This window comes from Biomphalaria glabrata, chromosome 17 (genome assembly GCF_947242115.1).
Source record: "Biomphalaria glabrata chromosome 17, xgBioGlab47.1, whole genome shotgun sequence".
Classification (NCBI taxonomy): Eukaryota; Metazoa; Mollusca; class Gastropoda; family Planorbidae; genus Biomphalaria; species Biomphalaria glabrata.
The window spans coordinates 20,995,283-21,067,371 of record NC_074727.1 but is presented as its reverse complement, the minus strand read 5'-3'; the positions used below and the strand labels follow the sequence as shown (position 1 = coordinate 21,067,371).

General features: G+C 36.1%; 4 protein-coding genes and 1 long non-coding RNA gene across 14 annotated transcripts in view; 4 read left to right on the top strand and 1 right to left on the bottom strand.

The window, feature by feature from the left end:
* Window positions 1-7,696, top strand: part of LOC106056287 (proteasome inhibitor PI31 subunit-like) — a 7,849-nt gene extending 153 nt beyond the window's left edge. Inside the window, exons 1-7 of the mRNA XM_013212961.2 lie at window positions 1-124; window positions 1,868-2,017; window positions 2,483-2,562; window positions 2,661-2,864; window positions 4,577-4,738; window positions 5,423-5,482; window positions 6,463-7,696. The exon at window positions 1-124 is cut by the window's left edge and continues 153 nt beyond it. Coding sequence (XP_013068415.1) covers window positions 1-124; window positions 1,868-2,017; window positions 2,483-2,562; window positions 2,661-2,864; window positions 4,577-4,738; window positions 5,423-5,482; window positions 6,463-6,517 — 835 coding nt within the window. The 3' untranslated portion in view covers window positions 6,518-7,696. The remainder of the gene's footprint in view (window positions 125-1,867; window positions 2,018-2,482; window positions 2,563-2,660; window positions 2,865-4,576; window positions 4,739-5,422; window positions 5,483-6,462) is intronic.
* An 18,528-nt stretch (window positions 7,697-26,224) lies between these two features.
* On the top strand, window positions 26,225-37,028 carry LOC106056286 (transcription factor E2F3-like). The gene is made up of 10 exons (XM_056016032.1): window positions 26,225-26,827; window positions 29,541-29,640; window positions 29,941-30,035; window positions 30,537-30,661; window positions 30,834-30,922; window positions 31,037-31,138; window positions 31,430-31,542; window positions 31,684-31,824; window positions 32,004-32,157; window positions 32,615-37,028. The coding sequence occupies exons 1-10, from the start codon at window positions 26,561-26,563 to the stop codon at window positions 32,779-32,781; spliced, it is 1,353 nt and encodes a 450-aa protein (XP_055872007.1). The 5' UTR covers window positions 26,225-26,560; the 3' UTR covers window positions 32,782-37,028.
* On the bottom strand, window positions 30,810-38,057 carry LOC129923694 (uncharacterized). Its single transcript, XR_008775694.1, has 3 exons — window positions 37,935-38,057; window positions 31,447-31,534; window positions 30,810-30,946 (listed from the first exon to the last, which is right to left on the bottom strand). It is a non-coding gene; the product is annotated as an uncharacterized LOC129923694 (long non-coding RNA).
* Window positions 38,058-50,129: 12,072 nt separating this feature from the next.
* Window positions 50,130-60,614, top strand: LOC106056284 (uncharacterized). Of its 8 annotated transcripts, none has more exons than XM_056016422.1 (6): window positions 50,130-50,691; window positions 51,767-52,053; window positions 52,889-53,061; window positions 57,480-57,677; window positions 59,478-59,706; window positions 60,160-60,614. In XM_056016422.1, the coding sequence occupies exons 2-6, from the start codon at window positions 51,868-51,870 to the stop codon at window positions 60,349-60,351; spliced, it is 978 nt and encodes a 325-aa protein (XP_055872397.1). In that variant the 5' UTR covers window positions 50,130-50,691; window positions 51,767-51,867; the 3' UTR covers window positions 60,352-60,614. The 8 variants fall into 8 exon arrangements, with proteins under 8 accessions (XP_055872397.1, XP_055872396.1, XP_055872392.1 ...); XM_056016421.1 differs by having other exon boundaries at window positions 50,130-50,795; XM_056016417.1 differs by having other exon boundaries at window positions 50,131-50,691; window positions 51,643-52,053.
* Window positions 60,615-65,084: 4,470 nt separating this feature from the next.
* LOC106056285 (uncharacterized) overlaps window positions 65,085-72,089 on the top strand; it is a 176,670-nt gene continuing 169,665 nt past the window's right edge. Inside the window, exons 1-2 of one of the 3 annotated variants that reach the window (XM_056015473.1) lie at window positions 65,085-65,416; window positions 68,458-68,656. The gene's annotated coding sequence lies outside the window, so the exon portion shown is untranslated. Of the gene's footprint in view, window positions 65,417-65,460; window positions 65,805-68,457; window positions 68,657-72,089 lie in introns of those variants that run through there. The other 2 variants (XM_013212958.2, XM_056015475.1) reach the window with 2 other exon arrangements.

Here is a 72,089-nt window from a genome sequence, read left to right as displayed (position 1 = left end):
ATACTCCTCAGTAGCATCGAATATAAAGTCAACAGATGATGCAGCTATAGTTGCAGTTCATTGGAATTTAATTTCAAATGGTCTCAAGTGTATTGGAAGTGGTGAAAGTTTACCAGAAAGACAAGTATGACTTACTATGACTATGAATATAATTTATATTAATTAATTTATATTATAATAATTATAAATATTCAATAAAATATTTATTAAACATTATATAATGAATATAAAAATATTTCTAGTTTTAGTTTAGATATAGACCTAGACTAGTCTTGTAATGACATTAGGTGATTAATTACATTATATAATAAATTACTACTAATGATAATCATAATGATAATGACAATAATCAATAATGTTATTTTGTTATTTTTAAGTTTAAGTTAGCAGTACATGCCACTATCACTGAGTCACTGTACTGAACTTCTGAAGTCACTGTCTCAGTAGTGTCTGTAGATCTAGATTATTCTAGATCTACACTCAGCCCTGACAAGGGTGTAATTTTTGCTACCAATATTTATTATAATTATATTGTTAATGTTGCTATTGTTAATGTTGGTGAATTCTTTCCGATGCAATGCTTAGGCCTTAGCAATAATGTACTGTAACTCTAAATCACCTAATATTATAATTTAGATAACAAAACTGCTACAAAACAAAATACTTGTTCTCTCTACTACTCAGCTTTAAGCTCAATTTAACCCTATTAAACTTAATAGTTGTAAACATTCCTATATAAAAATATAATCCTTAATGTTAATCCCTTTAACTACCTTATAATTGAGAGTTTAGTAAACATTCCAATAAATAATATAATAATTCTTACTTATTGAGACTACTATTAATACATTTTCCTAAGCCTAGCCTAAAAATCAATTAAGGTTCAATTTCTTTTCTAAAAGCTAATTTAAAACATCTCAATACTCAGTAGGCCTATAGAGGCTAAATTTGAACCTTCTAAACTTAATTTTAACATTGTTCCTTATAATCATAAATTTCCTAAAATAAGGTGACCACCCATCCCAATTTTTTGGAGACAGTTTCCTTTTTTTCCCCCCGAATAGAATAAAGAGACTTCTGCTAGATCTTTTTGGAAGAAGGTTAAAATTATTACTACTACAATGTGACTATCCAATACTAAAATTTTAAAATAAAAATTGAAGCTAGTATTGTAGACAGGTCATACCTTCAAATTAAAGAATTTAGACATCTCATGGTTGTTCTAAACAGGACACCCCTAAGTGACAGGACTGGGCTTAGATGATGATAATGAGAAGAGTTGCAAATGATTAGGTTTGATCAAGACTGAGACAATGAATCAGAAGAACATTTTAAACTGCTAATTGTACCATTCTATGTTCAGCATGTAACAGAGCATCTTATCTTATATAATACAGACATTAATTTAAAAAAGAAGATCATTACGTCCTACGTGTCATGCATGCATGTTATATTTCGATCACATTCTTAGAAAGTTTTGGTCCTGTTAATTCCAATAGAACTTTTTTGTTAAAAGTTGTGAAAAAGTATTGGGAGTTTTGACCTCATAACTCTTAAGATATTGTGCTATCCTTCAAAATAATGAGGAAATCGTTCTAACAGGTGGTATAAAGTTAAAAAGCATATTTTCTTACTATTAAGATAAAAACTTCTTAACATAAAGGCTCCTGTATGACTGTTGGTGGGATAAAATGCTGGTTAAGGTTAACAAGGATTCTAAAGTCTAGGTAAGTTAATATAAGATTTACTGTTAGTGTCAAAAGATGAGTAATGGAATTGTATGACATCTTCTCTTTCAATTTAATTTATATAGATACTTTTAAAATTGTCTAGGACAAGTAAAGAATGAATATAACATCTATTTCAGAATGAAAACTATACAGGATCAGAATCACTTCCTCCTGACTGGAACAGTGATAGCAATATTTATGCCCTTCGTTATGTTGATCCAACCTCCAATAGGACATACCTTATGAAAGCTTTAGCGATTGACGGAAGCCTTATCATTCATCTTTTGGTAGGTATGGAACATAATGACTTAGTAATATAGCACTTAACTACCTAAGAAAGTGTCATACATTTGAATTTTATAGAAATGATCCTTTTTTAAGATTGCATTTAGACATGCTTGAGCCCAACCATCTCTTATAGATGCCTGTCATATTTGAGGAAATTAGGATAGATCATACAAGTCAAAGTATGTTACGCTCAAGTACCACATTCCATATATGCGTAGTTGCCTGGTCATGTGGTATGCCTTTTGGAGCATCTTCACAAAGGTTCCAAGATCTAACTCTTACCCTACCAGTCCTATCTCCTGCCATCCTGCAGGAGGTTTGGGCTTGGAATAAATAGTCTTCATTTCTGAAGGAATATCAGAAATGTATAAAACAATATATGACATTAGAAAATATTTTTTTTAATATATAGATCACAAAAGTAACTAAAATACATGTAACTATATTGTGCAATATATTCACAGAGATGTTTTGATGAGAAAACAGTCAGCTGTACAATTAGAAGTCGTGATTATGTTAATGCAGACAGATCCAGCTATTCAAGGTATCTACTAACTATAAGCATTCCTTGTATAGTAGACACACTTGCCGATGTATTCAAAGTTTTAATAGTAAGTTAAACTTATTGTTTGTATTTTTCAGCACATTTAACAATCTCACTGAGCTCAACTTGACCCTCACCAATGACCTATACAGGCAACTCATTGACATCCCACAGAACACAGAAAGTAAAGCAGACTTGAGCAAAAGTCAGCCACAGCCAGACAGGTCACCCCTGATGGCTGATCCAAGACGAGGCACATCTTCAGGTGGACTCGGTTTCACCCCTCCCAGGCAACCCTTTAGGTAAAAATAATTGACACTCTACCAGACAGCAGAGTGGATGCTGAATATGTAGAGTAATAACCTTACATTTTTATTAACATTTTATTGCTATTCAAGATAGGAGGAGTATGATAGTACAATAACATCTTTTAAATTAATGGATCATATTACAAGAAATCATATAGAGATGTTCAAGTACAAGATTTTAGACTTGGAGTTAATCAACTAGTAAATTGATTTCGCTATTATAAAGTCTATGGGATTGGGACACCAGAGGCACCATTTTATTTGTGTCTCTTCCACCTAGTTTACATATGTGTTGTAGTGGTTTTATTTTCATGACATTATTGTTTATAAGTTATAGCTATGAAGCTTAACTAAAACTGCAATTCAGTCTTTGGGTAGATTGGACTCTATAGCCCTTTTGGGCAGCCAGTCTAGGAGATGGAAATTACAATAGTGTAACAATTGGTATTGGCCTGCATGAGCCAATTATCACTTTAAAAATACTCAGAGCTAGCTGGAAGCCATACAGTATTTTAGACTACTATCCCACAAAATGCTTATCCACAACAGAGCGGATAAAAGAGATGGCCATGCATGACACAAAGGCATGTGATTGAGGACTGCAAGCTATGGGTGATCAAGCATGACAAGGGAAGGGTCATTCAGCAAGGGAAATGGCTGCCTGGTCTTGTCACTGTAGGCGCACTGGATTGTCATTCAGACTTCTTCATTGTCCCAGGTGTGACACATCTTCTGGTGTTTAATAAAGTATTTGCAATGTATTAACTAAACTGTTCTTCTCTTCTCTTGAATTATTGCACTTCTATTGTCGTGGATGTCCACTATAACTAAAGTAGCACAACAGACATTGAAATTCACAACTTAATTCTTTGATTAGCAGACAATATATATTTATTAAATGTAAAGTAATAACACTCTGGCAAATCCAGCCATAAAGCAATAATCAATACTTCAATAATTACTTGCAAGATTCAATAATAAATTTCATAATGATACTTAATAACACTTGACTCAATACAAATAGAAGTCCTCGAGGACTAAATAGAAAACTGACTGTCTGACCATATGGCCAGATCCAACACAAGGCTTGCCCGTGGTTTTAAACAAGATTTCAATTTTCTCTTGAAAATATGAAAACCAAGTGTTCTCAGTGAACCTCAACTACCCCATGTGTCACAGTGGCTCTCAAACAACGCTGTGACACCAGGTTTATCCCCTGCCCGCTGCCATCCCCCATCGTCCTGTGAAAGGTTTGGACTAGGAAGTAAATTATCTTCAGCTTTGAAGGAAAATCAGAAACATGTAAAAAACATTCTGTTGTCAATAAAAACCTTCTCTAGCAAATTGGGATTTGTTTATGGGAATCTCTAAAAGCTCTTATATAAGTAAAGATTTAAGCTGTAAGGTTAAATTCAGCAATATTACAGTCATTGTTTTGATAATACCATTGTGAACTAGTACAGTTAATAAAGTACCACACAAGTTGAATGCGTCTTTTCAAGTCCTTTGAGTTGATTGTGGCTTTTTTGTCTTCACATATTTTCAAAGAGAAAACTATATTAATAAAAAGGAAAGATTGTAACTTAGCTAACCAATATTTCTAAATAGCAATTTGAAAACTGCCTGATTAGATAATGATTATATTTGTTTTAACAAGATTGCTTGTGAGCATTTTTATGTTGCATTGTTTTATTTTCTCTTTTAAGGACTGACATCAATGATCCATTCAGTGTCGGTCGTGCAGATCTTGATCCATTGAGTGGGGGCAGAGGCGGAGGTATGTTTATGGATCCTCGAAACTTTCCAAGCCCTGGAGGCTTTCGGCCAGGTGGACCTATGGGTGGTTTCTATCCTCCAGGATTTCCTCCGTGAGTATAAATATGCTACAGATCTTTTTAAGCCCCTTATGTTCAGAAATGACTTAAGAACATGTTTCATTTGAATTGAAGAACAGCTCTTCACTGACTTCTCACACTTCTATTGTAGACCACTTTTTGAAATCTGTTAATGTTCTGAGTCAAACTATTTTCTCCAACTCTCATCATTCCTTTGACTTTTGTGATAGGGGTGCTTTGACAGTTTGGGTAACCAAATCTTCCATTTTTCCAAGTCAGCAGATTTTCTAAATAGAAAAAATAAAATACTGCAAATATATCACATGAGCTATTCAAGGACTTAACTATATACACTGAACAAATTTACTCAAAAAAATTTGATGGACATTTTTTTTTTTGGTACTACAATTTAATTCATTTAAAATAGAATGACACTCAATGGCATTAATGAAAGCTGTTCAATTTCAACATAAAATCATACCAGCCCTTTGACCTTTAAGTCACAGTGGGATAACTCTTCATTATTTGCATGTTAGCTATGTATGACTCATGTCTAAGATTCAGGTTTACATTTACACACATTTTTAAATTATCAAAACATATACATTTAAAAAAAAGTATAAACCCTAGCCTGTTTGTTTTTGTTAATGAGCTTATTATTGCCCTTTTGTATGTGTGTTTTTTATTTATGAATGCATGTTTTTGTTTTTCTTCTAGGGGCTCAGTGCCACCTGGTGCACGTTTTGATCCAGTGGGTCCACCTGGGGTACGCCCAATGTAAGTATTCAAGTTATTAGAGTAGAATTCAGATAAGATGCAATTAAACTTTTAAAAAATTAAAATGACTCCTATCATCTATGCAGTGCAATTCAAGTATAACACTTTTCATCACATTCCCTATTAAAGAGTTCCCAAACCAGTGATCATTAAACTCCACAGAGCATGCTAAAATAAGTAGCATGAAGAATCATGTCACATAAATGTTGTTTTACAATTCCTCTTTTCAGGTTGCAAACAGTCTTCATCTGGTCTTTTAAAATACACAAGTGGGTGGTCATGATTCTTGAAAACGGCTCTAATGATTTTCCTATAAATTTAACAGTTGATGTATTACATATCTTTAGGAAAAGAATTACTAGCTAACTGGCCACACTGGGAAATTTCTAGTTTGACTGTTATAATTTTTCAATTAAAAAGAAATAAGTTTAAATTTGGCTAGAGGTCTACACTATCTTTATCTGGAACAGACATACCTCTTTGGGTTTTCCAGCTTATTCATTAGCATTTGGTGGACTCAGGGGCACCCTAAAAATCCCAAAATTTAAATCCCAGTCTTCACCGAGATTCGGACCCAGGACCCTAGGATCGGAAGCCAAGCGCTTAACCACTCAGCAGCAGCAGCCCCCCCTTCCCCAAGAAAAGATATGGATAGATAGATTAACACAAAGCCTCCAATCAAATCAGTTTGATATGTAACTCTTACAGAAGATAGGAGCAGAGGCCAGTGGCAAAGTCCTGCCAAATAAAACTAGATTAAAAGATGTGTTGGTGGTTTGTATGGAAAAAAAAGATTTATTAAAATAAAAGAAAATGTTATTGGTTCAGGCTGAACAAATACATTGGAACCCCAGACAATACCAAGTTTTATTTTATTGTTGTATAAAACTTACAAGTGTATTTCAATAGTTCATATAAAGGGAGATGAGCTTTAAAAAAAATCTTTAGATGTAACCATAATTATTATTTTGTTTTTTCAGGCCAGACCCAGATCATGAGAGACCTCCTGACAGTTATGATGATATGTTTATGTAAATATATTTTGGAGAAAGCCATTCAGCAAAATGCATACAATAGTGTTTCAATTTTTTTTTCTATTTGAACTTTGAATACAATATAAATTCATAATTTCATAAGGATGAACAAATTTGTTTCTATTATTATTTGAAATATATAAAAGGGTATCTAAATTTTAAGAAGCTAGGCGACTTCTGTCCATTAATCTTGATACAAAAACTTGTTCCATAGTCTGTCAGACTCTAGTATTACTAATTGCTGACTAGGGAACATGAAAAAGAATCAAGACAACTGTGTGTAATCACACAATGAGCATCTCTTCTCTTTAGTAGAATGTTCTTGTTTTTTTTTTTTGTTTTTTTTTTAAATTAAAAGAGTCACATAACATTTCCAGTAAGGATCAATAAAGCGGGCTAGGTGGTTGAGTGATAAACTGCTTGGCTTCCAAACTGAATGGTCTCAAGTTCAAATCTCAGTGAAGGCTGAGATTTTAAATTTCTGGATTTTTAAGCTACCCCTGATTGTTGCTTGAAAGTTGCGAAAGTAAAGGCAGTTGGTCATTGTACTGGCCATTGTTAAATGTTTGCCAAAGAAACAGAAGGCCTTTACATCCTTTTCCCCATAGATTGCATCTGAAAGGATGTACCTATTTTTTTTTTCAATAAAGCAGAGTCTTTGTTTTATTCTTTTATGGCTTGATCAAATTTATCTATAATTTATATAAATTTAATTATTAGCCATGGCTGATCAGTGGTGTCATGTCGAGCTCCCAAAAGTCTTTGAAAGTGTTTGTTCAGCAGAACTAACTCAGTTGGTTATTGTGTTTGTCGTGAAACACTTTTAAAAACACAAACATCAAAATGTGTAAGCCTACAACTGATCTGCAAGGGCTGCTCGCGAGTTTGTGTTGACTCAAACTCCATTCATCTTATTCTTATTTTCATCCTAGAAACTCATCTAAAACAATGTTGCTTTATTTCTAGCAGAAGTAAACTTTTTGTAATGAAACCAATGTCCCCGTCGTTTAATAAATTTTACCTTATTTGTGTCAGGGACAAAGTTTTTCATAACATTCAAAGTGGTCTTTGTTACTTCTTCTTTGTGATACGGTTGCAAACATGTGTGAGATGCGATCAAAGGGCAGTAAAAATGTATCGATATTTTTGCGAAATTAAAAAAATGAGTTATCTATCTTTATCATTCAATCATCATTTTGTATTTATCTGGATCTTTTGCTGTCTTCAATCTTCACTCGTGCTGGCGTCTGCTCGCTTGTTAATCTTGATATCATAGTGTTGTTGTTTTTTTTTTTTGTTTTTTTTTGGGGGGGGGGGTATTTCAACTACAGTTTACATACTGATGATACTATATTCCACGTGTTGAAATAATTCGGTCATGTGAACAGCCTTTTAAAAACAAACTTTCTGTCATTTTAACACGTTTTGTTAAAGTATGAAATGTTCATGTATCACATTCCGCAGGTGTCAATAACTGTATTACTACAATAGACAGAAATACAAGAAACCATGTTGGACCAAAACTAAAAACAAATAATTTTTGAGCCGCAAGGCCTTCATCATTTAGACTTTTAAGGCCTTAAGCTATTTGAGATGTGGGTTGTTTTTTATTATAAATTGTGCCGATGTGCCTCAAATCAAAAATCAAATCAATCAAATCACATAAGCTTGTGTTGCTTAGAGGTAAATCCAGCCCTAGCTACTTATATACGAATGGTCTTCATAACAAGTAGGCCTACCTTACTAAAATGCACCTTGAAATTTAACTCTATTTCCTTAATTGTTTGTTAATGGTCTTATGGTGCCTTTTAATTGAGCCTTATGGATGTTTTTTTTTTATGTAACGGGGTAAACGGAAGCATGTAAAACAAAAATGAAAACGGTACTTCCAGATCTCTGCTCAAAGTCTCTGACATTCACAGACGATTATATTTTGTAGCATCTCATCCAGGAGTAAAACACAGATGTCTTCAGTAAACATTATAGATCTCTTCAGTAAACATTTTAGATGCCTTCAGTAAACATTATAGATCTCTTCAGTAAACATTTTAGATGCCTTCAGTAAACATTTCGGATATCTTCAGTAAACATTTTAGATGCCTTCAGTAAACATTTCGGATATCTTCAGTAAACATTTTAGATGCCTTCAGTAAACATTTCGGATATCTTCAGTAAACATTTTAGATGCCTTCAGTAAACATTTTAGATGCCTTCAGTAAACATTTTAGATGCCTTCAGTAAACATTTTAGATGCCTTCAGTAAACATTTTAGATGCCTTCAGTAAACATTTTAGATGCCTTCAGTAAACATTTTAGATGCCTTCAGTAAACATTTTAGATGCCTTCAGTAAACATTTTAGATGCCTTCAGTAAACATTTTAGATGCCTTCAGTAGTCTAAACATTTCCATTGTAGTTGAGCTGTTATAAAAAACAACAAGAAGTGTATGTCCTCCCCAGTATGAATCCTGTATAACATAAGCCCTAGGACATATAGCCTCGTGTAGCCTTGAGCTAATTGTTTATCCCAAGATAATTATATATATATATATTGATATCATCTCAACCCTTGAGTTGACAGTGGATTAGTGTGTTCTTGATCTTTTCTCAAAGAATTTTTCTCAACACACACACACACTCCCCCCCCCCCTTTTTTTTTTGTTTTATTTCTTTCGTTGTGTCAAGACAATCATCATTTTGTATTTATCTGGATCTTTTGCTGTCTTCAATCTTCGCTCGTGCTGGCGTCTGCTGGCTTGTTAATCTTGATAAGATTTATAATGGTTTGCTCACGCACTAGCATATACATAAGTGCTTGTCCGGTAACGCATAGGTCTACTTAGAGACATGTCAAACTTATAGGCACACATTTGAACAAGAATTTTGAATAAAATAGTATTTTAAAACTAATTTTATATTTCTTAATATCCGAATCGTGCATGAATAGACAAAGTCACTAAGGAGTAGATTAACATTTGATCGTATCCTTAACGAAAGGATATGTGCATATTATCAGGGCCGGAATTACCTATGGGCAACTCGAGCTATGACTTTGGGCCCCAATTATATATTTAGCAATGCCATATAATATCTGGACTAATAAAGAGTCCCAATAGGACTCCGTATCTCAAGTAGCTTAGAGCCCTTTGAAGTCTGCACACCGCACTGCTTATTGTGCCTTCAAACATTATCTCTGTGCTATTTTTTTTTTCATTATATTATGATTATAGCATTTGTACTATTGTAAAATCGAAATAGTACAATAAGTATGAACAGTAATCTAAATTACAATAGCAACAATATGTTTGAAAACGAGAAACTTTTTAGAATGCAATTTTGAAGTATTTAAACAGGAACAATAGAAAGTATTCTCTTATACAAACGAGTGTTTCAAAATAAAGTGAAGCCAAACAGCACTATATATATATATATATATATATATATATATATATATATATATATATATATATATATATATATATATATATATATATATATATATATATATATATATAAATGACTTTTATTAGTTTAAACATTTTCATTCTATCTCAATTCCCTCCCTTCTCTTGAAAGCCACACATTTTTCATTCCACGTTATTCTATGGGTTATTGTAATGATGGGTATTAATTTGGAATAATTTTTTTTTAATCTCCCCTGGGCTCAACAGTTGTTTCGAAGTGTGTTGAGCACACTAAGAGAAAGGGCTTGACTAGGGATGTGTGTGTATGCATGTCTTAAGCCTTGGCCTTCATGACTAATATTCCTCCGCCCCCCGGCAACCCCCCACCCTTTTTTTTTTCCCACTGAAATAGTACCACTAATAATCACTGGTGTCACTGGGCCTGGCGCCTGAGATCGATTCCTACCATTTCCAGAACCACTGGTGGAAATGTCACCACTAGCTAGCTATCCAATGTTTGGTTTCAATTTTCTGGGCGCTTTTATGGTGTTGTCAGTTTCAGTTCCTTGTTTACAATCGATGCTTTTAATGTAGGCCTACTTCAATAGCTCAAAGCCACATTGAAGGAAAAGACGTCTTATCTTATCTTATAAATGACAGAAGCCCGTCCTTAACAGAAGATAATTACGTCCTTCGCGTATCCATGTGTCAATCTAGTCGCTAGTCGCGCTTGTTAATTAGAGACTTATACTCTGATAAGTTATAATTAAGTCTTTACGATTTGGTGAAACGAATTTTAAAATCTTGAACAGATGGAGAAAAAAAAGTTTTTAGAGTCCATTACAATTTTAATTATTTCGATATAAAAAGTAACTGTCAGCTCTTGTTTTTATTTGACCTAAAATTTGCTGAAGTTGGTGGACATTTCTTTTTCTTTTACAACAGAACATTTTAAACAAGGTTACAAAGACAGTTTGTGTGGAAACACAAAGTGAAAATCGGCCCCCGAAGTGGTCCAACCAGGTAGGTAAAAAGGCAGGTATCAATATTTTCAGAAAGAACATCAGAATTAAAACAAATGACAGAGAAGAATGAAGAAAGAAGGTTGACAGATCTTGTGTGGTGCCCCAGCGGTCCAGCAGACCAAATGATAGGTGAAAGTGAATGTGAAGTTAAATGCGAACCTGGCCTAACCGATGTCTTATAATGAATATCTAATTGATCTAATTGTTTTGTAAAGTGTCAATCTATTATTCAAATCCTAAAAAAACAAGGTTACAAAAGATAGTTTGTGTGGAAACACAAACTCAAAATCGGCCCCCGAAGAGTTCCACCCAGGCAGGCTTCAATATTTTCAGAAAGAACATCCAAATGAAATTATATCAAAGACAAATGAGAGATAAGAATGGAGAAAGAAGGTTAACAGATCTTGTGTAGTGCCCCAACAGTCTGGCAGATCAAAGGATAGGTGTAAGTGAATGTAAAGTGAGATGTGAACCTGACCTAACTAGTTCCCCTTTAGACCTTGTGGTCTATAGGGCAGATGATGTAAAGTTCATCTGTTTTTGTGGCCTACTGTTAACGAGGGTGTCATGTAGCAAGCACAACGACCAACCGCCTATACTTTTCCCCAACTAATGTCAGGTACCCATTAGAGCTGAGTGGACTCAGAGGCGCCCAAAGATTCCAAAGTTGAAAATCCCAGTCTTCACCAGGATTCGAATCCGGGACCCCAGATTCGGAAGCCAAGCGCTTTACCGCTCAGCCACCGCCCCTCCCCTGGCCTAACTGATGTCTTATAATTGATCTAATTGTTTTGACGAGGCTCAATCTCTTATTCGAATTCTCAAAAAAAAAAAATAATTTCCGCAACAAAAAAAATGTTCAGTAAAATGAAGTTTATAAGATTTCTATTCATTTTAAATTAGGTCTAACTTATAATGCATACTAATTAGCTTTTTCTCTTTAAAAACTGCTTGCATAACTGATTTTAAAAATTAGATTTTTCGCTTTCAGAAAAAAAAAATAGCCGTTGCATCAGAACTTTGAATGGTCTAAAATATTGTGATGTCGGATTTTCAATATCTTTTCTAGTTTACGAGATCTAAACGGGACAGACGGACAGACATTTCGCACAAAACTAATAGCGTCTTTTCCCCTTTCGGGGGCCGCTAAAAACATTTCCGTAAAAAAAAAAATTCCTTTATTTAAATGTTATATGAATGTAGTGTGGTACTGGAGTTCACGCGATAATATGAAAACCTACTTATTAATTGTTGTTTTAAATTAGGTCTAACTTATATGCATACTAAATATATTTTTTTCTCTTAAAAATGTATACCTCTTTTGGGTAAATGTAGTACTTGGTAGGACAGATGTAAAAAAAAAAATTTTAACAAAAAGTGTAAAATGATTTGCATAAATGTGTTACATATATGAATGTGTAGTAACTATGACCCCCTACTAAAGAGCTTCCCGTGTTTCTTACTATTAATAGTGAATAGTTGTAAAAGTGGTGTATTTTTGTGGAGGTCCCTACCCTCTTCAAGCTTCCATATAAATGTTCTTAATATTACAACTCTGTCATATTTGTGAAGAAAGTTTAGGCCTACTAGTAAATTTAATCTCATTTCCCTTATTTTCTTATATTTCACATGCATATATTGTTGTTGTTTTTTTTTTAAATATATTTTTAACCGAGAAGGTCTTCCTTCAAAGGTGAGGCCTTGTGCGATGGAAAGTCTTGCACTGTAGTAAGTTCGGCCCTGTGACAAATGATGTTTGTGTAACAAAAGATCTATGCGTATCTCCCTTGCTTGGAATTTCTCCTTCGTGGACTAATTTTTTTTCTCTGTATTTTGGGCTTAACGTCAATGTTTTCTACCATATGTGGTACCAGTACAATGAGTCAATAGACTCAATGTGTCATGTTTCTTCCAGCTGTAGCAGTGTTTGTACGCGTTCAGTTACATATCCTCCTGTGTGAACTTTGTGCCGGGAAAAAAAGACGTATTTAATATCATACATTTTCGGCATTGGCTGCCTGGTCGTATGGGCGCTGGACTGTCGTATGGTTGTCTTGATGGTCTAGGGTTCATACCCTGCCGCTGCTATTCCCAGTCGTCCTGTGTGTGTGTGTGCTTGGGGCGGGATGGGGTTTGGATTACGATGTAGATTATCTTCAACTCTGAAGGAAAATCCGAAACATGTAAAACATTATACAAACATTGCCAGGGGAAGAGCGTGGTGTCTGGATGGTAAAGCGCTTGGCTTCCAAACAGAGGTTAAAACTCGGTGAATTTAGGGGGTTTTTAGGACGCTCCTGAGTCCACCCAACTCTAATGGGTACATGGCATTTGTTGGAGAAAGTAAAAGTGGGTTGGAAGTTGTGCTGGCCACATGGCACCTTCTTAAACCGTCAGCCATAGAAACAGATGACCGTTGCAATATCTACCCTATACATCTCAAGGTCTGTAAGGGGAACTTTACTATTACATTGCCAGGTATCTTAAAGATTTTTTTAGCATTTTTTAACATATTTATTTTTTGCGTTAAACCGAAGCTTCAATGATAGGCTAATCTTGTCATTAGTGATAGACCCGGATGTTATTTTCTTTATATAATATATCGCACCTCTCTAATCCCCTGACTACACACTACCCCCTTTTGGACCTTCGGGCCGTTACAGGATAATAGGGCACACCAAAAAAAATAAGGCATCGTACACAAAGACTACAATATAGCTGGGTGAAAATGGTTTTTAGTGGTTGAATCGCTTTAGACTTCGTGGGTGAAAAAAAAGAGAGGGGGGGGGCTCTGGCTTCCCTTTGTCCTCCGCGTAGCTTCCGAAATCACGTGACTACAAAGGAGACACATTTCAACCTTAATACGAGAAAGAGCTCACCGTAGAAGGCTGTAGCCGTCGGTTGTCACTTGTCAGGATTCCAGCACTAAAGCATCTTTCTAGAACACTGATGTTTCTGTATTCCACACACACAAATACCTTTAATTAACAAATCGTTAAAACAAATCAAATTTGTTACAACAAAACTTCTTTTCTGTCCAACATTTCTCGCGTGAAAGTTGAGCACCGATTCTCTTTCAAGTCTGCATGAAAGCATTCTACTTTTGTCTCAACATAGATGTCATAGATCATGTAATCATATGAGACATATTGCGCTACCAAAGTGGAAAACGCTTAATCGTATACTGTATAATTGCTTAATTTGCTTAATCACATAACGTTTAAAAAAAAAATCAAATATGCTTATTAAATTTTTCTCTTAAAACGAGTTCCGTTTATGTGCGGTGTTAGGGTAATAGTATAAAAAGGTTTACATAGCACTATGCATTTATAAGAAGACCACTGTATTCAGATGTAAACGCCATTCGCTTATCGTTATATATCTATAAATAGACCTCTTTTATATATCATTTGCTTTCTTAAAGTTCACAACTGATGTTTTGAAATCGTCGGGTGGAAAGACGAGCTTTAACAGCAGAAGTAAAGAGTCGCACCTTTCAAAGGTCATGCAAAGTTCAAATGCCTGGTACACACATAAAGAAACTAAAAGCTTTTTTTTTTTTTTTTTTTTTAAAGAATTACTCCGTCACTAGAATCATTTAGTTCGACATCTAGATCTAATTAAGAAACAAGCAAACTCTTTTGTTTGTTTTTACCCATAAAACCTAGTAGTTACCTATTATGATTAATAATTAACATTTAACAAGATTTTTTCAAATATATAGGCTATATATCTGAACAATTGTTAATGACTAATTTAAAAAGAGTTGGGGTGTTTTTTTTTTATATACAATCTTTTCATAAACACGATGACATATCGAGGGAGGATTGCGTCAGAGAGAGATGAAACATTTAGGCCTCGATTTTATACCGAACGACTTGGAATACGAGGGATGTAAAAATTACCAACTTTCCCAAACAAAAGTTGGTTCAGTCAGATGGAGGCGAGACTCAACTCTTTGGACTATTTCAAAGGAGGAAAGACCTATAATGTAACCTACACACAGACAGCTAAAAAAGAGTGCATGTATAATTTCCTTAGTGCCGGATTTTCGTAAGTGGAGACCCTGTGCAAACTTTTTTTTTGGCGGCCTCTACCCTCTTCAGGCTTCAATATAGGCCTATATGCATTTAAAAATAATAATAATATATATATATATATATATATATATATATATATATATATATATATATATAATTATCTTCATAGCTCAAGGGTTTGGATGGTTTGGAGAGTATTGGACACCAAGTAATGGAAAGATCACTCTTATATTTCTGCAAGTCGGACGGACTAGAGTTACCCCACGTAATTTGAGGGAAAGAAAAAAAGAGGGGGGGGGGGGAAACAAGTAGTATTCACCCGTCACTAAATAGCAGGGCCGGAATTAACCATTGTGACCAAGAAGTCATGGAAAGAGAACAAGTAATCTACTCTGCATTCACCCGTCACTAAATAGCAGGGCCGGACTTAACCATTGTGGTGCCCTATGCGAAACGCGTTTGCTGGGTCAAGTTTGGGTAGGGATACGAATAATAAGTGATTAGAAAATTAGAAAATTGTATCAGAAAATAAATTCGTCTTTGCATTTTATTCATTCTTTACTACATAGGTCACCTTCAATAGCAAGAATTATCAAATCTTTCAATCTATCTACGAGAATTGTTGACCTCAAGTAATTCTTCATTAGTTTGAGGCGCTAGAAGCTTCTTTCACTAGATTCCACAATTACGGGTATTGCATAATGCCGTTTTTTTTTATCGCGCGTAGGATTGGCGTTTTCCATATTGAATGACACCCCAAAATGACAATATTTGTGTATATATTTCAGGAGAGTTTTCAAAAGATTTTAATAGTTTCCGGAGATTTCCAGGAAATTTCAGGAGATTTCCAGGAGCTCCTGGTAAATAGGAATGCCGCGAGAAATCTGTTATAAGTTATAAAATGGTTTAATTTAATAATTTATACACCTAGAATTAGCGCGGGTCCTATGAAAGTGCGGGGTACACTGCGGACGCATAGATTGCATTGGCCTAAGGCCGACCCTGCAAAATAGCCGCATATGCTACGCCGCCGGTAGACTAGCAATAATAATAATAATAATAATAAGTCCGAAGATTAAAGGATGGGTGTAATACATTTAATAATATTGATAAATATTGATCTAAAAGTAGGCAATGTGGCAGTTATAAAGAAAAAGAAACATGTGCATATTTTGTTTAAAAAAGTGAAATCCTCCCCCCCCCCTCCCCCGAAGGGGATCGGAATTTAGTGGCTGATTTTTTGCTTTGATTTTGTTTATTTTAGGTGAGATTTTAATACTAAACCATCAGTTGCCCCAGCACAACCAAAGGGGTTTTGAGTTTAAAACCCCCTACCAGGGGGTTCGAGTTTAAAACCCCTACCAGAGGGGTTCGAGTTTAAAAACCCCTACCAGGGGTTTTGAGTTTAAAACCCCCTACCAGGGGTTTTGAGTTTTAAACCCCCTACCTGGGGTTTTTGCAGTTAACTCCCCCTCTTCTATAAAACAAAAAAAAATGCAAACGAAAATCCCCTAATTCCAAGAGCACAGTAAAGGAAGATTTTGATTTTAAAACCCCCTCTAAAATTAATGATAAACCCCCTCTTCAACATAAAAAAAAGCTAATTACGCACTCAAAATGTTATGAGCGTAGCTAAATGGTTTTGAGTTTAAATCCCACTTCAGCGGGGTTTGAAGGTAAAAAATGCCTCTTTAATAATAAAAAACAAAGCAAATTATACACTCAAAATGTTATGAGTGCAGTCAAACGTGGTTTTGAGTTTAAACTCCCCTTCAGTGGAGTTTGAAGCTAAAAGTACCTCTTTAATATAAATGAAAGCAAATTACTCACTCTAAAATCTATGAGCATAGCCAAAAGGGTTTTGAGTTTAAACCCCCCGCCAGTGGGGTTTGAGCCTAAAAAATACAACTTCAGTGTAAGAAATTATACACTCAAAATGTTATGAGTGCAGTCAAAGGGGTTTTGAGTTTAAACTCCCCTCCAGTGGAGTTTGAAGCTAAAAAGTACCTCTTTAATAAAAATAAAAGCAAATTACTCTCTCTAAAATCTATGAGCGTAGCCAAAGGGGTTTTGAGTTTAAAAAGAGGCTAAGGCTAAAAAATACATCTTCAGTGTAAGAAAATTACGCTCTCAAAATGCTATGAGCGTTGCCAAAAGGGGTTTTGAGTTTAAACCCCCATTCAGAGGGGTTTGATGCTAAAAATACCTCTTCAATATAAAAAAAAGCAAATTACACACTAAAATCATTTGAGCGTAGCCAATTCAATCGGGGGTTTTGAGTTTAAACCCCTCTTCTACAGATGGCTTTTTTTTAAATTGAAAACCCCTCCAGATGGTTTTGAGTTTAAGATCCCCCTACAGAGCATTTTGAGGTGGTAAACCCCCAACAGATGATTTTTACGATAAAACTTCTCTTTTCGATATAAAATCTAAAGCAGTCAAACTACAGTCAATTAATTCCAAGAGCGTATTCGAGAGAGGTTACACATTTTTACCAGTGGCAGGGCTCCATTAATAAACTGCAGTGAAAGTTATCTGCCGAAATTGAAAAACACTAAATGTTGCTCAACAAAGATGGCTAAGACAGATTTTAGGAGTCAGTTATAGAGATCGAGTCTAAATCAAGGAAATCCTATGCCGAACTGGGAGTCGACCCCTTAGTAAGATTGTGAGAGAGCTACGCATGAGGTTTGCGGGACATGTTCTTCGACAAAATGAATTACGCATAAGAAGAGTTGCAATGATATCCTAGTACAACTTGACGCCACTCATTCATGGAGGTCCTCATGGCAGGTGGGAAGAGGCTTCAGATGATACCAGAGACAGATTTTTATGGAAACAGCTTGACGGCAAATGCGCCGAACGGCTCGGGAGGGTCTAAGTCAGTAAGAATAGCACATTAGGTTTTTGGAATAAAACTTTTTAATAGCAGGAAAATGCAGTGTAGATACCTAAGAATATGCATTTTGTTGGCTTTCAATACCAGAAATAGTGCTTGGCGGCGGGGCTTCGACCCGCGCTAAGGTAGCTCCTAGCGCTCCACAAGACCCCATTACTAATAATGGCAGGCCCATTACTAATAATGGCAGGGAATCTACAATTTTTCCACTAACTCATGGAAGAACCTATTCTAGGGCACAATAAACGTCTTCCGAAAGAATGAAGGGTCAGAATGTAATGAAGATTATGTACATACACACACACATAAATACATATTAAAAAAAAATTGCGGGGGTGGGGGGAGGGAATTTTTTTTCTAACCCCCCCCCCCCGAAAAAAAAATCATGGCTACGCCCATGAAGTTAAGATTTTTAGTCCTGTAGGACTAGGTTGAAGCAGCCCCACGGTGTTGTGCTGTCGTAAATCCGGTCCTGATTTATCTTCATGGTTTAGTTGATCTAGGCCGAAGGAAATCCAAACATGTGCTCCTCCCCCCCCCCCCCTCCTGTAGCCCACAACTCTTCTTTATTTTTATTTTTATTAAACAGAAATGGTACTTGACGTTTACCGCCCCCCCCCCCCCCCCCCATTTTCAATCTTCTTTGTTTCGATATGTGTGATCAGGTTTGATCATCACAATGGAAGATGTTGGAACTTTGGGGGGGGGGGGGATCTTTGTTTGTTTGTTTGGAGGTGGAATGAAGAAATTGTAATTTTAGGCCTACATGTTTTAAGGAACATTGAAATGTAGACCCTATCTACTGTGGGTAAATCAAGATAGTCACGTTACGTGCAACGATGACATTGTCGGGACTATCTGAGCTAATACAGTCGGAACTTAATAAAACAACTTTTTTTTTATAGGCCTACTTCATTATACGTTCTTTCCGTTGTTGTTGTTGTTTTTTTCCCTGCCAGCATTATACTTGCATAGCCCTTAACAAGCATAGCAAACAATAGATCTACTATTTTAGAACATATTTCTACCACATTGAGTAAACAGTCGAACTTTAGTTAGTACTTTAATGATTTTCACCAATCGTCGCCGGGATTTCCCCCTCAACAAGTTTCCCCCACTGTGACATCGAATGAACAAGCAGTGACCAATGTCATGGCTGAAGAGTTGGATGAGACTGGGGAGGGGGGAGACCCATTAATGATGCAGTATCAGGGGAGGGGACGAGTATCGCATAGTCTCCATGGGCAGACGTTAGTCACTCACTTAGAACAGGAAGGGCACAGGGATATTTTCAGGAGACGTTGACGGGTTGTCTGTCGCTAGGCTTAGAAAAAAAAATGAAAAAGGCAGGGCCGGCTTTGAAATGGGAAAACGGGGGGGGGGGGGAGTTGGCATTAAGGCCAGCTCACGCTGACCGCTGACCGTTCGGGTAGCACTCAACACTACACCCGTTGATAGAATTAAGGCCCCGTTGCAACCTGTTCTCCCTAGGCTCGGAATCTTTCTCTATAGTGTTTACCCTGGAGGGAAAAAAAGCCTGGTTGGCGGAAGGAAATATTATAAGAGCATAGACTATAACAAAGTAGTGTCTTCACGACGGAAGATTACAGATTATTTCAAGTGACTACGCAGACCAACTAACAACCTACATATCTATCATATATAAAATTCTAGTTAGGCTTACTACTGACATCCTAAGTAACAATCTTGCCAGAGTCTGCAAACCAACTAACAAGTCATCTACTCACACTACCATCATCATTTGGTCTGCCCTTTGTGCACTTGTTGAAAGTTCATCCATGAATCAGGTTTTTTTTTTTTTTTGTTTTTTTCCAAGGCCGCAGTCTTAGACAAACCACACAGAACAGGTATGCGTTGCAACCACTCCCCCCCCAACACACTACACCAGCTATATCTACATTATATTTTCTCAGGAAGGCAACTCCATTCCCGGAACTCCCACGCCTTCTATTTCAGCCTGTCTTCAGCCAGCTAGCTTTAGTTTTAGCAAAATCTAGATTGACAAGGTTTTTTGATGTGAGATTGAATCCGGGCAATTTTTTTTTATTATAACAGTGGAAATCAACTATAGTGTGAATATCAACACTTAGCAAAATATCAAACAAATACATTAAGCAAAATAAGACGTAGAATCTACTTAAGTCAAGGGCTATATGTAAGATCAATTTTATGTAGGTGTACACTAGCTGTTACACATAAGTGAAAATGTAGGCCTTTAAATGTACAAGGCACGCGAGTAGGCTTAATTAGGCAGTTGACGTTGGATTAGTCTACGAATTTTCGAACTCTTGCAAAGAAATACAAAGAACCTTCTCTGCGGCGCTTTATCGGACAAATGGTCTTAAGAGTTCGACCAAGTCTCAAGAATACAAACGTATTAAATTTCTAAAGAAGTTGGTAATTATACAAGAAACTTATATGACTCTCCACGTTTTACTATTACCTGTTATAATAAAAGCTTACATATAAAATGTAATCATTCTTAGACTACTAGTATCCAGTGGCGTAGTTAAGGTATTTGATGGCAGGTGCGGCAGCTCATCGTGATGCCCTCCAAAATAAATAAAATGAAATAAACGTTATTTTCCCATTATTGCTGACTGTGAACCTAGATCATAATTAACATGGTGGCAGCGGTATATTAATGATCAGAGGTAATCATTAATCGGTATATAAAGGTTTATTGTTTGCAATAATAAATAGGCAACAATTCAAGGCTACGCCGTGCAATGGCAGCTAGAAATTTCCTTCCTGTACCCGAGCCCTCGAGGTAGAAGGAAACATGGCCGCTAATTGGCAAAAGTTTCACCGGAGCTGGCGAAACTATGAGTTAGCCACTAAATTGTCGGAAGAATCAGAGGAGGTCAGAGTGGCCACCTTTCTAACAATTATAGGGACAAAAGCGATGGACATATATGAAGGTCTTGAAATTGAGAAGGGAAAAGAAAGAAAGATGGAAGAAATAGTGAACAAATTTGAAAGTTTTTGCATTGGAAAAACGAATGAAACTTATGAGCGCTATGTGTTCAATACGCGTGAACAGCAAGAAGGCGAGGACATTGACAAGTACATAACAAATCTGAGAAGACTAGCAAAAACGTGTTGTTTTGAACGCCTGGAAGATAGCTTGATTAGAGACAGAGTAGTTCTTGGTATTAGACATGAATGCCTCAAAATGAAATTGCTACAAGATAGTAGTCTCACATTGGAAAGGTGCAGAGATATTTGCAGAGCATACGAGACCGCCAACAAACAGTTGAGACAAATGCAAGCCGACCCTCCAATCATTGAGAAAGTATCAACACCTTCAAGAACAAACATTCAGAAAGGTAAATGGAGGTATTGTGGAAAGATTCACGAATACATTAAAGAAAAGTGCCCTGCATGGGGTAAAATGTGCCTAGCATGCAAGGGGAGACATCATTTTGCTGTAATGTGCAAAAAGAAAATTCAGCAGGTGTCAGATGATATGTCTAACGATGAAAGACAGATACAGTCGGACACAAGAGATGATGTCATGATGGTAAAAAATGAATGGGTGATGTCTTTGGAGAACCACAAAACGAAAAGGATGACAGCAGTTATGACAGTAAATGGTCACCGTGTAAGGTTTCAAATGGATAGTGGAGCTGATGTAAATACCATCCAGGAAAAATACGTAAATAAGAATCAGATAGAAAAGGCAACGCAAAGATTACTAATGTGGAATAAGACTGAAATGAGACCCTTAGGGAAAGCCACTCTAACGACGAGAAATGAGAAAACTAACGAAACATTTGAGGTGGAATATATAGTTGTACCAAATAATCTAGCATGCCTTCTAGGTCATGAAACTTTAACTTGAAGTTAATCAAAGTCAATAAAGATAGGTTCATAGCATCAGTAGTGAATAACCAAGAAGAAGACTGTAGTCCAAAGTTTACTGGTGATTTGGTTGACTTAGGAGAAGTGTCTTTAAAGATTGATAGCAGCATTAAGCCCAAGGTTCTGCCGTGTAGAAAGATCCCTATTGCTTTACAAGAAAGAGTTAAGGAGGAGTTAAAGACCCTAGTGCAGAGAGGAATCGTAGAACCAGTGATAGAGGCTACAGAGTGGGTGAGTCAGATGGCAATTGTGGAAAAAGCTAATGGAAAAATTCCATAGATCCACAAGCCCTGAATAAAGTTTTACTAAGGGAATTCTATAATCTTGCTACTTTAGATGACATATTGGCAGATTTGAACGATGCCAAAATATTCAGCAAATTGGATGTGCAAGAAGCTTTCTGGCATGTCAGACTAGACACAGCGTCATCTAATTTGACAGCAATGATAACCCCTTTTGGTAGATACAAATGGAAACGATTACCATTTAGACTGAAAATGAGTTCAGAAATTTTTCAGAGACGATTAAATCTAGCACTAGAAGGACTGAAAGGCTGTTTCAATTACGTTGATGATATTATAGTGGTAGGAAGAGGAAGAAAGAAAGAAGAAGCACTCAGAAATCATGATATTAACCTAAGAGAGCTGATGAAGAGATGTCAAGAAAAGAAGATTAAACTGAACCATGAAAAGTCTGTTTTTAGAACAGCTGAGATTAATTTTTTGGGTCATATTATTACAGAAGCAGGAATAAAACCAGACCCGAACAAAGTATCTGCGATTTTGAGTTTGAATGCTCCAAAAGATATTTCATCAGTCCGAAGATTCTGTGGCATGGTTCAATATCTTGCAAGATTTGTTCCAGACTTGTCGACAGATTTACAGCCCATAACAGAGTTGGTCAGAAAGAACACACCATTTGTTTGGTCTGATCAATGCACACGAGCTTTCAACAAGATAAAACAGAAAATATCGACTCATGGCACATTGATATATTTTGACCCTAACAAAGAGCTTACATTACAAGCAGATAGTAGCCAAAATGGGTTAGGAGCAGCGTTATTACAAGATGGCAGTCCAATAGCATATGCTTCTAGATCATTAACTGATACTCAGAAAAGATGGGCACAGATTGAAAAAGAATTGTTAGCAGTGGTTGTTGGTTTGGAACGTTTTGACCAGTATACGTATGGCAGGACAGTTATAGTTCAGAATGACCATAAACCACTGGAAAACATCCTTCAAAAACCACTCAGTTCTGCTCCGAGAAGGCTACAAAGTCTAATGATGCGTCTTTATCGTTACGATATCCAGTTTCAATATGTCAAAGGCAAAAATTTGTTCATAGCTGATACTTTGAGTAGAGACCCATCAGAGGAAAAGAGTGATATCCCTGATGTTTGTGTCAATACAGTGGGACTGGCAATACCAGATGCAGTGCTGGAGAAAGTCAGAATCGAGACAGAGAAAGATAGAACATTGCAAACACTTATTCAGTATATCCTAAATGGATGGCCAGACAAACATAATAGTTTACCTGAACTCAAACAATATTTTTCACTTAGAGACATGTTAACATACGAAGACGGACTCCTGTTGAAAGGAGAACAAATAATCATACCGATATCACTTCGCAAGGAAATAGAAGAAAAACTCCATGCAGCACATCTGGGAGTAGACTCAATGAAAAGAAGAGCAAAAGAAACAGTTTTCTGGCCTGGATTATCAGCTCGAATACAGGAAATAGCCAACTCATGCTACATTTGTCAGAAAAATAAACCAGCAAATCAGAGAGAAGAATTAATACAGCACGAAATAGGTTCTAATCCGTGGGACAAGATTGGAATTGATTTATTTCAAATGTGTGACCAACAATATCTAGCCATAGTGGACTATTATTCAAATTTCATAGAGGTAGAAAACATGCAGTTGACAACAACACACGCAATTATAAAGAAACTGAAAGTTTTATTTGCAAGATATGGGGTTCCCAAAGCTCTTCTGGAATTTAGAAATACTCCAAGGCAAGACACAAATCTAAGCCCAGTTCAGATGTTTTTTGGTCGGATGACTCGAACACTGATACCAAACAAAAGGAGTAACATTAAGATTTCTACATGTCAAGAGAACATTATGAGAAGGAAAGAAAAACGTCAGATGAGTGTAAAAACATCTTATGATAAGAGGTCAAGAAATTTAAGTCAGCTGAAAACTGGACAGATGGTCTATTTCCAATCTCCTAATGACCCTACATGGAGACGTGGAAGAATCCAGTCTCAAGTCAATAGAGAGCTTACATTATTCGAGGTGACAATGGTGCAGTGTACCAAAGAAACAGAGTGCATATTAACCCGAACAGAGAAACAGAAGAAGATATATTTCCCGATACTGATAACAACATACAGGACAATAGAACTCAGGATCAACACGTTCGCCACTCATCAACTCATCATTCGCTGCGACCAAGGGATCAGTTGAAGAAACCGACAAGATTCAATGACTATGTGTCTTAATGAACTATTGAATGTTAATTTTTAAATGTGATATGTTTCATATTGATTGAAGCGTATACATGTATGTTATGTTTAGTTGTTTATGTTGTGTTTTTTTTTTTTTTTTTTCTATGATACTCCCCGAAATGTTTTATTTTTTTTTAATTTTTTTTTTAAAGAAAAGGGGATGTTGATATGGTGCGCAAAGGTGCACGCGTTCAATATAATAAAGTATCATTCTCCGCCATGACACTAGATCTAATGGTTGTTGTTTGTTTATTGCTGACTGTGAACCTAGATCATAATTAACAGATTCGCAATCATATATACATATATATGTTTGATTTATCCCTAACGATCCTGAAGGCTTCTACTTTGGCTCTTCAAAATATACAAAAAAAGGGGGGGGATATCAAGCGATTATGTAGCAGTGAATTCTTTCCAAGATGTCTAAATTTTAAAAGAATCAAAATGAAATGAAAATAAACTACGAAAATTATCTAGATCTAGAGTATATTCATAAAATCTAGGTGAAACAATTGTGTTGAGAAATAAAGTAAAAAAAAAACAACAAAATGTACCATCATAACTTTGTCCTCCATATAAAACCAATGCATTGAAAAATGAAGTAAAAACATGAACCACGTGCCTCAGAAGAAAGTGCGTTGCCCTCAGAGATTTAAGCAAATCTAGTAAATTTGATTTAAGCTGTTCTATAGATTACATTTTTATTTAAGAAAGACTGTAGGCGATTAACAAAGTAGCAAAATAAATACAACCTACATTTTCTAGAAAATCACCAGAAAGAACAGTCACACATTAACACGTTAAGTTAAACCTTTGTAATCAGACACTCAAGAACACAAGCAACAACAATGCATAAAATACTAAACCGTTGGTTACAGATACATAAAAGATAACTTATTTAAGTTATTAATATACTAAAAAAAAGATTTATGGAAAGAAAAACACATTGGGGGGGGGGGGGGGGTTCAAGATGTTGATCATTATAATATGGCTCAAAGTAAGACTATAGTAAAAATAGCATGATAATGCTTACATCTTTTGATTGTGAACGTGTAGATATGGGCCCTATAAGGAATAGCCCCCAAAAATAAGTTAAATGTTAGGCCAGCTTAATAAGTTATCACCCAGCGGAGTAGCTAGGGTGGGGGAGGAGGGGGAGAATTTGAAAATCCCCCCGGGCCCCCACTTGAGTATTTTTTACATTAAAATTAAATATTACGCAAAATGCAGGGGCTCCCAAAGAGGTCAAGCCCCCGGGCCCCAAAACGATGAAACATTCCTAGCTACGGCCCTGCTGTTATCAACTTTTTAAGATCAACATAATGATTAACCAGATGTAGTTAATAACATTCTGGGCGAGACACACATAATGTGTACAAATAATATATAGATGTAAACATTTCGAATTTAAGACATGGAGGCCTACATCAGATTAGTTCAATAAAAAATGTAAACATCAAATGAATGAGTATCAATCTTAGTGCTACACATGTATTCAAACGTTGCGGTGGACGTTTTCACACTTAGAGGCCTTTCGCTTTACTTTTTTTTCCTAAACTTGACTGTCCTTTGACTATAGTTCGACCTCGTTTGTCGCCTGCAATGCCTAAAATCTTAGGCTAAGCCCCAACTGCCACTACTTAAAACCGGTAAAAAAGTGTGTCCTACTATCTTGAGAACAGCTGCTATTTAGACACCAACGCCCCTAAACATGTATAATTTTAAGTTAGCTAAAGATGATGGGCTTATTAATCAAATTAGAAATAATACTTTCAAAATCGTTTAATTTCTCAATTTTCTTATGCCTAATATTGATGTTTATATACATTTTAATAATATACTAAAAAGATTATTGTTACTATTTTATATTAAAGGCTTGTAATGCGTTTACCGGATGCGTATCACTATGATGTCATCTCGCGGGAAATACGATTTCGCGCCAAACGGCTTTTTGCTTTGTTAGGCCTACCCACACGGCATCTGGCTAACTCTTGATGTAAACGTAACCTGGATAATCCGTGTTTTGATCCATCAATATTTGTGTGTTATAAAGCTCATCGAATCAGATATTGTATAGTACACAAATAATTATATATTCATCTCTGCATTTTTATTTATATTTTTCGGATATCCTTCGTCCTGGATTATTTATTTTTATTTAATGCCATTGATGAGAACGGAAGTCGTCAACATACGCTGAGTGGCAGCTGCTATCGGAGCAGTTCAAGCTGACAGATCTGTGCAAACTCAACTGTGATAAGCATTTATTTCGATATGCCTAGAAAACAAACTCTAGTTGCAAGGCGTGATCTACCGATATTCATAAAGCAGGAGCCTTCAGATTCTGGATCTAATTCTCAAAATTTGTTAAATCTAGCAAGTATTTATCCACGCCAGACAACACAAAACACATCAACAAAGACTGCTGATTTCTCATCGTATGCTAATACAGAAATAAAGCTTGAATTTGAGCACTCTTCTAATGATGCAAATTTATCGGGTTACCAGCTAGATTTAATTGATGAATTTGATAAACCTCAGGTATTTAAATGATGCCTTTCTGTGCTATCGTTAAATGCTAGATTTATTTAATCTAATAATTTATGGAATAGAATTTATTCCACGCAGATGCCCCGCCCACTTGAAGCTTTCCAATGAAAATGAAAGGTGAATGTTGTCCATCTAGTCTAGATTCTCTAGATATATTCATATATATTTTTTTAAAGAAAATACACTGAAAAGACTGACTAGATCTAGATCTAGCTTAACCTATTAGGCTATTATTATTCAATCATCATGGTCATTGCATTCTAATCATACATCTATCTATTAATGATCTATCAGTATCATCTAGCTAGACTAGATTTCTAGATCTAGCTTGTAGAGGTCTAGTCATACAATCTCTAAGTCTAGATATTCATCATGATCATACTGTCTAGCTTAACTTGCTTAACCCATTATTATTATAAATAATTATTCAATCATCATGGTCATTGCATTCTAATCAAACATCTAGATCTAGTCATAAAATCTTAAAGTGAAAAATGTATGTAAATTGGTGAATCTTAAAGTGAAAAATGTATCTTATATGTATCTTAATAATTGGCTCATGGCTGTACTGTTGACTGCAGATTTGTAGATCTAATAACAGAATGAGCCAGATTACTCAGATTCAGATCTTGATTTAGCTTTCATAATTACAGGGTCTAACACATTGAATTTTACTTAAATGTTTAAAAAAAAATCTAGAGTTTAATCTTACTTCATCAAGAATCTATGTATAGACAGTATAGTATACTATTTGAGTGAACTTGGGCACCCTAAAATCCCAATATCTAACTGTTATATGTTTGAAAAATTCACTATTTGGTCAACCATCTCTCCCTACCCTCCACTTAAATTTTCAATGCATTGTTCCAACTGTTGCACCTTTAACAAAAAATATTAACATGGTGACACTAGTAACTAAGACTTGGTGTCTTTATTAGTTGCCCAGTTAAAAAGAACAAAGTAAATTGCTTTTGGAAAATGAAATGTTTTATAATTATGAAGCTTAGCATGCCTTGAATTTTATAGCACAATTATCATTTTTATGCACAATACTAATAGTGGGTATTAGTATGGTCTTCTTTTTTTTTGTGCTTTAAAAATAAAGATTTTTAATGTTAAATGATTTTTAAATTGCCTTTACTTTTACAATTTGTATGCTTAGAATAGATAATGCCTGCAGGAGTATGAAGTCTTAAATAAGGAAGAACTACCAATGTAAATATTTCTGTATTTAAAAAAGAAATTTTGTGTCCGGCAACAAATACAAAGGCTGATGTTTCATTGAACTGAACATGTTTTTTTTTATGTGCTTTTATTATACAAGCATATTATACTAGTCTGAAAAAAAAAGTACATGCTCATCTCTATGTTGGATTTGGTGGAATCCTTTTTTTTTTTATTCATTGAAAAAGTTCTGAGAAATACAAAAAAATGCTTTGTTAAGGCACTTAATTAACTTGTGATTGTGATAAGTATGATTGTCGCAATATAATTCCCAGTTTCATATCATTAGCATTTATTGAGGCAGACATTTCTAGTGTGGTTGATATTTTACTATTTTGATTTAATACAACTAAAAAATATTTATTTTACATCTGACCATATCTATGGTCTCCTTCAGTTGCGATGCGACTGTGGACATCTCATGGAAATGAGATGAATGTCTGAGCATTCGCTTTGGTCAGAACGCAGCTGATGTATCCAAAGGAACGGCAGTGCTGATACAGTTTGGGATCAGCGGCGCCACAGGTTCTGCCACTTTGTAGCACTGGGTGCTGCAAACTGCCTTAGGGTCGCCAGCTCCTGATTTTACCTCAGGGTTTAATCCCTAAGCCTTTCCCATGAGTGGGTATAGCTGCAAGGCAACAGAGGTTTGAATTCAGAGCTTTCCTTCTCCTAGGTGCCCCTCCTGCCCAAGGCCTACTGGTTAAGGCGCCAGTAACTCGCCTTTGCCCCTTCTTCTGTTAGTGAGAACAGTTCCGCCAGACTCAATATCTGAGCCACACATGAAGGCCAGGAGTTGGACTAGTTGTCAGAGGCTATTTGAGATGCATGCCATTAGGAAGCATTTTATAGGTAGTGGAGTGCTTACATCCATTACCACTTCAGGCAATGACAACCTTGCGGAACCATCTAACCATATAATGTAGAAATAAGAAAATGTTTAAGTCCAGTGAATTTTATGTTTCCATGCTTAGCTCTTTGACTAACATCCTTCCTCTATGAAAAGGTATAACTTGGTGGCTCAGGTCAGGAACACAAAATTCTAATTATAAAATCCTAGGAGTGAAACCTGAGAATCTATAGTTTGTAAGTAGGAAGTTAAACCTTTGGGTCACACACACACACAAAGCATTTGTCTATAAAATAGTTTATGTCCCATTAAAAAAATGTATATCATGTCAGATTTCCCCTGGAAAACAATATACTTATTGTTTAGAACTATTGCAAGGGCAAAATCGTGTAGTTGTGGTTGCTGGGAAATGAAAAAAGTACTTGAGAGATTCTAAACAATGAAGTGTCACATACTAGTAATTATTGTTGACATTTGTTTTATCCAGATTACTATAAACATTGTACATTTTGTTAGGTCATTGGACTTGGTCCACTATTAATTTTACTATTAACAAAATTGTCTCCTTATTGTTTAGCTGAAGTGTACTTAACACTGCAGCTAATCTTTTTTTCTTCTTTTTTTCTGTAGGTTAAAAGGAGATTGGAATTAGACAATGAAGTCACGGTTGAGGGATTTAAAACTCCAAAACCCTGCAGGAAAAGAAAAAGCCAGACAGAGTCACCTAGAGGTAATACTTAAATTTAATACTACTCTGTGGTGGGTTGGGTGGGGCAGAGTGACAGAAAGCAGAATGATCCTTGTTATCTTCTTGACCTCTAGGGATCACTTGTAGATTAGAGGGGAAAATTTTTCCTCCTTTTAAACTTTGCTTTGACTTGTTAAATTCTTGAAAATCAGTTGCTTATGAAGTGCCAATATCTTAATCTACAAGACCCTTACAAATGGTATACAAACTTGTTTTAGCATGATGTGTTACAATTTTACATTAGTTTTTTTACATTTTTTAAAACCTTTTTTCCTCTAACAGCAACCAGGTCGCCACTAGAAAAAACTCGCTATGACACGTCTCTGGGACTTTTGACCAAAAAGTTTGTTGGGTTGTTGCGTAATGCACCAGATGGGGTAGGTATTTTCTCTACAGTGATAAGACTGATTGCTTGCTGAAATAGTAGGATTTACTTATAAGCTAGAATGAAAAAAAAATGGTAAAAGATCAACTCAGTTAACCAAAGTCATCAATGAAATTAAAAGTGATTTCAATATTATCTGCCAGTCCTTCATTTCCTCTCTCCTGTTCTCTGTCTTAGGCCAAGTGTATGCAAATTTCAACAGTGGCCAGCACAATAGCCAACTTCTTTTAACTCTGCAATTTCACATCATCATTAAGAGATGAATCCAAGGAAAAAATTCTAACTTGAGGAACTGCTCACACTTGCCAGCCATGCACTAATCACTTCTTGATACATTCCATAAATACAGTTTTTAAGCATTACCCTATATTGTCATTCATTCCTGTAAATAACATTGAATATTATTTTTATGAATACTTTTGTGGTTGACTATTAGTTATTTATATGTATCATAGGTTTTTAACCTTAACAAAGTTTGTTTTATGTATCATAGGTTGTTGATCTTAACAAAGCATCTGAAATTCTTGAAGTTCAGAAACGCAGAATTTATGACATCACAAATGTGTTGGAAGGAATAAATCTTATCCAGAAAAAATCAAAGAACAACATCCAATGGAGGCAAGTCTTTTTTATTTTTTTTTAATTATTTTTTTTTTATTTTGCAACCATAAATGCTTAATGTTTTTGTTAGGTTTATAAGATATTTTTGTTAGGGTTCTAAGGCTGTTTGGTAAAATAGGGCTTAGCTTACTGTTGGCAGTGTTTACATTTATTTAACTATTGTGTGTAGGGGAGCTGCCAACACATTCACCACCACAGGAGAGCCGTCCATACCACAGGTCACACAGATCAGCACAGCAAGCGTAGACTTGCACTCAGGTAACATTTCAATAGGCACCTAACCTGTAAAAAGAATTGTTTTTACATTCTTGCATTTTTCAATATTAACTTTTTTTTTTCTTCTTTCTCCTCATCCCCCTTCCTCTTTTACAGCCATGGCAGAATTGAGGACCAAAGAAAATGTCCTAGATAAACTCATCGCCAATACCACAAGAGCTTTGAGGAATATGACAGAGGATTCTGAGAATGCACGATATCCTTTTAAAATTTTTGAGACATTAAGCATTGGAGAATAATATTGATATAATATACTTGATATACCAGTATCTTTCACTTTTCAATAAAAGCTGCTGAAATAAAAACTTATTTGGTTACTTTCAGTTGATTACAAATCTTTTTAGTCAACAATTGCTTGTAGATTACATTACTTCTCGTGCTATCAATAAACTCAAAAAAGCTATAAATTAGTAACAATTTCTAACTCCTGTAAAAATATTTAATCCATCGCTACGAAGAAAATGTTTTGTTCCTTAACTTTATGTACATTGGCTTATGTGACGTACCAGGATATTAGAAGCTTGAATTCTTTGCGTGAGCAAACTGTTATAGCCATTAAAGCCCCACCGGAGACAAGGCTAGAAGTCCCTGACCCTGAAAATGTAAGTGTAGAGCTAGTTTTTATTCGCTTTTATAATCAAAATATAAAATATCTGCATTACTTTGTTCATTTTACATTATCTATCAAACTAGTGTCACTTCATAATGCAGATGAATAAAAAAAATGTTTTCCTTTTCTGCAGAATATCCAGATCTGGCTGAAAAGTACCAGAGGTGCTATTGATGTGTTTCTGTGTCCTGATGATCTGCCTGGTGATGAATCCTCGTCCAGTTCTAGAAGTTCAGATTCGACTGCTTCTGCCAGTGATGGTGGCCAGGATGAGGTCAGTCAATGAAATCAAATATAGTTATGACTGGTAACGAGAAAGTTGACAATTGTTCATATCATATCAGTAAGGTGATCCTTGTTGGAACATTCAGGTTCAGCCTTTTGGTTTTGTAGTATATCGTTAAATCTTATAAAAAAAAGCTAATGTTATCTTCCTGTTTTGTTTGTTCTTAGGTTGACGGTCTTGCATCTAGTGACTTGGGCAATAATGCTAAGCCAGGCCAGAGCAGACCTTATTTTTCAACGGGTGATCGATTGTCTGATCGTCTTAACAGTGCAGAGTCAATCAAACAGGAACTTTTTTCAGAAGAGTCTTCAGCTGATGAAAGTGAGTGCTGCCAATATTTTGCCCCTCATCAAAATTGTTCTCCTCAATTAAAAAACAACATATCTGATGGCAAAATGTTATTATTTTTTTTAAAGTATTGGAAAGTCAACAATTCCAATCAAAGATTTTATCATTTAATTTCATTATGTATTTCTTTAGTCATTGTGGATGATTTTCATTACTAAGACATGGTTGTTCAATTATTACTTACCCCTTTATGGTCTAGCATAATGATACTCCTAATTATTTTGTAGTTGTTTGAATATTTTGGGTTTGATCTATAGATTATAGTCAAAATACAAACCTATATCATAGAAGGTAGTCAAAACACTGTACCTTATGCAAATGTTTGTCGGATTTTTATTTACTTTTTTTTTCTTTCTTAAAATGTTTGTTTGTTTACATTATTATTTTTCTAGGAACTAATTTTAGTTCTGATATTTCTTTCCACATTCAGCCCTTTTACTGTCTCCAGGCTGTGGAACATCATTATTTCACACGACAGATCAGGATATGCCCTTCATGCACATCAACCCTACTTTCAATCTTGACGAGGACTACCTGTTTAATGTTAATGAGAACAGTTTCAATGAACTATTGGATGCCTATGATCTGGGTCTATAAATTTTTCTTCGTTTGGTGTTGACTGTTCCAAAGACTAAGTGGATTAAATAGGATCATCTCAAAAACAAGCAAAATAAATGGCATGGCACAGAATACCATGCTAAGTACCCCCTTCATCATTTAAACGCATGTTTCTGAGTTGGCAGCCTTGTACACTTGGAATAAAGTGAGTGATGTTATTTAAATTAAATAAAATTAATGTAAATTATTTATGTCAGCTCTGCTTCAAGTATCTGATTATTACTTTGTTGAGAAATATTCATAAACACGTTTTTTTGTCTTTTTTCCTATGTAATATTGAGTGTGATTTAATGTAAAGATATTTTGTTATGTAATTATTTCTGAACACATTTTTATAGTGACACTTTGTTGAAGACATGAAAGAAAATGATTTTTATAATTTATTCTTGTTGTTGCTAATTGAATCTGTACAATGCTATGATAAAATCACCCTCCTCCAGCCCCAGGTGTCTATTTAAAAAAACAATTAGGTGTCTTGTACGTAGTTTCTTGTGCCTTAGATTTTTTTATTATGCTCTCATATTGAGAATATACTTTTTTTTTTTTCATCACCCAAAACATTTTAATGTACCTAATCTGCTTGGTAATTTGTTCCATTCCTGCAGTTGTTTTTTTTTTCTTTTGAAGTTTTGTTTCTTGACTATGTAAATTAAGAGTTATTTGGAGCTGATGACTAATACAAATTATTTAGAGAAAAGTGAACTGCAAGTCTAGGTAGAAGTTACAAAACTTATTTTTAAAATTCTACAAATTAGAAAAACTCATTAAAAAAGCTCACTCATTCATTATTTAACAAAAACAAAAAACATGAATGAAGGTATTCATCAATACATGCAAAACATTTATATTATTTTTATTTAAAAGTTTTCAACTTGAAATTGATTTAGTTTTGTCAAAAGTATCTTTTAGTTTTTGATATACCTATTTACATTTTTTTTAATAGATTAGGAAACATACATACTTAAAAAAAAATGGTTGCTTCTTGTTGCTCTACGCTAAGTTCAGTGAGGACTTGATACCCTTACTTTGTTCAAGTCTCTCTTAATGTAAATAGTGCAAAGAAAATATTTGGCTGCTGAAATCAGATTGGCTGAAAACCTTGAAAGATTTTTTTTGTTTAAATTATCATTACAGTGATAAAATAAATATTTATGATGGTTAACCATTGTCACAGTGTATAAATTGTCCTGAATTTCTTAAATTTTGTGTTCTGATTTTATGTCTGGTTTAATTTAACAGTGAAACTTCAACCATTTGTCTAAGTAACAGTCTTGGTAGGCTTTATACAAGGGTTCTACATGTAACCTTGTTATTGATAACTCAAGTGTTAATGCCTAGTGTTCAAATCTGATATGAAATGTCCTTTCACTTCTATGTACCATTATAATTTTAAATATTTATGGTGACTAAATGGTAAAGCTTACCTCTTGGAAAGAGAAGATATCTAATTAAGATTCTTGTGGAAGCTGTGGTTTTTAATTCAGTATATCAGAATGTGACATTTGATGGTGAGGGCCTATGTACACCACACCCTCATAGCTGTTACCCACAGAAGTTGAACTGTTTTCCTGCCCCCACTCAGGCCCCCCATTTCCTTAACACATAAAGGAATCATTAAAGAATAATAGACTTTCTCTTTTTAAGGCACTGTGTTATAGTCTTATTTATTTCAAGTATATCTATGAGGTATGTATTGAATCTGCTTCCCTTCTGCTGGATATTAAATGTGAAGCTCCTAAGAACTTCTGACTCTGTGATAATCTGTCACTCACCTCCACTATTCACAACACATTTCTAGATGTGGTCTTCACACTAGCTGCACACATAGAAAAATACTTGTTTCATTCCTGTCACAGCAAACAGCTGTAGTTGTAAAGTGTACCGGTAGCCTCAAGAATACTTCCACATAATTATTTTGTTTGCAAAACCACAAAAGATTTGTTTAATATCCTTCCTTAAATTGTGTTCTGGGCATTTTTTATTTTGATACTTGTACAAATGGGTTAATAGTTTTTGTATTTGAGAAGTTAAAATCTATTGATTAAAAAATCAGTTTCTTTTTTTATTTGGATGATGTCTAGGTTAAATTTGTTCATGTTGCGGTGCTTTCAGTTGTTAAAATGAGTCATAAGTTCATTCATAAGTCTTGTTCTTGTATTGGATAGTCAGCTAAATGGCATTTATCTGTTCCATTTCCTATTTTCTCAGTCAGTGACAGTATTGTATGTCACACTAGTAGTAACTGGTAATGTGCATTTGTTTTGTATGGCTTTTCTATTATTCAATTAATCCAACATGAGGTTATTATGTATATAATGTAAATATTCATTGGACACAATACCACAGTGAAGAGGTTTCTCATGGCCCTGTCCTCCCACAAAGATGAGATCATAGATCCAGAAATTAGGCTAAGGTACCAAACTAGTTTGGACACTTTTGTTTTGTCAACACCATATATTTTATTGGTAGGCTCTTAATGTGGACACTCATTAAAACTTGTACTTCCAATAGAATTAAGATCATTGTTCATGCATATTTATACTTTTTATTCATCTGGCACTTAATCATTTAATTTAGCTCCTTGTGATCATTTGTTTATATTCATTTAGTTTTCTAATTTGTCTGATTACATTGGTCTGTATCACACTGACATTTTATGTTCAAATTTGAGTCGTTATAGAGTTCAGAGCAGAAACAAAAATGTGTTCCAGTATCAAGTGTTCGCCAATCTATTTTTTTTTTTTTTTTGGGGGGGGGGGTTTTGAAGGGGACTTCCACATGTTAAAATATATATTATTTATGTTACAGTAATGTACAATAAAATGTTTTTAAATAATGTAATAGTTGTATATCACTCATACTTTAGTAGAACTAGAAAACTATAACTTTATTGTAAGCCTTTAGACACTTAAATGTATTTTGCCATAATGGGAAGTCTTTGGTTTAGCCAAGTCAATATGAGTGTGTAGCTTTTGTTAGAAGGCAAGATGGTCGGCCTAAAGCAGCACTTGTACAACCAGCTATCAGGTCAACCCTGTGTTCTATACAGAGTGGTGTGTGTTAGTTTTATTGGACAATTTGTGCATCCTGCATGACAATGTATTCTAATTAATTTAGAGAAAAAGTCTAAAAAAAAATTATGTACAAATTTTTAGTTTCTAAAATGTTAATTTTTAAGTAAAATGTTTACCAAGATACATGTTAGTGAGCCAAAGGTGTCCTATGTTGTTTTGTTTTTAGACAGCATTTAATTTTTATAGCAGTGTTCTTATTTGATATTTTAAACCTTTTTCTTTGCTGTATTTTTACTTTTGTAATTATGAATGTAGGTTTAGAATGCATATATTTATTTTTAAAAGAATTGTTTACATAATATTTTTTTTTTTTTTTTTTTGAGATCTTGGTTTGATTTATTTTTAGTTTTTCTGGCCAATGTATGTTGAATTATAATGAGGCTCTGTGTATAGATTGAAAGTAATAAAAAAATGTAAGGGAAATACATAGCATAAACTTAAAACATGACTAGCTGTAATCCAGACACTTTAAAATAACCTTACCAACAGCTATGTTGTTGTTTTTCTTTTATCGAACAGTTGCAACATCAGAATAGCACAGCATTAGCTTTGGAGAAGTTTTAAAAAACATTTTGATACAAGATGTTTAACTATAGTGGTTCTTGTGGTGTTTTTTTTTTCTATATTCACTAGACTGGTAAAGAGAACAAATTGTCCAACTGCTAGCTTAATGGATAGTAGGGTGCTTTCCTGCATACTAGATCAACTATTTTAATTAGGGTAGTTCTATAGAATTCTATTTATGCCAAGAGTTCCTTGTCCCCAGTATAAAGTGGGGAAACAATCCAGCTGTTGCAGAATGTGTATAATAGAAATGTAAATAGTATGAAGTTTTGTCATGAATTCTTGGGGGAAGTAAGTTAACCTGATGTAACATGTGAATGACTTATGTCCCTTGAACGAATGATAGCCTTCTCTGTCTCTGTGTGTTGTGTTGTGGGTATTGAGAAAGTATTTGCAATTAAAACATTTGTGATTTATGTTTTATGTGTGGAGAAATGATCGAATAGATGCTGCATTCCTGAAATGATTCTACAATATCAAAGACAAAAAAAATGTTATATTTTCAACACAACATGCTGTTTTCATTGCCATGATTCTATTTTGTAAACTGGACCAAATAAAGAGACCATTTATACATTTTATAGTGCAGACAGGCATTTATTTTCACTTTTTGTTTAAGAAATGTTCTGAATGTTTACTTTGTTTTCTTTTCTGTTACCTCTACATTCCTAAATGAGCTTATACAATGTACATATAGGTCTATTAGGTAGACCAAAAAAAAAAGGAAAAATGTTTGCATGACCAAAGCTTCACCCAGAAAAACAGTTCGATGCCACAGGCACATTGAGACCCAATGTTTGCTGCGTCTGATTGTCACAGGCACATTGAGACCCAATGTTTGATGCCTCTGATTGTCACAGGCACATTGAGACCCAATGTTTGATGCCTCTGATTGTCACAGGCACATTGAGACCAAATGTTTGATGCCTCTTTTTTAAGTCACAGGAAGTGTAATTGTAGCAGGGGCGGACTGGCTTTTAGGATTAATGCCCGGTGGGGTCACCGAAATAGCCGCATCAATGACACAAATCAAATTGTTAAAGTTTTTATAATATTTTCTTACAAAAAGGCCATATGAGTGTCGTGTTTAAAAAAAATTCACAGACTACAGTGATATACTATTTTAATCTAACACATTTTCCGAAATAATGTAATAGTAGACTTCATCCTTTTAGGGCATACATACTTTGTGATTAGAAAACAATTTAAGGCCTATATATCTTATAAAAGATATAGAAGTCACCATATGCATGCATATCGATACATTATCAAACTTAACACAATGATGTTGAGGACAGGTAGACCTAGAATTGAATGCCCATTATATGATATAGAATTTGTAGGCCTGGTTGTATGGAAATGCCCGGGCCGATTTTGACACTTGTCCGCCCCTGAATACTAGCTTTATAAATCTCATCAGTTTCTATGAGCTACTCTTATGATATATTTCCCCATGAAAACCATAGCTTATGATAGTTTTAAAAAATACTTTACTTTGTAATGGTTCCAAACGTGACAACGCACTTTTTGCCACTTGTCTGTGTGGTGTAGCATGAGGTCCATTGAATTTACCAAGGAAAACCACAGGCTACTAACTTTTATTTGAAACCATGAATGACTAAAAAGATGCTCAAGGCACAATTTTCATAAACTAGAATTTTTATTATAAGTTGGCAACTGAGATCTTTCAAAATGGCGACTTATTTATTACATACACATATTACATTATATAGGCAGAAGGCACCACATTTCTTCATATCACTTTCTCTTGTTATATTTTGTTGTTTACAGTTACTGAAAGTAAACCGAAACTTCCAGCATCTAAGAAAACAAAGAGCTGACTACTGTTCAAATTCCCAACATTGACACTTCAGTCAAGAACTGCAGGGCTCTTATGACCATGGTAGGTTCAAGTCACACCTTCATGGAACCTGGATGTGTGGACGCGATTCTCGAAAACGGCTCTAACAATTTTCCTACAAATTTGACAGTTTATGTATATCGTTGGGAAAACTCAGTTTGACCGTTATAATTTTCAAAGTATAAAAAGTAATTTAGATTGGGCTCGAGAACTAGAAATTCTTTATCAGACGTCTTCAGGTATTTCCGAAAGCAGGCTTAAAAAAAGCATTTTTTTTTTTTTTTTTTTTTAAATAAAAGGGTAACGAAGCCATTTTTCATATTTTTTTTCTTTTAGACAATGTCTTATTTTTTCATTAGAAACAATTAATGACAATAATATCTAAAACAGGGGCGTGACCGAGTGGTAAAGAGCCTATCTTCCTTAAACCAACTACCCAACTCTAGCTTCGGTACCTGATATTAATTGGAAAAAGTTGATTGGACATCTGGCACCCCCATTAGCCGCTGACCGTGTTTTCGGATCTTCTTATGTTATATAATACAGACGCTACTTGAAAAAAGATGATTACGTCCTACGCGTCATGCATATTGACCAATGAAATAAATTCTGCAAAGTCACCGGTTTTCCTGGCTAGGTCAGGCAACCCATTCCATGCTCTAATAACGCTAGGGAAGAAAGAGCATTTGAATAAACTTGTCCTAGAATACGGAATACAAGTATTTCAGTAGTTAAGCCGTTAAAATATTTTTTTTTTTTAATCAGAACTATTTCATCTACTTGCTTCACTCCGCGTCTTGAGCTAAACAAAGTTTTATCACAATGTTTCACTAGACTTCTATGAGCTAAACAAAGTTTTATCACAATGTTTCACTAGACTTCTATGAGCTAAACAAAGTTTTATCACAATGTTTCACTAGACGGTGAAAGGTTTAACCTGTATAAAACGGTAAAACATTCAAAGAATAGAATAGTGGTGAAACAATCAAAACATATTAAATTACTGAAAGTAAACCGAAACTTCCAGCATCTAAGAAAACAAAGAGCTGACTACTGTTCAAATTCCCAACATTGACACTTCAGTCAAGAACTGCAGGGCTCTTATGACCATGGTAGGTTCAAGTCACACCTTCATGGAACCTGGATGGGTGGACGCGATTCTCGAAAACGGCTCTAACAATTTTCCTACAAATTTGACAGTTTATGTATATCGTTGGGAAAACTCAGTTTGACCGTTATAATTTTCAAAGTATAAAAAGTAATTTAGATTGGGCTCGAGAACTAGAAATTCTTTATCAGACGTCTTCAGGTATTTCCGAAAGCAGGCTTAAAAAAAAGCATTTTTTTTTTTTTTTTTTTTTAAATAAAAGGGTAACGAAGCCATTTTTTATATTTTTTTTCTTTTAGACAATGTCTTATTTTTTTCATTAGAAACAATTAATGACAATAATATCTAAAACAGGGGCGTGACCGAGTGGTAAAGAGCCTATCTTCCTTAGACCAACTACCCAACTCTAGCTTCGGTACCTGATATTAATTGGAAAAAGTTGATTGGACATCTGGCACCCCCATTAGCCGCTGACCGTGTTTTCGGATCTTCTTATGTTATATAATACAGACGCTACTTGAAAAAAGATGATTACGTCCTACGCGTCATGCATATTAACCAATGAAATAAATTCTGCAAAGTCACCGGTTTTCCTGGCTAGGTCAGGCAACCCATTCCATGCTCTAATAACGCTAGGGAAGAAAGAGCATTTGAATAAACTTGTCCTAGAATACGGAATACAAGTATTTCAGTAGTTAAGCCGTTAAAATATTTTTTTTTTAATCAGAACTATTTCATCTACTTGCTTCACTCCGCGTCTTGAGCTAAACAAAGTTTTATCACAATGTTTCACTAGACTTCTATGAGCTAAACAAAGCTTTATCACAATGTTTCACTAGACTTCTATGAGCTAAACAAAGTTTTATCACAATGTTTCACTAGACGGTGAAAGGTTTAACCTGTATAAAACGGTAAAATATTCAAAGAATAGAATAGTGGTGAAACAATCAAAACATATTAAATTAGTGAAACATTCCAATCATAATGATATAGTTCTAAAAAAATTCCTGTAAGGCTTTACTTGAATGAATGTGGTTCTTTGTATTATACTAGCACCTCTTCTGGTGTTATTAGAATGTTCACGGTGTATTAATTAAATGACCTTCTTTACGCTGAACTTGTTGTTGCGTATGTCCCTATGTAACATCTGGTCAAGACCCATATTTAGCCATGCTACAGTTCAGAAATGCCCCAAGTCCAGATGGACCTTCACCAGCAAGGATGCTCATGGGCAGACGTTTGAGAACTAATCTTCCGACAACAAATACTTATCTCAGACCACAAGTTCCAGACCAGAAAGAAATGGCAGATGTATGGAGAAAGAGAAAAAAATGATCAAAGAAAATATTATGACAGAACAGCTAGACGCACTGAAAGACAACAGTTTCATCATGGAAACAAGGTCTTTATGCAAAATTATCCTGGAAGTCAATGGAAGCCAGCCACTGTCATCTCAGAAGCTTCAACGCCAAGATCACATTTTGTACAGACACCTGAAGGGGGCCACATACAGAAGAAATAGAAAAATGTTCAGAAAAACATTTTCTAGACCACACGAAACTCCAGATGTATTTGAATGGGACAATTCTGATACATCCTACGAAACGCAAGTTACAGAACCCGAGACTGCGATTGCTAGTACAGCACCTGTTGTAACACAATACGACCCAGCCCCAGTGGTTACACGCTATGGCAGACCAGTAAGACCACCAAAACGTTTTCCTGATGTAGATATTTAGACATTTACTATTTAGACTTTCATTATTTCGACATGCCAGCAATGTGGGTTACTGGGTTACAATAAAAGGACGGGTCTGACAAAACAATCACATTTACCATCACAACACTGACAAAATCATTCCAGATACAGAAGTAATCCAATTACAAAGAAAGTTAGATAAACCATGTACAACTATTGATCGAACCATCTCTTGAAAATTTTCATTTTTTTTTAGGTTATCGTGGTAAAGATCTCTATTATTACAGTAATAATAATACTACTAATAATAAACTAGCGATTAATCCTCTATCTACATTACTCCAAGACTCTACAAACGGTTTTAGGGTTGACACTAAATGTACAAAATGTGTGTCCCACTTATTATACATGGATGATCTAAAGCTATATGCAGAAACCGAGCAAAAGTTACACACCTTAATCAAAACGGTAAAACGCTTCAGTGACGATATCTGTATGTCTTTTGGCCTGGATAAGTGTGGCATCATAAGCATTAAAAAGGGCAAGGCAACGAACACCAACATTGAATTTGAAGGCATCGAGGAATTGAACTCCGCCTCTATTTATAAATATCTTGGAATAAACCAGAATGCCAAGATAAACCATAAGAAATTAAAAGAGGACTTTCTTGGTAATTATAGGCAAAGAGTTAATAAAATCCTCAACACCAAACTGTCTGGCAGTAATCTCATCACTGCAATAAACAGCTGGGCCGTCCCAGTGCTCCTTTACACGTTCGGTGTGATCAAATGGACTGACACCAACCTACATGACATTGACAGACTCACTAGAAAATTACTAACCAAGTTTCGATGCCTACACCCCAAGTCCTCCACCATAAGGTTATACCTGCCCAGGAAGGATGGGGGTCGTGGATTGCAGAACATCTTCAAATTGTGTAAGATGCAAGTTTAAAAAATACGATCAAAACTGCTCGCCTCCAGCAACAAATTAGTTTCCTTCCTACGGAAATACGACTCATATGCAACCCCTCTGAACCTACACAATGCTGATGTCAATGTCGGTTTGGACGACGTAGGGCATGAGATTCGCCAATGGGAAGAAAAAACACTCCACGGAAAATTTCCGGCTTCATTACATGGGGACAACATCGATAAGGCTGCTTCCATAACGTGGCTCAAAGCAGGTCATCTCTACCCTGAAACAGAAGGCTTTGTTACAGCAATACAGGACAGAGTAATCAGGACAAAAAATTACGAGAAGCATATCCTGAAACTCAATGTTGTCGACAAATGCCGAAAATGTGGAAATGTGGGCGAGTTGATTGAACACATTATGGCAGGATGTCCAGCCCTATCAGAATCAGCCTACCTAGGTCGCCATAACCAAGTTGCAAAGTTAATACACCAACACCTGGCTTTGACGTACAAATTGATCAGTAAGGACACTCCCCTTTATTATAAATACTCTCCGCAAGAGGTTCTCGAGTCTACTGAACATCTGCTGTACTGGGATAGGCCTATTCTGACCGACAAAACGGTAGATTTCAATCGCCCCGATAAAAAAGAAAAAACCGCTACCATTATCGATATCGCGTACCACTGTCTTATAATTTAAGAAAAACTGAGATAGAAAAACAAAGAAAATATGGGAACCTAGCCTTGGAGATTAAGCGTCTATGGAAATTGTCCAAAATAACAATATACCCCATTGTTATATCAACCGAGGGGATAATAACAACTGACCTCACAGACACCTTCAAGGCCCTTAACATTCATAGGAACATCTTCGTTGCCTGTCAGAGGGCGGTACTGCTGCAGACCTGCCACATCACCAGAAAATTCCTCAGTGGAAACTGTTAAAGGGACTACGATGAATTTTGTTTCTCTTTAGCGAAACTCGACCCGGGCAGCGACAGAGAATGACTACTCGTTCATTTCTAACATACTAATAATAATATGGTTTTACTTTGAGAATCTGAACCCAGTACCTTTGCCTCAAGAAGTTAACATACAATGCAGAAGCAACACGGCTGACCATCTATTGTTTGAGGTTATACATACATACTTTGAATTGAATTTTATTTTTGAAGTTATATTTGGATTTGTTTATGCTCTAGGTTGGAATTTATATGAATTCAAAATTTATATACGATTTAAAACAATATTAGTAAAACAAAAAATAATGTTTTTTTTTTTTTTTTTTTTTTTTAGTTTGACCTTTAAAATTGTTAGTCTTGTAATACTTATATAAATTAAAAATAGATATAATTTGTTTCCAACAGTCATCTGCCTTTGACACTTGACCTTTTCGTATATTATTGTCGTAATACAACAACATACAGAACTCTATTGACATTTTAAAAAAAAAAATTAGCATTTTTTGTCACACATTTTTTATTAAATGAGTAGTACAGGGCAGGCTTCAATATTTTCAGAAAGAACATCCGAATGAAATTATATCAAAGACAAATGAGAGATAAGAATGGAGAAAGAAGGTTAACAGATCTTATGTAGTGCCCCAACGGGGCCCGCAGATCAAAGGATTGGTGAGAGTGAATGTAAAGTTAGATGTGAACCTGGCCTAACTAGTTCCCCTTTCAGACCTTGTGGTCTATAGGGCAGATGATGTAAAGTTCATCTGTTTTTGTGGCCTACGGTTAATGAGAGTGTCATGTAGCCATCACAACGACCAACCGCCTTTACTTTTCCCCAACTAATGTCAGGTACCCATTAGAGCTGAGTGGACTCAGAGGCGCCCAAAGATTCCAAAGTTGAAAATCCAAGTCTTTACTAGGATTCGAACCCGGGACCCCCTGTTCGGAAGCCAAGCGCTTTACCGCTCAGCCACCGCGCCTCCCCTGGCCTAACTGATGTCTTATAATTGATCTAATTCAGTGATGCCCAACCTAATTCGACCTGCGGGCCATTTTAATTTCCAACACTTATGTCGCGGGCCATTTACCGAAATTGACCTCAAACTATTTAATTAGAAACCCGTGAATCTACTACTTACATTATTAATGGGATTTTGAGGTTTATTCTATTTTTTTTTTACACACCTGGCAATGTCTTCATTTCTCAGCTTATAATGTGAGCAACATTGTAGCTAGTTTTACCACCGACTTATTTTCTAGTTTCTGTTTGGCAAATATTCCCATCTATCCTCCAATCTTTAAGCGTAGTTTAACAATCTTTTATTTGGGGCTCAAATCAAGAATGCCACCATATTTGTTTGATAATGCCGTATATGTATTTTTTTTTTTTAAATAGTAACACTTTCTTTCTAAAACTATTATGTTGGCTTATTATCATTTTACACAAAAAAGCAAAGATCTTTCAGCGGGCCGTTTTCAACCTTGCGTATCTGGCCCGCGGGCCGTATTTTGGGCATCACTGATCTAATTTGTTTTGAAAAAGCTCAATCTCTTACTCTAGGATGATTACCATCTGCAAAAAATTGATAAGGATAATGACGTTTACAAGATTACTATTCATTTTAAATTAGGTCTAAATTATGATGCATACTAATTAGCTTTTTCTCTTTAAAAAACTGCTTGCATAACTGATTTTAAAAATTAGATTTTTCGCTTTCAGAAAAAAAAAAGTAGCCGTTGCATCAGAACTTTGAATGGTCTAAAATATTGTGATGTCGGATTTTCAATATATTTTCTAGTTTACGAGATCTAAACGGGACGGACGGACGGACGGACAGACATTTCGCACAAAACTAATAGCGTCTTTTCCCCTTTCGGGGGGCCGCTAAAAATCTCAAAAAACAACAAAAAAAAAAAACACTATTCTTTTTACCTATTAAAAACACAATTGAAAAATTTTGAACATTATACATTTTTACTAAAAACCAGTATCACAGCTAACATGTTTTTGATAAAACTTAAAGAATTTTATCTCTAATGTAATTGAGACGAAATGCTTTTACTGGCATTGTTGATTAGCCCAGCTCTAAGTGTTGGACATTAAAACGTCAAATCATTAGTACTTCAGGCTGATCTGTCAGCTGGTAAACGATCCAACAAAATCTTTAACTATTAATAATAATATTGGATCTTCGATCTTGTAATGAACATGAAAATCTAATCTTGTTTTGACCACTCGCTAATTTTCCTATATCTGCGATTATGACTATAATTGATGAACTCCAGCGGGTCTATTATAATGAACAGTGTATTTGATAACAACCGCACATTGGTCCGCCTCAATATTTCTATGACTACAAGATAACAGAGCCTGTATACACAAACCTCCCCCACAGTTTGAGAATGTCTGAGTACTGACAATACTCCATCCATAAAATTCTGTGTGTGTATATGTCCTAGAAATGTTGGAATTTACTAGTAAATAAAGACATTGACCTCCAAAACTCCGAAAATCATGCATTTCGTGTGAGATGTAAGCCCATGTGGGATGTATGCGGTCTTTCACGCGTCTAGAGCGGGAAAATAGGACAAGCAAATGTACGCAAAAACAATGAACAATTTCTGAACAAAGTTTTTACATTTGTTGTTGTTTTTTTTGCAATGTAATCTTTTGGAAAGTGAATAAAAAAAATAATACTGTTCAGCAGAAGGAAAAGTATTTGTTGTTGTATTAAATAAAGGAGAGAAATGAAAGTGGAAAAAAAAAAAGTAGTGGTATCATTCTCTTATGCTGCTATATCTGTGATGGTCAATATGTCAATGATGAGCTCATGCGGGTGTATTAAGATAAGATAAGAGATAAGATAATTTTTATTTATCCGATGAAATGGGAATTCAGTTTGACTACAATTGACAACCTCGGCGTAACTACTGTACAATAAGAATATAGATGAAAAATACGAACAAGATTCACACACGAAACACATACACACTCACAACCAGAGCTTTATGAATTAGACGTCTATGTACTTATTTACTTATTCTATTGTACATATTCGCTCTACAATATAAATCAAAACTTTGATATTGTGGAACATTCAGTTATGACGACTTCGCGCTCAGAGGTTTTAATCATTTGTTTTGTTGTCCATTGTGTTGTGCATAAGATATGGATGTAACTAAAAAATACTGAATAAAAAAAAAAAGACCAATGGTTTTAACTATTTAGAACCATTGACTGTGATAAATTATTAGAATACAAAACTAAGACCGAAAACTTTGAAGATTATACTTTTAAAAAGTTGGAGGGCGATTCGTGCTTAAAATATTCTTCTATTTATGTCATTCCGATATTAAATTATGTAGACTGAAGAACAATTAGCTTTATCTAAGTTAAACCCAATTTTAAATAAACTTATATAAGATATCCATGTGACAGGTGGGGAAATGTGATGTGTGTTTGGCGCGTTTAATGTCTAGGGGATGATTATTTTTAAGGCTATCACACACCAACCTGTCAGCATATGAATCGGGAGCAGACACGCAACGAGACAAGCAACGGAAGATAGATACAAAAGTTAAAAATAAAGAATATTTATTTACATAAATATACATATAAGAATGAAAAGGGGGAGGGTTTGCATCTATCTCTAGTGAATACTATGTTTGATCATCACTCTTGCACCTAATAAGAGAGTATGTCACTTTGTCCTCTGACTTAGCTGGTTTTCCTGTTGATGTCGCAGCTGGCTGTGTCCTGGCTTGAGGTTCTGCAGCTGAAGGTGGCGCTCTAGCGGATAGAGGGACGCCGGTGATATAGTTCTTGTGGAGTCTCGATCCCCAAAATCTAATATCTGTAGTGGGCACAGTAGGGCGGGTGGCCGGCTACCGTGGGCACAAGGTTACTGCGGGCAGAGCGGATCTGCCGTGGACAGCGTAGTTGGCAGGATATGTCCAGTGAGTTGCAGAGGGTTGGCGTAGCTATGACGTCTCACACAGATCTGAATCTATAGGGACGTCGCACCTAATAGCTTGACAGGTGGGCTGTCGAATAGGCGGGCAATGCCGATAGCGCCAAGTAGTAGAGTTGAGTAGATCTCAGTAGGCAAGTGCAGCGCTGAATAGCACTAAACACATAGGCAGTAGTTGAGTGGCGTCGAGTAGACACTGAACAGCAAATAGCAAATAAATAGGCAGACACCTGAGGGAGGCTGCGGATAAATAAAGACAAGTTAGGACATGTCTCTCATGCATCTTATCGATGCCCTCGACTGAGGTGCATTCGTCAGATTGGTGAAATTGCTTTAGAGCACAATGAGGAGATGATGACAAATGGGATTTGGGAAAATAGATGGCAGATAGTAGCAATATAGAAATGTACATAAAAGGAGAAATAATAATATAAAAATGTACATAGAAGGGGAAATAATAATCTCAAATAAACAACACAGGTGGATAGAGAAAGAAGGGGGGGGGAATGGGCGGTGGTCAGCGACCCAGATGGTTTGTTTACATATGACCGTGGGTCGAGAACAATGAAGCGTGCTTGAATGGAGAGGGTGTCCCTTCAAGCGGCGCAACTCTCCTTAGAGTAAAATGAGTACAGGGGAGACAATTCACTACAGGGGAGATAACTCGTATCTCTTTTCTAGACGCAGTATTAGTGCGCTAGTAAAATTATCACGGTTGTCAGCCGAGATAAAGGAAATAGACTAAGATGTACAAATATATACATGGTTGCATCAACGATCAATTGAGCAACATAGCATTAATAGATTAATGCAATACTAAAATACATACATAGCACATGTTTATGTTTTCTACTTACGCCAGTGAGAAATACACAATGCACTAATTAAATATAAATGAAATAGTGAAATACACATAATAGTCTCCAGTGAGAAATAGGCACAAAAGTAGTTAAGATGGAACTTGTGATTAAGTTTGGCTTACCACCAGGTATTCCTCTAGGAGAAAGAATGTATGAAGTAGTCCAGACTCGATAGCTCAGCTCGAATGAGAAGTGAAAGAGAGTCTGGCCTGATTTAATTTACCTTATATACAAAGGCCTGGAAAATGTGAGCGGAAACAGGAAATGTCTTAGGCTTAGAATTATCTTACACGTGGGTGGATTAGACTCGAGGTGGGAGTCGCACCTTGGAATATCACGCGGTGTGTTGACCAGGGTAATCTCTTAGATCAAAGAGAGACGTAGGAAAAAAAGGGGGGGGGGAGTGACTTGCATTCCACACAAGGTGGTGTCCACTGCGGCTGTCAGACATCCTGCCGATAAGATCAAAGAGTCTGTGTGTATCTTTGCCCCGATCAAGGGAAGATAAATGAAAGGAAGCGCCTTAACTATCTCCAATGTGGTCAACTAAGTCTAGCCTGGAGCGGAAAAGGTGAGGCGGGTGAAGAAATTGGAGGTAGGATGGGGAAATAATTAAAATAAAATAAATAAGTAATGAAAAATAATAATTAATGCTGTGATAAATTTGAGTGACTCTGACAGCGAGTTTTTGACTTGTCACAATCCATAAAAGTGCTTTTCTCTCCAAGTCAGTGGCGTAGTAAGATGCTTAAACTTCGAAAGTTACGCTAGGCAGGGCATATATTCCGTATGGAGATGACCGTGCGCCAAAAGTTTTTTTTTTTTTGACGAGATGAAAATTGATAGGCGTATCAAAGGTACCTTCCGAAAATGCTGTTAAGGCCAACCATCTTGCTTGAACTGACATAGAAGAAAGTACATGGATGCAAGCGGATTCCAAACAAGACAGTTGTAGATTTCTTCAAAATTAACATCGCTCTATTGAATAGCAGAAGCGCCCATCTTGATATTCTGTGAGCATATAACATATATACATATTTTGAACCAAGTCCTAGACATTTGTAATTTGTAGACATATTTTGCAAGGCGTAGGCGACGTGGGTAACCGCCCACAGTTACACGGTCCGAGGGGCCTCGCGCAGAGACATGGAGAGTACCAAAAAGCAATGCAAAAAAGCTCCATGCATTCAACAACAAAATGCTTACGTCATAGAATGGGTGCTAAATGGCCAAATATCAAGTCCAACTACAGTCCGTACAGCCCAGAAAACACACACAAAAAGGGGATAAAGTGAGGACAAGGGAAAACATTGTAAAGCAGACTTTGAACTGGAACCGATAGGGCAAGAGATAAAGGCTCTGATATTAAAGTAAACATGTGAGAGTCCGAAGAGATAAACAGAAAAAAAAAAACAAAGATGGCAGGATGGACATGAACCCGAGGGATATTGCACACATGCGCAGTCATTCATGAAGACTATCAGAATTGGCATTTTTATATATTAAAGCAGATAGGGGCCTATAGCCTTAGTTTAAAAATAAATTACGATACTCTTATAAATTATACTTTTTATATAGCGCTACTTTAGCTCAGAGCGCTATGGTCCAATCTCGTTTGTGGGGTGTGGGGTATCTGGGAGAAGGTTTTTCATGCTGCCTCTAGACGCTCAGTAAACACAACTTTGCTCGAGTCGGGTGTCGAACCTCGAACCCCCTTCATTTATAGCCAAGCCAAGCCAAGTTCCCACTAATTATGCTCTATTTAGTAATGTTAGAAGCAGAAAAATGTTTCTTTAGATCTCTATTTTTTTAAAATTTAATTTCTTTTTAATGGCATCTTCATAAAAAAAAGGCAGTTGCAAGTGTTTATTATTTAAAATATACATCTGTTTGCTACATACGAAGGCCTCGCAAAATACAACACGCATAAAACCAAATGTAGGTCTTGCGACGCCACTGCCTACAATCCAACACATGTGAACTAAACACCCTTTCAATTCGTAAAAAATATGTGTTTAATATATAATATTGTGTATTGTGAGATTATCTGCCTGTGTGCAAGATAGATCAGTATACCGTTCTTATTAGGGCAACCCCCCTCCCCTTCTGCGCTTTCCATTTAATAGGCCTATATACAAGTCTCAATGTTACTGGTGTTTAAAAGGCTTCATATCTGGCGCAGGTCAGGTGCCCATTGATCTGTGTGTCAGTATCGACCTTAATCGAACTATTGTATTGGATCTGGGTTGAACCATTCAGTGGGCGCTGTATAGATTATCGTTCCCTGTCGGCTCATTTCATTCCTATGTAACTTAGAACTCAATAATGTGTGTGTGCTGTGTGAAACACTCTAGTGACTTACAGTCTGTGATCACATAGAAACACTCTAGTGACTTACAGTCTGTGATCACATAGAAACACTCTAGTGACTTACAGTCTGTGATCACATAGAAACACTCTAGTGACTTACAGTCTGTGATCACATAGAAACACTCTAGTGACTTACAGTCTGTGATCACATAGAAACACTCTAGTGACTTACAGTCTGTGATCACATAGAAACACTCTAGTGACTTACAGTCTGTGATCACATAGAAACACTCTAGTGACTTACAGTCTGTGATCACATAGAAACACTCTAGTGACTTACAGTCTGTGATCACATAGAAACACTCTAGTGACTTACAGTCTGTGATCACATAGAAACACTCTAGTGACTTACAGTCTGTGATCACATAGAAACACTCTAGTGACTTACAGTCTGTGATCACATAGAAACACTCTAGTGACTTACAGTCTGTGATCACATAGAAACACTCTAGTGACTTACAGTCTAAGTTCAACCAACAGGAGTCGTGTGAAATACATTCCTAGTGGTGCGTTTCATTGTAGGCCGAGTTCTGGATAGTTTGTTGTTTTTGAATAAGTTATGTCTTGATTTACTTTTGCGTTGGACAACTTATCATTACTTAGAAGTGATGTGTGTCTTCTGTATTTTATTATTTTGAAATCATGTGTGTCTTCTGTATTTTATTACTTTGAAGTCCTGTGTGTCGTCTGTATTTTATTACTTTGAAGTCCTGTGTGTCTTCTGTATTTTATCACTTTGAAGTCCTGTGTGTTTTCTGTATTTATTATTTTGAAATCATGTGTGTCTTCTCTCTTTTTCACTAATTAGAAATCCTAGATACCGTCTGTGTTTTCTTTTCCCTAATTATAAGTCTTAGTTTCTTCCTGTCTTTTCCTTACTTAGAAATCGTATGTGTCTACTGTTTTTTTTTTATAACTTAAATCACTCTAATCGGAACTCCTAGTTGCTTACTGTATATTCGTCACCAAAAAATAGTAGGTGTTGTGTGTAGTTGTTTTGAAGTCGCGGTGGCTGAGTGGTAAATTCTGGTAAAGAGCTTCCGAAGCGGGGGTCCTGGGTTCGAATCCTGGTGAACACTAGGATTTTTAATTTTGGGATCCCCAAGGCGTATCTGAGTCCACCCAGCTCTAATGGGTATTTGACATTAGTTGGGAAAAAAGTAAAGGCAGTTGGTCGTTGTGCTGGCCACAAGACACCGTCGTTAACCGTAGGCAACAGACACAGATGGCTTTACATCATCTGCCCTATAGACCACAAGGTTTGAAAGAGGAACTTTACTTTACTTTTACTAGGTGTCTTCTGTCTATTTGTTAACCACGAACTTATGAAATACTAAGTGTCTTCTGTTTATTCGTTACCAAGATGTACTAGGTGTCTAGTGTCTTTTCATTGCTTTAGTTTTAAAGTTTATCAAGAATGTTAAAGCGTTTCATACGAGCACTTTTGTTTGAATTAGAATGACCTCATTACCATATGGCTTCATAACCATATGACCTCATTACCATATGAACTCATTTGAAGACCTCATTATGACTCTTTCTGAAAGCACTATGCGACGATCTATTTTCATATTTGTTCAGCCCATTCAATAAGGCATTTACGCTTTTAAATAGTGGATTATTTCAACCTGCCATCAGAGGGCAAAGTATTCATAGCTGTCAAGTATTACAGTCGTATAGACATGGCATCAGCCTATATGGGCCCTGAGAGACACCAGCCACTGGCTGTTATCTCTGAAGGTTATCAGGACAAGTTGAGGATCCCTGAGTACAGAGAGGACGAGAAGTTTAGTTTTGGAGAAGAGTACGAGAACAGGCTTTACCTCCTTCTGGACACTTACTTGGAGCTGAGAACCACTGACAAAATGGTAAAAAAAAAAACTCTAATTATATTAAGAATATATTAACATAAATATGAATAAGATAATAAGATGTATAAATCTTTATGAAGCATAGGCCTTCAAAGCAAAAAACTATATATATATATATATATATATATATATATATATATATATATATATATATATATATATATTATATATATATGCTCTTCAAAACGACACTAACAGCAGGGAAAGAAAGGGGCACTGGATAGATCCACATGGAGAGCGAGCATAAACGAAGGCTCCCGGATTGCAGATGCCATCCACAGCAGTAGTAGAAAGAAGGGTGAAAATGCAACGGCGCCTGGTGATTACAGATGCCTATACGTGACCGCAGCTGTGTATCAAGGATTGACCTCTTTAGTTACACAAGAAGTTGGAAAAAGAAATATCACCTCTGAGATGTAAAATGCCGGTAACCGGTTCTTGTTCGCGGTTAATAGGGAAGAAAAAGGATGAAAACGACCTTTGATCTTTAGTTGAGTCCCCATCTATAATTCTCTATATATAGCTTTATGGAAAACTTTTCCAAAGATGTGTGAGTGTCAAATAGTAGTTAGAGTTTCTATATGCGCAGACTCCCTCATTTTGTAGACAATGGTTTTGTCTGCTTTAGACTCGACACAGGCTCAGAGCTATAATCACTAGAAATACCACACTTTTAAATCTTGAAGTCATTCGCTTTCGATGTCACTATTTTGTAAAGACGTTCTAATCAGCAAGTGGTTGCTTTAATACAAGTTTAGAAACTTTGTGCATGCATATATATGTAGGCTATGTATCTGTTAGATATGACTACGTATTTAATCTTTCCTGACAGATCTACGTCGGCGATCTGAGGGGCAGTCTGGCGGATACAATAGCCGAGAAGTTCTGTTTGGTTCACCCCATTCTGTCAGTGTTGCCTGGGCACTTCCACTATGCCGAAGCAGACGACGGCAACAGAGTGGTGCCCATTAGGTTATCTCACCTTGGGGCGGAGGAATTTTTTCGGTAAGTAGTTCCCTGCTTCTTCCCTCACTTTCAATCAATTTAGTTTTTTAAAAAAGGAAAGGAATATCATTGAAATATGTCGCAGAGCTCAACAGTTTCCAATAAGCATGGTGGTAAAGTGGCCGAGAATTTGGTCATTCCGAGATACCCAAAAATAAACTCTTTTTCTTCTGCACTGTCTGAAAAAATACTCCCGAACTAGAAAGATCACATACCAGATAAAACATTCTGCACACGTCGCAGTTGAACAATATTTATGTCAAGGGTTCGAACTAAGAACTAACAAATAAGAGCTAACATGCTGCGCTATCGGAGTGAGACTCAACTTTCCATAATTTACGGATAACTATGAAATAAATGCGTCCAAAAAGTGGTCAATACAAAAGTTTTAAAGATGGATTCATAGTTGCTGTCATAGAATGTAGAAACTAACTAAAAAAAAATTAGATCAGGATTGATTCTCTTGGCGTGGATTTGTGTGAGTTTCTGGCAATAAATATAGGCCTATGTCAATGAGGCAAAAAGAGAAAATAGTCTACAGCTAATACCAAGCTGCATTAATCTCAAGCTTCTGATGCCTTAAAATGACATTCGCTTTTCGTATTTGCATAATTTTTGATCACGAAAGATCTTCATTTTGTCGCGATGAGTAGCTCTTATAATATGAACATTTATATATTCACCCAGTTGTAATGGGTGGCAATTAACATCTCTTAATGGAAAAGATGGGTGACCATTGTGGTGACTAAACTATATCACCGTTGACCCGACTCATTGACAGACAGATCTGTAATATAAACACTGTCTAAATCAGGGGTCTCAAACACATGTGGCCCGCGAAACAATTTTGTGTGGCCCGCGGCCACGTCCGCGAATTCAAAAAAATTAGATAAAATTTACAATGATTGCATATAAGCCGTGAAATGATTTACAACTGCACAAATCAGTAAATGAGGTGTCCGCCCACTGCAAGCGAAGATTCTGTGAAAGCAGGCTTTATTGTTAGCGAGATGATAGCAAAGGCATCACGACCATTCACTGAAGGCAAGTTTGTAAAAGAGTGTACGCTACAGACGTGTGAAATTATCTGCCCCAAGAAAAAGAAACTCTTCAAAGGCATAATTTTGTCTGCGAACACAGTTGCAAGCAGGATCACCGAGTCAGCGACAAATGTTCAACAGCAACTGATTTACGCTGCAAAAAACTTTGTAGCATATTCCATTGCACTGGACGAGTCTACTGGTGTAACAGACACAGCATACTGTGCCGTATTTATTTGTGGGGTCGACGAAAACTTGAATATTGTTGAAGAGCAATTGGACTTATACCATGAAAGGAATGACGACTGGACGCGACGTGTTTCAAGAACTGGAAGCTTGTATTGACATGTGTGGGCTACCGTGGGAAAACTTGTTTCAGTGGCTACGGAGGTGCACCAGCAATGTGTTCAGAAAAGGTTGGTGTTGTTGGATTAATAGTAGAGAAACGGAATCAGCTCAGCTTGGCGGGTCCTTTTGCAGCCATACACTGCATTCTGCACCAACAAGTGAAGAACGTGATGGATGTTGTCATGAAGACGGTGAACTTCATACGTGCACGGGGTCTCAACCACAGACAGTTTGTGTCATTTCTAGCTGATTTAGAAATGGAATACGGAGAGTTGCTTTATCATACGGAAGTCAGATGGTTGAGTCGTGGAAAAGTGCTACAGAGATTTTTTTAACTGAGACGGGAAATAGCATTATTCATGGCAATGAAAGACGGAGACATACCTCAGCTCAGTGACCCATTGTTTTGTCGGATCTTGCTTTTCTTACTGACATCAAGCAACATCTCAATGCACTCAATTCACAACTACAGGGCACAAAGCAGCTGATTACCGTGATGTTTGATTCATTCAGATGCAAGCTGACTTTGTGGGCCACTCAGCTGGCAGATGGAAACCTGGCTCATTTGTCTTTTCTACAGAGCATTACGGTTGAACCACAGCGCAAGACTATTGGAAGATTTTGAACACCGCTTTCAGCAATTCACTGCTCTCGAACCACAGTTTTTCCTTGTTGCCACTCCGTTCGTAGTTGAAGTCAAAAACGTTCCAGAGGAAGTCCAGATGGAACTACTGGACCTGCAGTGTGACACTGTTCTGAAGCAAAAATACGCTGATGTTGGTGTTTCTGATTTCTACCAGTTTCTTCCCAGAGAGAAATTTCCAAACTTATTCTGCGCAGCTGCTAGAATTCTAGCGATGTTTGGGAGTACGTACGTTTGCGAACAGTCTTTTCCAGAATGATAAAAAAAAAACAGCATTAAGATCAAGACTGACTGATAAGCATCTGAAAGCAACCTTGCGGCTTGCCACTACACGCGACTTCAGGCCTAATGTCGATGGTGTGGTCTCTGCCAAACGCTCTCAGCTGAGTGGAAAGAAACATAAGTGACGAGCCATCTGCAGTAGGCCTAGAAATGATAGTTGTTTTTTTTGGGGAACTACAGTTTCAGCTTTTTAATAAGTGACAGAGACAACGTCAACTTATTTTAGTAAACTAAACTGCCTGTGCATGTAATAAACTGAACTAAATGTAATTAATAATTATAAAAACTTTATTTTAGCATTTAACTGCAGTGACAGTAGTGTTCGTAAAATTTAATGAAAAAAGATTCTCTTTTTGTCGTGCGGCCCACTGAATGGTTGTTACTTTCCACTGTGGCCCACATGCTGAAATGAGTTTGAGACCCCTGGTCTAAATCAATTATTCTAATTTACTGTTGTAATGGGAGATTCCCAAAAGATGTCAGTCATTTTTTGGCGATTTCCGATCACTGAAGTAAGTCGCTTTTAAGTAGCTTCTGGAAGATAAACACCAGTGTTGATATAAAAAGGGCGTTGAAGATAAATTAAAGATCAGTCGATTAAAAATTCTAATTTAAGGAATCCTTCTTTAAAGTTCTTTTACTTCAATTCTATTTTTTTAGTTGGCAGCCTGGTAAAGCACGTGCGTGAGAATTCCCTTCAAGCATTGTTGTATTTTCGGCACTTCTGCCAATAAGAGTTCCACATCAACGTCTGCTCCAAATCGCAGAGCACGCGAACTAACAAAATTAAGTTCGCGAGAGGCTATTCACACACACACACACACACACACTCATAAACACACACACACACATGCGCGCACGCACGCACACACACACACATTTAGGGTCGGAGACTGGGAGACCAATTTAAACACAGTAAAAAGGGGACTCGGAAATAGAAAAGTGGCTGGACGAGCACTTGACGGTGGTGAGTTTAGAGCGAAAGAGGTTTGTGAGGATGATAGCATGGTGCGATATAATTGCATTGCAAAGAGAACATCTTAGTGCAGCCTTTTTATGTAATAAAAAAATGTCTCTTAATTATTCACTGTGAATGTTTTTGGCGGTGTGGGGGATTCGGAAAAATGAGTGAATCATCATGTACACTTGTCTGACTCAATCACTGAGATGTTATGACCCAATTACGTTCACTCCTGGGCACGTGACGTAATGGATGGGAGTTGCTACGAGTAGAACCCCAGTGAGTCATGGCATAGCATCAACACCGCTAAAGTGTGAGCTTGTTTGCATTATAATATCCATTTCTTTTAGTAACTTTTCAAGACCTGCTGGCTGAGATGTAAAAATTTGACTTCCAATATGAAAATGGCGGCTATGAGTCCTTGTAGATATCTGGGTGTTTATATATGGTTATATTGGGTCATTGAATAAATCTGTGGGATAAGGGGGGGGGGGGATTAAAACTGGACTTGCAGGATGTGTTAGTTATTTCTATCTCAATATAATAAAGCTTTATGTCGATCGACAAAAAAAAAACAAAACAAAAAAAAAACACAAAAATAAAACACTTGTATGTGTTGATTTTCCGAGTTCATTCTGGAATACCAATCTGTGTTGTGTATATCGTAATTGGAGAGTCCTATCTGGAATACCAATCTGTGTTGTGTATATCGTAATTGTAGAGTCCTATCTGGAATACCAATTTGTGTTGAGTATATCGTAATTGGAGAGTCCTATCTGTCTTGGCTGGAGGGTTACGGTCATGGCGGCCTTTGATAATTGGAGGCCTTAGACGAAATGAATTTGGTGGCCCGAAATGAAATTTAAAAAAAATTAACAAGAAAAACAAATAAAAATACTTAAAAAAAAAAAAAAAAAGAAAAGCTTATATTATGTGTAGTTGTATCAATTAGAGCAGAAGACTTTGGCCAGGTAGTCGGAGTACCCTCCCATATCAATCGTGGTCTTGTTTCAAAAGTCAAGGACAAATATAAACTTTTCATTATTTAACTGATAAGCATAATGGCCAACTTGATATTTGATTAAGAATGGTCTCTCACTGTGTTGTGCTAAGTTTATACGACATCCGTGTTTTGTCATTTCAGAAATTTAGCCCAAGACACATCGACCTCAAAAGAGAAATATGATAAGATTTTGATCGAAGACTGCGTGAGGTACCTGGCAGAGCCACAAACATTGTATAGAAACATGATTGCCTGTTTGGCGCCAGAAGGCAAAATTGTTATAATCCACAGATCTGTGGAGCTCAGCACGCTTCCTTACTTTGAAGACGCCAAGACAAGGTGAGTACTCGATTAAAGGATATTGCATTACAAGGTGAGTAGGTAGAAGATTAGATGGGACTGCATTAAAAGTTGAGTACAAGACTATATGATACTGCATTAGAAGTTGAGTACAAGACTATATGATACTGCATTAGAAGGTAAGTACAAGATTAAATGATATTGCATTAGAAGGCAGTGGCGTCACTAGGGTCGGTGTCACTCGGTGCGGTTAGCTCAGGGTGTCACCCTCCCCCTCCCCGCTATCAACTTTATTCACTTTTCTTAATAGAAATTCATATTGTTGAACCAATACTGTAAGCTGATTGCCTATTTTCATCGATTTTTGCACAAATGTAAAATTAGTCAATTCTATTTGAAAATGCCATTGTTTATGACATTTTTCAATACTTTTGATTATTTTACAATGTATATTTTTTAAAATCACCTAAACATGTTTCCTTTGTTAGACATAGTTCCATGGTTAGACTTTTAGACGGAAACGGTAAACATTTTGAGGTGTTATTCGAATGTTTAATACCATCTAAAGGGAAAAATGTCAGTTTGCCGCTACCTTAGTCATTTATTTGTTTCGGGGAGCGCTTAAAGATTACCTATCAATGTCCGGGGCTAAGCTCCGGGCACCAAGCATTTTTTCAGCATTTCTGAGTTTCAGAAACTCAATTTTCTAAAGTCTATCATGTAAAATTCCTACTATAAAGAAGTTTGCAGGTCAAATAAAATTCAATTAAAAAGAGGTGAACGGGCTGTATCTGAAGTGTGAGAGATATTCGAGGCAGTGGTTCTCAAACTTTTACAGTAGGCGCCCTCGCCTTTTAAATCGATCTCGCTGCTAACGCAGAAAAGTTTTACTTGGACGATAAAACGACGTCACATAATTAATACATAAATTTGTCTTCAAATGTAAAAATAAAGTCTCTTTCGCCTAAGTAATACTAAAATGTCAAATAACTACAACGCAAATACAAACAATGTCTGCCTTTGCTTCCCCTTTGTTATGACGTAACTGTTTGGACATTAGCTAGTGTTGTTGGTTGTGTATGCCGATCTGTAGGGCACAGAGATGGAGTGTGCGTGTGGAAAGGTGTGTTATTGGTGTGTTATTTGAATAATTATTACTGCAATGTTAAACCACCATGATTCATTGATTGGTATATATTGAAATATCTTGTTAATTTGCAATTATGTTATTATTCAATATTGTTTGTGTTGAACAATTGTTGTTTATTCACTAACTGTTCAGTTGAATAGCATTTATTCGATGTTCAGTTATATGCTGTTACCCTCTGGGTTTTGCTTTGTACCGTTGAGGTGGGGGGAAGCCTGGAAATCAATGAAAATATGTCATCCCCTAGATATGTTATGCCTGTTCTATTTGTGTGAATGTTTCTGTTGTGTTGTCTTTATATGAGAAAAGAGTCCTTGTAATCACAACAAATCTCCATAAGGATCAATAAAGCAGTCTTAGTCTTAGTCTTAGTCTTAGTCTTAGTCCTCGTGTTGAGCGATGGAAAAAAAAATGTCTTTCAATAGTAACATTTGTTTTTAGTATGTCTATTACAGTGGACCTTTTAAACACACAGTTCCTTCTAAACAAAGACTATTATATAGTGTTGAAGTCACTATATCATCCATATCAATTAATGATTACTATGAGAGCTTTAAGCATGATGTTTTGAGAAAGAGTAGGATAGGGCCCCGCATGTAACATTCCCAAAGGACCTTGCGTTCTGCTTAGGTCGCTTTTGAACTGTGCACTTTTTAAAATGAATTATCTGATTATAAACTTTTATATTGTAGATTGGAGAAGAACGAGCCCCCATACACATGCATCATCAAGGACCTGCAGAGCAGCAGGCTAGACGTAACCTGGGAGCTGGAATGTCTGCCCGTGCGAATGTCCAAGAAGAAGTGGCTGGCCATGATCATGGATAAGTTTCCGCCTCACATGGAAGTGTTGAGCCACATAGAACGGCTGCGTGGTCTACGGGAGCTAACTGAGGGAATTTTAAAATACGAAGCAGACATTGTAAGTTAACTCCCCTGAAGATTTATGGCTGAATACACGATTCAATATAAAATATAGTTCAATGTATAAAGCATTAGAGTCCAACATATAGACATACATATGAAGCAGGTGAAGCCATTTCCTACTGGTAGGGTGTGTGTGTGTTAATTGGGGGGGGGTCTCTTTTCGTCTGTCTTGTGAAGAGATTTCTAACCGTTCTAAAATTGTATAATAAATAAGCACCATACTTCTACTGCAGGCCTACCTACACATTTCTTCAGCTAAGAAGGAACGTCTGTTATTTATAAGATAAGATAAGATAAGATACACACATCAACCGGACCACCTTGAGACTTCGTAGTTTATTTGTTTCTTTTTATTTATTATTGATGTCCTCTCCCCAGTTGTGGTTAATGAACACATCAGTAGTTTCAAATTCAATTGATGACTGTCTTTATGTTTTATATTCTCTAGATGGAGTTTATGGATCGCCTTTTATTTATCACAGCCACGCCCTGCCAGCCTCCAGCCATTATTCCCAGCTTGCACAGAAACGGGGCGGAGCTCATGGTGCAGCCTCAAGACACGCCCCTCAAGTACGTCATGAAGATGCAGGCCGAGGATCTGACGGCCTTGACATGTGAACAGTGTGCTCGCGGCCTCTGAACGCTAGCATAGGTCCATTCACTTTATGAATCATATTGAACTTTAAAAATGTGTGTCTCCTGGTTAAAAGACAAAGAGTAGAGAGAAAGGGTGTACTTAACAAAACATGTATTTTAAAAATCTAATTCTGTTTTATTTTTAAGTGATAAGCCGCATAGAACGGCTGCGCGGTCTACGGGAGCTAACCAAGGAAATTTTGAAATACTAAGAAGACAGTGTATGTTAGCTCCCTTGAAAATTTACATATATACATATATATATATATATATATATATATATATATATATATATATATATATATATATATATATATATATATATATATATATATACCAAGGAAATTTTGAAATACTAAGAAGACAGTGTATGTTAGCTCCCTTGAAAATTTACATATATATATATATATATATATATATATATATATATATATATATATATATATATATATATATATATATATATATATATATATATATTCCTTTTGTTGTCAAAGTTTCCGACCTTCGTTACGTCTAAGCCAAAACCTCTTGCAAGTCTGCAGGAAATGGCGGTGTGCAGGATTCGAACCACCCTGACGGTTTTTCCTAGTGAGCAGTGAGCAGCGTATGACTATGTAGCGTTCCAGCAGCCAGCTTGATGTTTTCTACTTTCAACTGGTACCACTGTATAAAAAAATTAATGTAAAATGTGAAATAATATATATGAGACTATGTAATTAATTTTATGTTGAAATAGTTGACATTGTGTGATTTAACATCGTTACTATGATAGTGAGATGTTAGTTGAAAGAAATGTTTATTGAATTGTGCCCAGTATATGACTTACACATACAATAACAATAACATTAAAAGCAAAGGCTTTTGGACTATATGTTGTCTTGACCAAGACATTTTTTTCCAGCTTTTTTTTTTTTGCTCTTATTGAGAAGAAGTATCAGTAACTATTTTGTCTTCTTGAAATGTATTTATCACTGTGTCGGATCTAAGTAAGTAGAGGCCTTGCGGAGGATTTTACACTTTTACCAAAGACTATAAAAATGCGCCTTTTTAATATTCATGTGTATTAGTGTATAAGCATATTAAACACTATGATCAATCTTTATTTGAAAATATTATTGTACATTTAAAACAAGTTTCTTTTTTAACTGTATTGGTCATAAATTAAAATAATGTGTTGGAATGAGAATAGACGATACACATTCTACATTAATTATAGAAGCTTTCATTTCTCTTCTCTGTCCTTAAGGCTGGTGTGCTACAGTGACCAGTAGTCTGGCAGCACATTGAGCTCTCAATATGTTCACGTCTGAGTTGTCTTTACTATGATGTTCTAGATCTAGCTACAACTAGCACGATGGGTGGATTTTACTTTGCGTCTTTTTTAAAAGCTGTTCTCTTACTCAGAATTAATTAAATGCTTCCAAAGTTAAGGCACAAAATCAACTTGATTTCTTAAAAATTCAGTTACCTAATGAGCGATTTGGAAATATCAAAACTTAAGTTATAATGCACTCTTTCTCAATACTAATTGATGGGGCTGTACACTAGGTTGATGGGTGGAGGAGGAAAGGATGGACGTCCATCAGTGGATAGAAGCTGAACATAACACAACAAGGAGCTTTTAATTTTAAATATTTGGACCTTGTCCAGCCCAGAGGTGTATAAGGAACTTCATTATAAACTTTTTACATTTATCTTACCATCTAAAAAAAACATTTTAGACCATTGATTCTCAAACTGTGGTCGCGGACCCCCAAGGGGTTCGTGAGACAACAGTAGGGGGTCCACAGAAAAAATGACAATATTTATAACTTAAATAACTTCTTTCCTAAAAGCCAGTTTATCCGAACGGATAATTCAAATAATAACTAACTCGCCTCTCACCACTGTTGAATATGTCTATTACAAAGTATTCTAAAAAATAATTTATTTGAAGACGATCTTCACTTGGATATTTACGACTGGGTGTTGACCAATCGTCATAGAAGGCCTGAACACTGACATGTAAGGTCGCAACCTGTGGGCAGTTTAGTCCAACAGCTTGCTGCCACGTCAAAGGTCTGTATGACGCGAGGGAAAACTCAGAAAATAATCATAGATGTGTTCTTAGCAATAAGAGACTCAGCGTATTGAACTATTCACAAACTGAGGAACTGAAACCAATGTTAAAACCAGGACACCACAAAGTCTGATGACAAAAACATGTTCCAATGTTATAGTCTGAATTACGGGTCACTGTACAGAAGTTGTTGACTGCTATCTCAGATTCACATTGGATTCATCGCCGTAATGAACAGCATCACAGATGAAAGAAACGGAATAGAAATGTTTCTGTCGTTGAGATTTACGGTTGATACTTAACAAACATTGAGCCGTGCATAAATACACTCAAATATTAATCTCATCAAACTCATCCAAGTCATTATTTTTTAACAAAAGTTATAATGTCAATAAACACTCTTTAAATAACATGCGTTGTTTTTTGTTTTTTTTACATTTGTAACTTATATACTATTCAATTATGTAGCCTTTTCACTGTGGTAATGGATGTAAGCACTCCACTACCTATAAAATGCTTCCAAATGGCATACATCTCAAATAGCCTCTGACAACCAGTCCAACTCCTGGCCTTCACGTGTGGCTCAGATATCGAGTCCGGTGGAACTGTTCTCACTAACAGGATAAGGGGCAAAGGCGAGTAACTGGCGCCTTAACCAGTAAGCTTCGGGCAGGAGGGGCTCGTTAGCCATGGCTGGCTACCCACCTAGGAGAAGGAAAACTCTGAATTCAAACCTCTGTTGCTTTGCAGCTATACCCAATCATGGGAAAGGCTTCGCGAGTCAACCCTGAGGAAAAATCAGGAGCTGGCGACCCTAAGGCAGTTTGCAGCACCCAGTGCTACACTCTGGCAGAACCTGCGACGCCGCTGACCCCAAACTGTATCGGCACTGCCGTTCCTTTGGATACATCAGCTGGCAAAGGGAGGGAGCTGGCGTTGATTTGAATTCGAAATAAAATAAGCAGGACCCAATAGAGCCCATGTAGCCATGCGAAATAATATGCTCTTCTTTAATATTCGGTGATGCAATGCATTATTATTGTAGTCATTAATAGTATTAGTCGAGCACACTATTAGACTACAAAAATGTTTAAAAGAATAAAATATTCTATTCTGCACAAGCAAAGAGTGTACATCAAGAGACATCCCCCCGCCCCCCCCCGCCCCCAGAAAAAAAAAGATTACTGTTGGGATTATTGTATAGTGATAGTTATTTTAGAGACTATATTTTTTATAAGCGTTTTCATGGTTTCACCCTGCACCTTTCATTGCTCCATTAATCCTCCATCCATCCCAGTGTCCCTACAGCCCATGGAGGGCCATGACCCGCTCTTTCCATTCTGATCTTATACTGCGCTTTACGTTTCCATGCCTACACTCATTTTTTTTTTTTTACCTTTACCTATCCCTTAGTCTGTTGGGCAGTTGGGGCACCACGCAAGATTTGTCGACCGTCTTTCTCCATTCCATTGTGTCTTTTGCCTTAGAACGTCTTTCAATGGCAGGCCCGTCCACTCTTTTAAGTTGTCTTCTATTGCTTTCTCTGTCTGCCTCTTCCTTTTTTTTCCTGGTACTGTTCCCTGAAGGAAGGTCTTTGAGAGCCCCGAAGTCTTGTAATTTGGCCATAAATTCTTAGCTTTTGTAGATTGGCCTCTACACGTCATCAAGCCACCGTACTCGCGGTCTGCATTTGTGTCACCTGCCTTTTGTTTTTTCACGGTGAACAATCTTAGCTCCTCTGTTCTCTGACATTCTTTCAAGGTAGCCCAGCGTAATCTGTTCCTTTTTATTTCCGTCCCTACGAAGGTGTCTTCATCTAGCTGGTCTTTTTCTTGGTGGGTGTGAATCCTCCATCCAGTTTCCTCATGAGTGGTACAAAACATTTTTCTGAGGATTTTCTTTTCCATTGCTCAATGAATTGTAATACTTTTATTTTAAATATACGGCAATGTCCAGTCTATGGATAGTCGATTTTAACATACGAAAGTAGAACAATCCATATACTTTAAATATACTTTAAAAAACAAAACAAAAACAAAACAGCAATGCTTAAGTGAAGGGAGAGCACCATTTAATCGCTGAAATATCTCATAATATTCTAAATTAAATAAAACTAAATAAAACTAAAAAAAACTATGTTAATTAGCTACCTGCCCACCACTAATTGTTTAACTAACTGGTTATTTTTTTTATCGATTCCAGTGTTGTTATCAATAATGAGTAATTCTGAAAAATTTTAAATTGATCTAAGAATGGGAGGTGGTAGAAAAAAAAATGAAAAGAATCCACCCAAGCAGACTCTAAGACGAAGTCAATTCAAGCGATGTCAATCAAATAAATAACGCAATTGACAAGGATAGGTAACTAAGTTTTACTTGGTCTATTAATGTTTTATTCTTGTTGTTTCCCTTGAATAAGTTTTTTTTTTTTTTCTATCCGATGTTGCCAAGGCGTAATCTTTGCATTATTAAGACTATTACTGTACAAAATGCAGCTATTAAGATGCAAAATAAGGTAAAATTGCTTAATACTTTAATTCTTTCACCTAGAAGAACTCTAAAACAAGAATATCCTTTAAATCGCAAGACGTGTACAAAGGGAAGCTACTGTTGCGAGCATTAGCCGCTCATTATTTGCACAGTTATCTGTTGCTAGTCATCAGCGGGCTAGGCCGGAAATATGCATTCGAGATTTGACCCTCGTCTGGATATTTTTCATTCGGCTCAGCATTTATTCTGATTTTGTTGTGGATATGGCGCCTTGCTCGTGATTTCTTTCGTACGGACAGTCAAAGGATAATGTAATCATTTGTTCGTATCGTTACCAGCGTCCGTCTTGAAGATCATTCTCTGGATCAAGTGTTGCCGTTAAGTTGTTCCCCTGTATCGATTATGCAATGGCAACGAACAGCTATATACAAAACAATCGCCACGCATAGCACACTTCGTTAACCGTGTTAAAGTCTTCCACTCACAGCACACTTAACACACTAGAGATCTAGGATCGGGTAAGCAGAACACGTAATGTTTAGATTACGTACTTAGCATGTTGAAACGTTCTATAATATGGACTATGGTTTGGGGCGTGAGATATTTGGACGTTTCTTGTCGAAACAATCACAAAGAATTGTGTGTGGGTTGGATCGTGAATGTTTATACAGGCCTCGTTTGTTAGTGACGTCTGCTACTCGTCTTGTCCTCGTCCTGTCGGGCTTATTGGGTCATGGCCGATAGTCGAAAAAAACCAAAACAAAGTGACGAGCAGTAAGGCGAGGGTTATTTTTATCGCACGCTAACCTTGAATTTTGGCTAGATATAGATCTAATATAATCTACATTGCTCTTGTTTAAGATCTAGATTTATAGATCTAGATTCTAGATCTAACTATTCTAACAGGTATTCAATTGAAAACTTAATCTTAATAATGATAAAAACATTTCTGGTGAATCCATCATTACTACACTACACATAACTAGACATTAGCCATGGCATTAGCATCATGATCAGTTACTACGCAATAGAAACTTAATAACTTAGTCGACTTATATCTAGATCTATATATAGATTCTATATCTAAAATCTAGATATCTACTTCTACTAAAACTTCAAAGTAGCTAACCCTATACTAGACTGTCTTGGTCTTCTATCTGTAGCCTACAGTGACAGTCGGTAGCTAGGGCTAGGGGTATGCTAGATCTAGTGACTTAGGACTTATTAGCTAATTAATAATTGTATTAGATCTAGCTCTAGTAATAAATTATAAATTGTAGTTTGGTGATATTGAGTTAGTGAATGTGTTAGTTATTTTGGACAAACTACAAGCCACAAGGCTTGCTAGCTGTTATCCTAAGTCCAGGCTAAGAGAATGAATTATGTAGGAATCTAGAACCTAGGCCTAGGTCTAAATTAGTCTAACTCTAGCATATTATAAATCCAGTCCATAGGGCCATAGGCATTCTAGATTATCAGCAGATCTAGTTTGTTTAGGCACTATTAGATCCAGTGACTATGTGGTCTATGTAATAGACTATGTAATAAGAAAGTTTATAGAGTAAACCTAGAATTAAAATGTCTTGTCATTTTATTAAGCTCTTAGACCTGCAGAGGTAAATTAACCCATACATACACTCCATTTAGATTTTGTCTTGGAGGTAGAAATAAGATCAGTTAGTAATCTCTTCCTGTGCCTTTTTTTGGCAGAATGTTTAATAGTAGTTATTAATCTCCCAACAGTAGTTGTAGAAACTGTTTCTAGATCTACTCAGTTCAATCAATATTATAATTATTTTTATCATTATTTTGTTTTATTGCTGACAAGTGATATCATTCTTATTTTTAAAGTTAAGTTTATATTTGCTTGTTTCAACCATAAAGGACATCATACTATGTTGAAATAACTAGCCTATATTTTATTTCAAGATAAAAGTGTATTTTATGAATTATTGGGAGGCTTTACATTTACCTATCCCTTAGTCTGTTTGATCGTTGGGGCATCATGCAAGATTTGTTGACCATCTTTCTCCATTCCTTGTCTTTTGCCAGTCCATTCTTTTATGTTGTCCTCCCATCGCTTTCTCTGTCTGCCTCTTCTTCTTTTTCCTGGTACTGTTCCCTAAAGAAGTTCTTTGTGAGCCCCGAAGACCTTGTAATATTGCCATGGATTTTTAGCTTGCATTTTTCTACAATAGTTAGCAGGTCATCATGGGGTCCAATCTCTGCAGTAACCTTGTCTCTAATCTCTTGGTTTGTGATGCGGTCATAAAAAGTGGGAGGTTATGCCAACTAAAATAGATGGCTCAGTATTTCTGATGAACAACTTGTATACACAGCTGTGAATATTGATTGTCTATTTATAAATGATAGTTTCAGTGGTAAAGCAATCATAGAGCATAGGGGTTCATTGTGAACTGATCCATAAATAATGGTGACCACAGGGGTCCTTGAAAGAAATCCATTTATTACTTTTAAAATGTTCAAGCGTTGGGTAACCTGGATCTGTTACTTGTAAGAACTTGCTACTGAAATATCATGTTATTATTTTTAAACTACTCTGGTATAGCTCATCTTTCAGCATCCTTAATGTGCTCCAGACTAATTTTTTTGTGTGGACCTGTGGGCATTAGGAGCATCTGATAGAAGGTTTCTGTGCCAACTTCAGGTTTTCAGCAAACACAACTCATTTGGAATCAGAAATCAAACTAGTGCCCCTTTGCTAAGAAGCCAAGCGGTAATACTTCACAGCCACATATCCCACTTTAACTTGTAAGAAGTCATTACAAAATAAGTTGAGTCAAATGACACTGTTGCTAGTAAAAGGTAGTAAATACATTAGATTGTCTATTTGTAAATCTACTGATACATATACAGGATGGCTCTAACTTTTATTTGTTACACCCAACTTCTAGTTTAGAGGCTAAAAGGAGCTCACAATCATATTCTTCAACCTGGACCCATTAGTACTTTTCTTGACCACTGGCCAGCAAACACATTTAAAAAACTAGATGTTTGTTTTCATTCTGAAGATGATATATTCAGTGCATATATCCATTGTCTCTTAAATCTGTTACTTTACAACAAAAAAATGAGGACCCCTGGTTAGAAATATGTTACAATACAAAGCTTTTTATTAGACCTCCTCCTACAGAACTGTCTAGGTTGTTTTCTTCTCTAATATAGGTATGTGTACTTCATTGCTGATTACTAAATGTACCCAAGTCTTGGGCAATACCATAACGACACATAAGAATAAAGATTCAGAATGCCAATTCACGGACATATAACATGTTTATTACATACGCTGTAATATAATACAGGCTCAGTTCAGACAATTGAAATATCCAGTATCAATTAAAATATAACAGTTCAATATCCCAAAAGACTGAATAATGACTACACAGAAAATAATTAGAGTCTACACTTCAACTCTATCTATAACCAAAAGTCCAACTGTACTGGACTAGGAACAAAACCACACTCCTTTATTATGAGTTACATTCCATTAAAAAAAACCCATCTCAACAACCTGAATTGCCCCCTTTCTCCTCTACAGTTAACAGGAGACCCAGACTGATCAGAACTCAGTCCTGACAAGTACCATATCCATAATAAGGGACCCTGCTTCTTATTTAAAAGATGTTTAGAAAAGTGATTGAAACACAGAATGTGATGGGTCAGAATTTCTGGAAAACTTTATCCACCATCTACTGGTGTGTCTGAAATCTGAAATGGAATTTATTTCTATACTTCATGTAATGGAGGATTCATTTGTAATATTTTCATGTTTGTAGTTTAGTTTAACATTTTTAGAGATACTATTTGGCAGCACATTAGGTCAAAGCTGCTATTGTTTTTTTTTTTCTGTCTTTCAAGTTCAGATATTAAAAAAAAAACTAGAAAAAGCACAACTGAAAATCTGTTCATATGCTCATAAATATGTCCAATGTCAAATGTGACTCTGACTTATGGTTAAATGTGGTTTATCTAATGAGTTGATGTCGTATGACTTACTAGCAGGGGCTTTGTATGACTTACTAGCAGGGGCGTAGCTAGGAATTTTCCATCGTTTGGGGGTTGGGGGGGGGGGGCTTGAACTCTTAGGTGACCCCTGCATTTTGCAAAATATTTATTTTTTAATATAAAAAACACTCATTTGGGGGCCCCCATCAAGTGGGGGCCTGGGGGGACTTTCCAATTCTCCCCCCTCCTCCCCCACCCTAGCTACACCACTGCTTACTAACTGGGTCACACAAACTTTCTTTGTCATCTTGTTTAATTATAAATTTGACAATCTGCCAATCTCTTGTCAGAGTATCATTTTATTCTTTATTATTTAACATTGAAGACATTGATTATATTTTTTCACTTATTTAATAGGATATGTTGTGTTAAAATCTGTTTAAGTTACCCCCTCCCCCCCTTTTTTATATGGCATTAAGAGGTTTCGTTTTCAATTATCATGTCATTTGAAATGTTAGTATAAGATCTCACAGCATTAAGATCAACTAAAAATAGAATGACCAAGCAAACAGAAAGTTACAGTGAGTGTTTGTTTGTATAAAAAGTTCTTGTTTCAACCTTTTAAAGTGGCCAATACTGGTTTAATTTTACAGGTGTCTTAAGTTATGATAGTTTCTGTTTCATTCTAGGTCATGAGAAATGATTTCTTTAATTAATATAAACTGCAATTAAATCATCTTTATTGGATCAATGTTCTGAGTAGATTCCAAATAACTAATGTGCACTTTTGAAATCATTCATTAATAAATATCCTCTGCAATCAGATCAGGTTATGTTGGTTCCGTGTTGAGACTCCAAATAATTACATATAAAATGATTCTTTATTTAAAAAACTGCAATTAGATCACGTTTTATTGGATTAGTGTTGAGAATAGACTACAAATAATTACAAGAGTAATGATTCTTTAAAAAAAATATCAACTGCAGCTAGATCAATTTTTTTTCTCTCAGTGTTGAGAATAGATTCCAAATAATTACAAGAGAAATGATTCTTTAAAAAAATATCATCTGCATCTAGATTCTAGATTATGTTTTCTATCAGTGTTCAAAGTAGACTCCAGAAAAAAAACAACACATCATTATATACCAATAGGTTGAATCCCCCCCCCCCCAATGCTGCTACCAGTATTGGAGCTGTATGTGTTTATGTTTATGGCCACTACTGGTCATTTTCTAACATTACCATAAATTAACTTCATTATTATTTGGATAAACTTTACTTTCTCGGTTGTGCTGTTTTTGAATTCGGCAGGTATTTATTTATTCACAGTATTTCATTAGAAAAGGAAATGGCTTCTGGTGTGCATGTGATGGTGGTGGTTGTGTGTGTGTGTGTCTGTTTGGGGTGAAAAAAAAAGGGGGGGGGGCTTCTTTCACATCCTGTGGGCACCCAGAACAAGTGCACATAGCCTTTGGAGAAAAAAATAATAAAACAACAAATCGGCTTTAAAGTATACATGTACTTTATCTTACAGACTTTAACCTTGAAGTTTTAAAGTTTGTAAGATAGAGTTAGTTCCCCTGTTACTTTGTTGTCTTTAGTTACAGCCACATACAAAAAAAAAAGAAGCTATAAATGTAAAGAATTTATTTAGATGTCACTAAATACATAATGATTACATAGCCATTTAGAAATGTAAACATATGAAGTAGGCTGGGTTTACAAGGCAAATATTGACGCGCGTCTCGTGTATAATGTTTGACAGTGATCATAAAGACACAGTCCAGACACTCAGATCGCTTTACTTTGTTAGTTTAAGGGTTTAGCGAAGGCCTATAGAACATGTTGTTGTTTTAAATAGAATTTTTACATCATTATTCGAGTTTGTTAAATTTTGATGATCTTGTTTCAATAAAATACTTTTTTAGCACACTGCGTTGTAATGTCAAATGTCACATACATTGTAATGTCAAATGTCACATACACTGTAATGTCAAATGTCACATACATTGTAATGTCAAATGTCGTATATACAGACGTGACGTAAACATACTATTAGCGAAACACTAACCGAACACAGGCAAGCAGTCAATGCCATATTTTCTGTCATGTAACACCCTATTTACACAGTAGCTCCTTGTGTACCTTTTGTCATGTATGTCATTTACACACAGCCTTATTGTAGACATTCTGTCATACATGTCATTTACACACAGCCTTATTGTAGACATTCTGTCATACATGTCATTTACACACAGCCTTATTGTAGAAATTCTGCCATACATGTCATTTACACACATCCTTATTGTAGACATTCTGTCATACATGTCATTTACACAGCCTTATTGTAGACATTCTGCCATACATGTCATTTACACACATCCTTATTGTAGACATTCTGTCCTACATGTCATATACACACAGCCTTATTGTAGACATTCTGCCATACATGTCATTTACACAACCTTTTGTAGACCTTCTATTATAAATTTCATTTACACATCCTAATAAGACCTTACACACAGACCTCCTTACAGCCCCATGGACATTCCGTCATAGACGACATTTACACACGCACTAAGTTATCTTAGACCTTCTGTTATAGACGTCATTTACACACACTCAGTTATCATAGACCTTCTGTTATAGACGTCATTTACACACACTCAGTTATCATAGACCTTCTGTCATAGACGTCATTTACACACACTCAGTTATCATAGACCTTCTGTCATAGAGGCCATTTACACACACTAAATTATCTTAGACCTTCTGTTATACACACAATGCTGTAGATCTCGTCATACACGGGTTCTCTACACACAAAGCTGTAGATCTCGTCATAGACGCTCCCTCTACACAATGCTGTAACCACTGTCATTGACGGGTCCTCTACACACAATGCTGTAACCACTGTCATAGACGGGTCCTCTACACACAATGCTGTAACCACTGTCATAGACGGGTCCTCTACACACAGTGCTATAACCACTGTCATAGACGGGTCCTCTACACACAATGCTGTAACCACTGTCATAGACGGGTCCTCTACACAATGCTGTAACCACTGTCATAGACGGGTCCTCTACACATAATGCTGTAACCACTGTCGTAGACGGGTCCTCTACACACAATGCTGTAACCACTGTCGTAGACGGGTCCTCTACACACAATGCTGTAACCACTGTCATAGACGGGTCCTCTACACACAATGCTGTAACCAC

Excerpts from the sequence above, each read along its gene's own strand:
- LOC106056284 (XM_056016422.1), top strand. The coding sequence starts at position 51,868 with ATGGCATCAGCCTATATGGGCCCTGAGAGACACCAGCCACTGGCTGTT. Across the intron at positions 57,678-59,477 it reads TTTGAAGACGCCAAGACAAG|ATTGGAGAAGAACGAGCCCC; the intron begins GTGAGTACTCGA and ends TTTATATTGTAG. Across the intron at positions 59,707-60,159 it reads TAAAATACGAAGCAGACATT|ATGGAGTTTATGGATCGCCT; the intron begins GTAAGTTAACTC and ends TATATTCTCTAG.
- LOC106056286 (XM_056016032.1), top strand. The coding sequence starts at position 26,561 with ATGCCTAGAAAACAAACTCTAGTTGCAAGGCGTGATCTACCGATATTC. Across the intron at positions 26,828-29,540 it reads ATGAATTTGATAAACCTCAG|GTTAAAAGGAGATTGGAATT; the intron begins GTATTTAAATGA and ends TTTTTTCTGTAG. Across the intron at positions 30,923-31,036 it reads AAGCGTAGACTTGCACTCAG|CCATGGCAGAATTGAGGACC; the intron begins GTAACATTTCAA and ends CCTCTTTTACAG.